We start from the raw sequence: 55,510 nt of genomic DNA, 5'->3' as shown, positions 1-55,510 counted from the left end.
GCTTGGAGCTTAAGCGCTAAATTGCCCTGTTAGCGACATATCTCAATGCGTGCTACTTTTCATTAACAAGTGAATTGGTGGAAACTTTTTTTTGGAGTTTTCTGAGATATTTAACACTTTCACTGTTCTGACAGAGGCAGGAAGCCCACTGCTTGAACACCCTTACATTCGCTGGGCCCAGTGGGGTCTCTGTAACCGTGTTCTGTCTTTCAGACAGGCTTTGGAAGCTAATCTTGGAGCTAGGTGCAGGCCGCAGGTAGGTCTGCAACTTCAAGACTCATGTTGATTTGCTGGGCCCTATGGTTCCATGAACCTGTGTGATGTTGTCTGGTGTATTACAGCCTTGATGTACTGGGGGATGACCAGGATTCATACAAATATTGGTAGGATCTGTGTAGCTGCATGTCCACTCTGGAGTGATGGAAGAGCTTGATAAATGCAGTATTGGAGCTCCCCTGTACCATTCAGAGCTACAGCAACGTGAGTTTTGTTACTGGGCAGGTGAGCATACACCCAAGCTTAAAAGAAGCATCAGCATCACTGAGGTAAAAAAATATCCTGGAGGTCACAAAGACCACGAGGACTGCTGATAAGTCCTGCTGATTGTGCACTTCAGGGGAAACAATTTAAAGTCTCCCAAGATGAGTCATTCTGGAAGTCAGCTCAGTGAAATCTGTATGTAGTCAATACCTCAAAGGCAACAATTTCTTTACAGTAAGTGCATAACTTAAAAATATGTTTTACACCGGCTCAATTTTATGCTTCAGTAGAGTGCTGACTGTGCTTTACGTGTCAGGGGGACAGCAAAATTTTCCATTTATGCTTTTCGTATAGTATGAGACGGGTCAGCACCTTGGTACTGCTGACTAATGTCTCCAAAGTCAAAAGTGGAAATTATCTACATCCCAAAGCAGGCATATACACAGAAGACTTGCAATTACAGTAAGCTGGTAGGTAAAAATATGTTTTAGCACGGAGCCACATTACTATTCAGTTTTAATCATTATTAGCTGGCTTTTCTTGTCACATTTAGCCTAGTGCAGATTCTGTCCTTTGGTTTCCAGAATACTTGACAGATAAAACAAGGTGTATGCCCTCTTACAGTGCTCTTCCTGTGAATAAATAATACCACATAATATATAGAAGTACTTGCTTAAACCACTGGCAGTTGAACAACAGCAAAACAGTGATTAATTGGTAGGTTCTTGGGTAATGTTCATTGTGGCTCTCCGACACCTATTTGACCCTAACAGACATTATATCTGAAAAATCTTAAGTGTCCTGGAGGAGTGAAGCTCAAAAGCAAGCAAATTAAATTCCAATGAAAACTAACAATTTAGTAGATTTAATAACACCCAATTCTATGGTTTTATTTTTTCTTTTCCAACAATTTTCAGCTTCCTTATATACCAAACTGGGGCATTGTTCAGAACATTTCATGTTCTGCTACATACATGAATGTGAATCTCAATTATCAGTGATCTATGATTATCAGTGAAGAATCTGGAATGGAATAAATCAGCCTGAAGAGAATTATAAAAGAATTTATTTATTCATCATCAAAATTGCATGGCTGGGAAACCACCTCATTTATGTTGCTCTCCACGATTCTGATAATTCTTCCTGTGAGCTCTGAGTGGTGGGGGAAGAGTAATAGTAGTTCTTGTAGAGGACTGAATGCAGGCTGTCTGAGACCTGTTAGCTAATTGTGGATGATTTTCTCTAGAGTCCAACTGCTGTAAAATCCTGCTTCTGGATTCCAGCTGTTACACTGTGAGTCCCCTTGCCCACCCCTTTCTCTCCTGTTTTGTTGGATTGCTTTAGCAGAGCCAGGTTAGGAAGCAGCTACATGCACACACAAGCCAGCAGACGAGGCTCAGGGACAGGGAGTTCTGAGCCATCCAAGCAATAAAATCTTTTCCTGGATTAGAATAATGCAATGAAACACACCCATGTCTACGTGGTCTTACTCTGTGCAAACCACCAAGTGTTAGGGAGGCCTGAAAGGAAGGGAGGTGCCTGTATGCGTTTGTGTACGACTCCTGTTCACTGGTTCACAAGTAGGCTTTTGGGAAAAGTTAAACCCATTCAATCTTCTACTGTCAACATCTAAAACTGCAACCTGTTATCTCTGGAATCATGTCCTCTTTTTTTTTTTTTTTCTTTTTTTTTTTTGTTTGGATACCGTATGTCATGATAAATGTCTTCTCTTTCATACTGTTAAACTGAGCTTTGTCACCAAATGATCCATGCCACCAAGCTCATCCATTACCAAATGCACAGTCATAGCTCATAGCTGGAGAGGTTTGGGGTTATACTCAAATTTCAGTAGGCTGTACTAGAATTCAAGTTTTGTACTGTCATGGGCAAGAAAATGCATACTTTTTGAAAGCCCCAGTAGACCCCACACCTTCCAAGCCAAGAAAAGCTGGTTTAGCCTGTCAGCAGGTTGTGAACTGGTGCGAGTAGGTGCTGGGTGTGTAATTCAGCGCAACAGGCTCTGTGACTGGAGAAGTGCTACTTCCAGCCCTGTGGATAAAAGCTACTCACTACCTGACCACAGTAAAACAGGTCCAAGATGCTTCCCCTGCGTGCCTTTGGCCAGCTGCTGCACTTGCTTGCATCCACCCTGGTACCACTGAATGACAAGTTTAACAAGATTTGCCCTCCCTATCTTGGCTAAAGCTATTGCCTTTAATCCGGCTACTTGGGAAGATTATGGTTTACGTACTGGTGGGAGCTACACTTCTATGGGGCTTGCCCAGGACTTGACCATGTTTCTACCTTAGAAAAATTAAAGAAATTATTCTCCATGAGAAGAGAAGAGAGAAAGAAAGAGAAATAAATGAAAAGCATGTGAAACTACCTGCTGCTACCTTCTGATTTGTTCTATATCCCAGGCAGCTTGAGTGACAACTCCTGGTCCAGCTTTCCAAGTCCACAAAATTACTTAAGTTTGTGGATTATCCAGCCGTTTCTTTTATTTCCCACAATTTTCCAAGATGATTTATTCTAGATATATTAAGTAACCTGTACAGAACCTTTCTTAAATGTATTTTCCACATTTTATGGTGAAAAAAACCTTAAATGCTGATCATCGAGCCAAAAAACGTTCTTTATTTTGCTACAGCATCACTCAGGAATATGAAAGACACCAATAACTGGGTTTTGTCTCTAAGCAAATCTTTCTCTATCAAGAGGCTTTAAAAAAAAAAGGAGATGAGATGTGTGTGTTTTTTTTTTTTCCTTTAAGATGCTGGAGTTCTTTAGCATTTTACAGATTGATACACAGAATGATGCTTTGACTATTAAGATGAAAGCTGCCCATTCATGACCTATAAAGAACATTTTATTTTCTCTCCAAAAACAGAGACAGAATTAAAAATTGAATGCATAGTGAAAATTCACTGTAAGAACGACATGAATCAATCATGATGAACACCATTTATTAACATGACCAGGAAAATGTATAACATGCCACCTGCCACCAAATTATTTAGACCAGTTCAGATATTTAACACAGCTTTAGTAAATCAATAGCAGAATGTTTACAGTTACTCTCTCAACCACCATAGAAACTTCCGAGCATTTATACAGATTTATTGGAGCAGTAAAAAAACTAATCTTTTAACTTGCTCTCAATAATGTGAGATACATGAAATCGTATGTCCACAGACATACTTCTTCCCACCCCAAAACCAGAGCTTACAAAGCAGCTGTATTTTCGATAGTCAAGGTCTCAGTGAGATTGCAGAGTAGGCTTTTCTCCCCGTGTACACTAGCAGAACATCTGCTTTTGCAGATCTTGCTGCTCTAGTAAGAGTCCAAAGGTTTAGCACGTTGCAAGGAAAGCCTGCCTCAAACACAGTCAATGGAGTCTTCCGAGTCTTCCCATAGTTTTCAAGCATGTCAGGATCAAGGGTGCCTGGGTTTTAGGATGCTGATCAAAAGTAATACTATAAAATCTCTTCTGAAAAGGCCTATTTTTTTCATTTTGGAGAACGTAATGAGAGATGAATGGTTACTATACTACTCTGGTTACTTCTGTAACTTTTGGCTGGAACAGTACTACTTCCAAAAATAAAATCCTGTTACAATATTCAAGAATATACTTTTCCCTATTTAAATATACCTACTACTAACTGATTAAAATCTCCAAAGTAAAAATTCAACTGAAGTCTTCAAATTCTTCAGGACAGACAGGTTAAAAAGTAATAAAGCATGGAGTAGTATCATCAAAAAACACTGGAGATGAGTTTGTCTTGATGCATCAAGCTGCCCTTGTAAATGGGTCACTGCCCATATGGATTGCATTTGGAGACTGGGCATCAGTTCAGGACTTCTGCTTGAACAGTATTTTTAACTCTGTAGCTCAAAATCCCATTAATTTCTATACCTTCCAGTTTCTGCTGTTCCCAAAACAGTTTATTCCTGAATGTTCAGGTTGAAAAAGAAGAATACATAACTGAGTTTTTGCTCTTATAATAAAAACTCAGTATAGAAATAGAAAATTTCTATACTTTCTTTCTATACATTATAGAAAATGACCAGGGGTATCCTGTATCAGCTGTATACATTGTACTGGTTAAGTGTTGCATGCAAGCGCTGCAGGCCCAGCTGGATTTGTGCCCACGTAAAACACCTTTACAACATTATTCTGAATTGGGCCTTTTATTCAGATTTTCTTTATCCTAAAATATAGATGGTTAATACCTAACTTAACTGGGATGCTTGCAAGAAAAAGACAAGCATCTGTTGTTTTCAAACTTGCAGCAAATGCAGAAAGATGAGTTGATACGTTGCCAAAAAATAGCTCTTGTATAATTGAATAAAATAATTGGTTCTATGTAACCAGAAAGTACTGCAGTGGTAGGAGAATATATAAACATCTAAATACAAAATACCTTGTCCACATAGTAAAAAACTCCATAGAAAATGTGGTATCAGTAAAACTTCTCTTAAATAACCAATAAAAATATGCTGCTTAAATTAAGTATCTTAAAAGAATTATTTCCAAGAGAAAATAAGCAGGAATGTACTAAATATGTTTAGAGATAAAAATGAAGCTTAAGAGAGAGAGCTGCCTCAACTTTTGTTTTGTTGTTTAAGCTTAATTATATCTGTTTACTCATTTGGTTTTTATGTTGTGTGCTGATGTGTCTTCTAATCAGTCTTTTTAGTTTTCCTGTAGCGCAGAATTGTGACTGTGACCCAAATATTGAGAATGAGCATGGTTATGAAACGGATGAGAACTAAAAGGGAAAAAAAAAGAAAATCTTGTAAGCATAATTCCAAAAAAAATCAATTGCTGTCATTTTCAGAAGACACGTTGTTTTGTAAACTTCTCCCGGTGTACAAATTGGCTGGTTCCCATTCTGCAACTCATTTCAGCCAATTGGTTTAAATTACCACGTTCCGGAATCCAGAACTTCTCAAAGTAAACACAGCAGAAAAGAGCATTTCACATTTGCAAGCAATATCTGAAAATAATACATCTTTAACTGTTTTGTGGCAAAACCAGCAGAATAGCACAACTCTGAGTAGCCTCATAAAAATTTATATTTACACCTAGCCTTAAACCTGGAGCCGCAGCTTCTGTGTCCTTTATGGTTGCGTGTTGTTTATAATAGAGATTCTCTGCTGCCATCTGTTAAGCTTACACTTTGGGGATACAGGAAATACTTGTATCTGTCAGACTTTAACGAGAGGGAAAAAAAAGCTACAAAACAAAACTGTTTTCCAGTATCTCGATTAACTTTCAGATTGTTTTTAAATCAAAGGAAGCAGAGTATTACTACCTGTGAGAGCACAGTTTGAAGTACAGGTACATCTAATACCCATGTGGGAGATGGAACATTGACAGAAATGTACGTGAAACCTTGCTTCACAAATAAGTCATCTTTGACAGTTTCATATGCCTGCATGAAACCGAGATAAACACACCGAACTGTTAAGTGCTAGAAGTTAACGTGAAACATTTTCCATTAGAGCTGCATAGTGTCAATGTTTGCTGCCATCTCTTTCATGTTCCAAAGTGTGCTGTGTTATATTTTCAAAAGTCACTGTAACCAGAGCCAGCTTTACTTTCAAGTGATTTGGTTTTACTAGCACTGTCAAGACAGCGTTTTCTCCCTTCCTTCCTCTCCTCAACATACCTCTCACTTGTAATCTGCAGAGGGGTGTAGCTGTGGCTGAACTGGGCTCAGATCATACTTCTGCCATAAGCATTATGCCAGTTCTTTGGCGATCCAGTTAACTGCATGGCCCCACACACCCTTAGCCAGGCATACAGCAGGCAGCACGCACAAGGGTGAAAATAAGGAATTGAAAAGGGGACTTGCTTTTTCAGTGAAAGAGCCATTTTAACTGCTTGTAAAACTAGAGCCTTACTGTGCTGCAGAGGACTGCTCAAAAAAAATACACTCAGATGATGTTTCTGCTGGAATTTCTAGCTTTGAACAAGAAAAAGGATCCACCAGATAAAGTATAATGTGATTCTGTTACTGTTCTTGCATCTACCGACTCTTGATTTTGAACCATATATTGATAAACCTGCTGCATTCTTTAGTTCTTTCAGTTTTGTTGGGATCACACTTTTTCACAGGATGGTAAGAAGATGTTAAATAAATTTTCTTTATAATTAAATCAGCTGCAAAATATTTATTTTAAGCCACTTTAACTGCTTTTACAAAGCAGTTAAAAACTACATGTACTATGGCAACTATTAGTTTGAAAGGTAAACCATTCTCATACTCACCTGAGAGATCATTTGTAGTCACTACAGTTGTAAATATTCTTGCTGTAAATTGGAGGAATTGTGGTTAGTGGATTAGATACAACATGCTTATACTTTCATAAACTGATGAAATCTCTGTTTCACAATAGCAGATAATATGGCATGAAAATATACATTGTATAAACATTGCCACTTTTAGTGGATTGACTGGTTTAGTTCCAGAGATCAAGCTCTCACAGCTGAATGGCACTGTACTAAGGGCCTTTTTTAATTAGAAAATAATTGATAGAGATATAAAAAATATCTGTCCCTAAATAGGATGTGGTCAGTGTCTACTGCTTCTCTTTCAGTTCTCCCCCCTCCTTCTGTAGTTGATACTGGGTTACACCCACAATTGAGTTAGTGTGACAACCTTTGTAAATGTTCACCTGCATGCTTTTAGGCTTCTGCAAGTATGAGGAATTCAGTTTCCCTTCCCACAACAAATCTAAATGTTAATTATTTCACATCTGGAACAGGGAACCATTTACAAGGATTCCTACCATTGTTCAGCTGACATACCACAACTTCTAATTATTGACTTAAAAACACTGGTTTCACAGGGAAATAGATTCAGCAGCGCTATGTTTTACAGTAAGGATATTTTAAACAAAGTTTATGAATATGACAAAGGTATTTCTGATAAACAGCTGTAGAAATGTTTATGCTGGCCACTAGGTAATTAACATATGAACTGCACAACTCCCTGTTCTTGATATATTCTTAAATTCTCCTTTGTTGATAAAAAGTATTTACATGTAGACATAGTTAAAGGTATTTAGCATTAAGTATAATTTGTAGATGGCTTTTAGAATTAGTGTTGTTTGTTGACATAGCTACAAAATTTAGCACCGTTTCATGATGGATCAGTGGTAATTTTATTGAATTCTAGGACACTGAAATCTTTTCTTCATAAAGGCACTCTCAATTATTTCATCTGCACCGAGATTCTTTGACCATTTTTTCATGTTTTCTAAATCCAAGTGGCACTGTGACTCAGCTAGTGTCAATAATACTTGATTGACTGTGGTATCTGAGTCTCAGCAGTCAGCACTATGTAAAACTGCATTAGGCAAGATACACGTTTGAGTAAAGACCTATTGACAGCATTAGGAGCAAAGATGGCTTCAAAAAATGTGATCTCTGTGCTTTGCACCAAGCTGCCCATCCAAAGCTTACTTGCACAGGTGTATGCAGCCATGCTCCAGGTCAAGGCGCTCACTTGTCCAGAATCTTTTGTCTGCCAGAGACACCGCAGCTGAGCCAGCTTACTTGCCGCGCTGATGAGCGTGCACAAATTCTGAAAAGCACGTAAAGAGAAAGAATGAACCCCTGCCATTAAGTGTTAAGCTTAATGCTGTCAGTATACACCTTACTAGAAAACAAGACTATTTTTTTTTTCATTTAGAATAGAAAAAAATATATGCTTTCTTAGTATTTTGCAACTTAAGCTTTACAGTTTTGTACTAAGGAACTGTGAAGCACAAAATTAAAGTTGCCAGAAGCATGGGACTGATTTCTGAGGTACTGCTCAAGAAGAAGCTCAGAGAGCACAACAACGGCTATTACTGTTGGAAAATAGTTGATTGAGGCAAATATAATACAAGGAGAAAAAAAAAAAAAAGCCTCTCAACCTGCTCCATAAAACTGATTATGAAAGTTAGCTAAAATGAGACTGATGTAGTCTAAACAGCAAGGTTGATTCATACCATCTGTTACCATTACGTCTGGCAAACAAAACCCGAAAAGAATGAGAAAACTGACAAGAATGTGTGGAAAATGAGTCCAATTGGTGGGGAAAAAAATGTAATGAAGGGAAAAGACTATTCAACCTGTCATCTTTTTAAGGGGGATTTTGCAAAGTCGCTCCGTGTGCGTCTTTGGTCAATGCCTGGATTTCCCTTGTAAGTAAGGATTGGTACTAGACTCAGAAGCTTTTATCCTTATTTGCATTACTTTTTACATTAGCAGTTCCAGTTCATCTGGAATTAACTCTAACTTCCTCTCTTCTGATAGAAAGGGCAAAGACATCTTTAACCTACGAGGGGAATTATCAAATAATAAGTTTTCTTTGGAAATTTTAGGGCTAAATGGAAAAAAGATCTTGTGAAATATTTAACACCCCAATTTCAAATGCTTCGACTGATGCTCTGTTCTTTTACCTTTCGTATTAGAGGTCTACCAATGGGGATTATGCCAGTAGGACGTATGAGGACATCTTAAACCTTTGCTACTTTTAGCATTTTTGTGACAAGGTCACACCAGCATATCTAACACTCTCAACCCAACCCAACCCAATTTACATAACTATACCTCAGAACATTCCCCCCCCCCCAGTCTGTAATGTAAGTGCTGTGTTTTCAAGCCACACACAGAAGTGAAAGAAACAGCTGTATTTGGAAACCGGTTGTTTGTTCTGAAAGCTGAACTAAATGATGAATTCTTCCAAGTGTAAGGAGAGATTTCAATGATAAAGACTTCCACAAAAAATGATTTCATATGCGGACATGATTTCAAATAATCATGCAGCACTTACCATGGCCAGGTCTATTATCCACCTCCGCAGCGTTAGCACGTACCAGCCTCCCCAAAACCTTACAGCATGTTAAGTTTCATAGCACTGCCAGGATACCAAAGCTCTCCAAACTGTCTGGGAAATTTGTATTTTTTTTAACATCTGGAAATAATATTATTGTATAGTCTATAATAGAGTTTAAATCTGGATAAAACATATTAAGCACCGGTAGAAGCACTAAGTGCTCCTATTTTTCACAGTCCTTGGTTGAACAGTGCCTGGGGTTTCTCAAGACCTGCTCCAATGCACACAGCTTGAGATTTAAGCCCAAATCCTACGTGTGTTTTAAAAACGAACACTACTGTCTTTGTCATAGCAAGTACAACTTGAATGGACAGGAAGCAGAGACAGAAGATTCATGATTTGTACCCTGCATCTCTAGCAAAGATGTAAATTAGGAACAGGTCAGACTCCTTAGCAGTCGTGGGCCTTCTAGCCATAGCCACATGCCAAGCTTACCTCACGCAGAGATCTACAGTGATCCAAGAAATAACTTGGGGATGTGGAATGCACGGTGAGAGGCAGGTGGCTGGATATGATTTCTGACAGTAGTACCAAGCAAATGATATTGCTATGTGAAGAACGACCAAACATGCTACATAAACTAATTGCCAGATTTTAAAGGATACATGGCTGCATAGAGCAAAGCTCGTTTCATGTTTCCATTGAAACGCAGAACAAACAAAAGGAGAACAGCATCTGAAACAGATAAAAGATTGCTTGTCAGAGAAGGGAGAGAGTGGGCCCAAACGCTCCTAGACAACAAGAACTAGCTCCACTGGGCACCATGTCTATGGGACACTGGTTTCTTAAAGGTTTGTCTCTCAAATTCAACGGAAGTCGGAAACACTGCAAGCTCCAAAATGAAGCTTTTAGCGAGTCTGGGGTGTTTATACGGCTTCTCCCCCACAGGGTGCCACTGGATAAAGGGTGAGCTTATACTACAGCTCCACTGAGTGGATTAATTAGATCTTTCTGCTCTACCTTACCATCAATTTTCATAACACATACAAGAGCTCAATTATACTTGAGATGTTCATTGCCTCTTCCCCCCAACCCCATCTGGAATCAGTTGATGGATTCACATCATTACAGTGGAATACTCTACCTGCATGCAGAGCCTCTGCATGTAGAAGGAGCCCTGCCTCATTTCCCAAACCACGCTTACAAAGGATTACCTTGTGCAATGAGGATGGGATATTCCAGGTATGTCTGCAGAGGGTAACCATAATAAATCTGGTACCTCAGGAACACAAGGAAGCTGAACAAAAAGACAAAAAACAGCATGACTATACAAAGGAACAGGACAGCTCCTTCACAACTTCTTTTTTATTGTCTTTTAAACTATCTTTTGGTTGTGCCAAAAGGATCCAGATAGGTGTAGCCCCTGCTGTCAAACTGATCAAACAAATATGAACACAAAGCACAGGCCTGATGATTCTATGGTCTATTCTTGTTATCTTCAAATAGAACAAGATGTAGAGAGCTGCCCACACTTCTTGTCAAGGTCTCTGTGTCAGAGTATGAAAGGCATAATTTCATTAATTACAACTGGTGAGAAAGAAACAAAGGTTTCCAGACCTTAAAGACTGCCTTCTCTTTGCATCTGCCTTGGCACATCTGTTATAGTTCTGATTTTTTTTTAAATCTATGTTCATAGTTTCACCTATAAATTAAACAAGCCTTACTGGAGTAAGACATATTTTCCAAACCATCCAGACTACACTGTTACAAGATTACCTCATGTAGCTGTACTGGTCAGATTGAGAGTCTGCTCTTAACTGCACAAAACAATGGCAATTATTCTCCTTCCTGCTACTTCACAATACAGTATCTAAAAGGAACTGAGCTGTTATCATGCTTTCTTTACTTTCTTCAACTTTCATGCAAGTCCATGAAGTTAGACAGGAACTTCAAAGCTGCAGAGTCTAGAAGAAGAAAACAGAAAGGTCTCTGAGGATATACATGAGGAACTGCCTGCCTTTTAGGTAACCGGCTTTTACAATATTCACAATTTGCATATCTGAATTCTGTCCAGAACTGCCTACAAGTCTTATTCCTTGTAGTGTCAAATTATAGCCCTTGGCATCGCACCATTCATCTGTGTCACTCCTTTGGCAGGCCACTGCACTGTGTCTCTGCAGAACCATCCCAGTGCGTGCCTGTAGGCCACAACTCTCTGCAGCTGGACCCCAAGTCTTTAAAGGATAAGTAGGCCTACTAAACAAGCAAATAGTCCCAGTAAATGTTTTAAAAAAGCCTCGCTGAAACTCTTCCTGACTAGTTAGTTCTGTCCTCCACACATGGCAGGCACAGAACTGATGGCAGTGTGGCTACTTACAAAGCCTTTTTAGTATTCACCAACACACATGAAATGGTTTTAAAATGTTACTACGGCTGTTTGCCCAGGACTTTAGGTAAGTACCCTCTGCTGGAACTAGACTTTGGTTCTGAAGTATATGAAGTATAAACCATGCTCTCAGGGTGATATTTCCAAGAGAAAAAGCCCTTCGCTAGTGCGGCTCAGTGCTGGCAGCCTCTGCCCAGACGTTGTCTCCTCCACCACTTTGTTTGGCACACACGAGATGTCTCAGGGCGCTCTTTTGCACAGACTCATACCCAAATCTGTGCGTGCACGTCCGTGGCTTATTTATTTTCCACTCCGTACAATCCTCTTCCAGCAAGATTTAATAAGCCTAACCAACATATGATTACTGCAGGCTGAAAAAAAACCTTCCGAGTCTGACAAGGCTTGTAATCTTCTTAAAGAATGATTATATTTTACTTCCTTGGGTGAAAGAATCCTGCCTAACTGGTACCATCACCTGCACGACAGGGCACATGGACCAGCTAACAACTCGATTATATGTCTTAAATCCCACAGCAGGTATCTAACTACACGGGTAGCCTGCGCTGGTCTCACAAGAGTGTCTGAACAGCGCAGACACGCTTTAAAATGGGAAGTTTGGGTTAAAAAAAGGTCTGTGCGTCACACGGAGCAGGATGCCGGCTCTGTGGAGGCTGCGGAACCGGAGCTCTCTCTATAAAAAACGCCTCTTTTATAAAACCGAAAGGAAAAGGGCCGGCTTGAGGCAGCCCCCCACCGCGCTGCCAGCCGTCAGGGCGAACCGCTGCTGGCTGCGGGGGCGCCTCGGCTGCCCCCTCCGGAGCCCACAGCCCCTCGGCTCGGCGCTGCCACCCCCCCGGCTCCCCTCCCGGCCTCTCCTCCCCTCCCCGTGCCCGGCCTTACCCGGCCAGCTCCAGCAGCAGGCTGCCGAGGCTGACCCCCCTCGCCGAGCCGGCCGCCAGCACGGCCGCCAGCTGCGGCAGCTTGAGCACGGCGCACACCGCCCAGGTGCTCCAGTGAGCCAGCTCCAGCAGCGTCAGGGCCATGCCGGCGATGGGGAACCCGGCTCGGCCCGGCACGGCTCGGCTCGCCACGGCTCGGAGGGGCGGGGAGCAGCGCCCGGCCCGGCCCCGCCGCCATGGGGCGGCCCTCACGGAGCAGCTGATGGCGCCCGGGCACCGCCATCTCCGCCCCGAGCTCCCCCGGGCGGCCGCAGCAAGGGCGAGGCCCGGCCCCGCTGGGCTCCCATAAAACCATATACTCCCCTAAAACCATATACTCCCCTAAAACTGCCCCACAAGGAGCCCCATGCTCGGGGCTGGGAGCTCCGAGCCTGAAATTAGTCCTTGCTGTCCCCCAAAATGACAGTCCCACAGCCATGGTCGCAGGGTGTTTGTGTGAAGGGTCCGCCACAGGTTACGTTCACCAAGGAGTAGTGGATCTCAGCAGTGCTTTGGGAGATGCTGAGAAGCACAGAGATCAAAGGTGAATTTCGGTTTGCTACCCCAAACTGAAGTCTCCTTCAGCCCCCCAGGTTTTTAGGCCACCCTGTCTCAATCATCACGGTGCCGGCTCCATCAGTAGGCACGGTGTGGTTTTGGCAGTGTCAGTTCTGGTTGTACAGAAATAAAAATAAATAAATAAATAAATAAATAAATAAATAAATAAATAAATAAATAAATAGCTTTAAGTTTCTGAACACTGTTCTTGTCAAATAATGAGAGCTGGAGTAGCTTTCCTGGAACATAACACCTACCTACCATGCACAGTTGCGCACAAAAATAGGAAAGTGCTGTTTTTAAAGCTTTTGTACCTACCAGATCGTCAGAACTAAGTGAAAGCCATTCTCTGAGGAATGTGTGTTTGTACTGATCACACAGGATCTTGGCTCTTTCATACCTGCATTTGGCTGGGATTACTCAAAGTGTCAAATCCATAGCATTAATTCAGGTTTTTAACTACAGCATAATTGCAATAACATTCAGGGTTATTTTCAGGCATAAAACTTCTAGCATTCTTATGAAAGATGTATTTATATTAGATTGATGGTCCTTATACAATTCAGTTTCTGCTCTTCTGCAATTCTACTCTTTTTTTTTTTTTTTTCCATCGTTTCAATAACATGGTTTGACAAACAGATTTATTGCATTCATTCCACATTCATTTAGTGGAACTTCAAAACAATAATATTACTAATGCCTAATTTGTAAATCATGTCAGCCTCTGTGTAAATCAGTCATAAAACATAGAAGTATACAGGCATACATAAAATCTCAAAAAATGGACTCCCCAAATGTAGAATTCTAATTTAAAAACTATGATCTGTCAATATAATTCAAATGAATCAACCTTTTAAAAGACAAACTCTAAAAGAAAGCAAAACTTGAAAATAGCTTAAAATAATTACTGTTCCAAGATTTTCTTGATGAACTTGAGCTTTCAGCCTTGTGGGAGTATTATGTACTTGGAAAAGAGTTGAGTAACCCATCACAAGAAGCTATCTCATGCTCATTTAAAATTAGGCCTGTGATATAGATGTGTTTGGCATTTCAGATAATCTGGGAATAATAGAGAAATAGTTAAGGTAGAATTTGTATATCTGCATTGCTGTGTGGGTGCAGCTTCAACAAAGTGCTCCAAAAATACTGGTAATACTCACTGCCTTCTATCTTGCTAGAAATAATCAAGGAGCTGAACTGAGCTCAAACAATTAAGCAGCTCCATGAGCATACTTTTATCCAACTGTTTTCATATTTTCACAAAGACATGCAATGTTTACATTTAGTCAGCATTGCAGCTTTCAAAATTTTGCTTTGTAGTGCAAGCAATCAGTTAGACAAAGACCTACTCTCCTTCCCCTGTCGTGTCTGTTCACGGTGCTGCACAGCCCAGGATTAGTGTATGGCATTACATAATGAACCAATGAAAAATGCTTTTATTTGTCTGTTAATAAGAAATTCTTAGTACTCTGTTTCAATTTCTTAGTTGAAATTGGTGAAGGATGTAAAGGAGAAAAAAAGCTTCCAATAAGCACTTTTGCAAGAAGAGAAAGATGAAGGAAAATGTGAGCACATTGCTCACATCTCCTTCATGTGGTAGGAGACCTACTTAAGAAGGGCAGGGAAAACGCCAACATGGCCATTGCCTTCTTTTGTCTGTTTTTACAAGCAAGGTCTACTCACAGGCCCCTCAGGTTCCATGAGCCTAGGGGCACAGTTGGAGGGAGTGAGATACTGTCTGTGGTAGGGAAAGAATTAGGACTGCTGAAGAGATCTGAACAAAGCCTGCTGTGCTGGACCAGATGGGTTGAATCTGAGCTTGCAGAAGGAGCTGGTTGACGTTATTGCAAGACCACTGACATTTATCATCTTTGGAGGGTTGATGGTTAGCAGAGGTCATTTCCCAATGACTGGAAAAAGGCAAACGTCATTCCCTGTCTTTTGGCAAGAAAAAGGATCCAGGGAGCTACAGGCTGGTCAACCTAACCACAGTTCCCAGGAATATTATGGAGCACATGCTCCATATTGGCCTCCTCTGGCCATTTCCAGGTTCTGATAGACAAGAGTGTAGCTGGGAGCAGCTGTTTCGGATTTAGCAAGAGCAAATTGTGCCTGAATTGGCCTGATTGCCTTCTGTGAGGTAGTTGGCTTGGAGGATGAGGGAAGAGCAGTGGATATCATTTACCTTCACTTCAACTGGGCCTTTGGCCTGGTCTCATTTCATGTGAATCTGGAGAGATAGGGGACGGATGGGAAGACCACAAGGCTGGTGGAAAACTAAGGAACAAGGCTTAGTGGTTAGCAGACTGATGTCCTGTGCGTGGCCAAATTGTGGGTGTTTGTTTCTCAGGGGATGACATTGGGTTCAATACTGTCTTGTTTTTTTCTATGAACAGTCTGACGAAGGGGTGGAGGCCATTCTCAGCAGCTGTGTGGATGATTGCACATTGCAGGCAGCCTTCAACACACTGGGTGGTCAAACTGCAGCAGAGGCTCCTCAGTGGCAGGGTTGACTGAAGAGTCATTTGGAGAACCTCCTCTTGCTAAGGAAGTTCAGTGGATTCCTCTGTACTTCATGTTTGAGGTGGCGGTGTACAAGTGTGCAGGGCAGGAGTAGAAAAGAAACATTGGAGGTTACATGTAGATCATAGGTTTAAAATGCAGTATGTTTTATATATGTGGCAAGCTGAAAACGTGGCAGTGTTTATGTAGGATTTACTTGAGGTTAGGCTGGACAGACACATCACAAATTGAATGAAAATACCATAAGCAAAAAAACAGAAAACACCACCCTGTTGATTCAGTCTGTGCTCTGTGAAATGCCTTATTCAGTTAACCAAAGGCTGTTCTGGGTAATGGCATGTTATCTTAAGTTATATGGTTAACCAAAAAGGAGTACTGAAAGAATGTAGAATACCAAAACTGCCCCTTACCACACACACTTAGAAACCTAACCCAAAACCTAGCCCAAAACCTAGCAAAGCCAAAGAACCGGGAGAAAGAAAATAAAACACATTAACTGGTTTATATGGAGACTTGTGAGATTGATTTCCATGATAAATTTGGAGTTGTCCCTTCTACACAGAAAACCTACTTCAAGCTTGTACCTGAGTAAGCAGGTTGATCTGTAGCTTTCAGATCTGGAGCCGGCCTTGTTCTAGATCCACATTTGCATCTGAGCCACTCAAACAGCAGAGGCCCCAGTGAGAGCTGAGAAAGTGAGCATATTTCAGTAGACCTTGTTAATTCACAGGTTATATATAGTATATCCAGCGATGGTAGTTGACCATTAGGAAATGGGGAAACTTGACATGGAGTTTGAAGTGATCTGGTCAATGTCATAGAATGAAACCAGATCTCAGCATTTTACAGCTATTATGCTTATATATTTGCAGATCATTTTTAATGCAGTTTGTCAATCAATGTATGCCAAACAGGAGTTTCCTGTTGGCATTGCCTGGGAAGCCATTTAAAAGCCATTTGGAGCAATTTTGCTCCACCAACCTGGCATAGAGGTGGAGTGCTGAGGTGAGGCTTTAATCCCAGATACTTGGAAATCCCATTTCTAAGTAATGGTGGTTTTGTGGGTACATACAACTCCTGTGAGAGGCTTTGAGGAGGTTACAAGCAGACGTCAGCCTTTGGCATCTATCCCTTCTGGGACAGGAGAGGGCTGTGGTTAGGGCTGTGATTTACAGAACCATGCAAGTGCCCCTTGCATAGCTCACATGGATTCAGAGGAGCAAGTCATTTTTAAGATAGACACCCCACTTTAGGGAGTTTTACTAAAGCAGCTTGAGGCACTAACAAATTATTGTTCATTTCTAAAACCAGAAGACAAAAACAAACAAACAAACAAACAAAAACACTTTTTGTGAACAAGAAAATTATTTGCTTTAAGTAGGACTTTAATTCAGAAATATTATTTTATAGAGTGTTCTTTATAAAAGGCAAACAATGCATGTGCACAGTCCATACCAACATGCAATGCCTGGACCTGGCCTCTGTTGTCCATCCAACTGTTTGTATGTATCTGTTCTCTCCCTTCTCTGTTGTAGGAACCTTACTGTTCGTGCAGTAATTTTCACAGCATGATGAGATGTTATTTGTAGGAAAACCCATTTAGCTACTACTTTAGGATAATTTAAAGGTCAAGAAACAGCTTTTAATTTCATGTTTCTAAGGAACATGATCAGAATCATCAATCCAATCTTTTAAAACAGAACCTTATAGTTAAGATGCCACCTGGCAGCTATATACGAAGACTATTCTAAAAGTATAAGAAATACAGATTTATATGAACTTACATATGTTTTGTTATAAAGTATGATATATTTCACACATTTTTATTATGACCAAAGCTTGAAATGAGAACATGCAAAAGTTGGAGGCACTGGAAACATCTCTACACCCACTTAGAATTAATATTAACAGTCCTTAAAAGAGAAAGCAGTGTGTCTAACCCAAGAATTAAATTCATATTCCTACCCACTTGTGTTCTTTAACAGAAAGAAATACAGAAAACGGATTGCCTAAACATGTATAATCTCTTGTTTGAGATCTGGCAGCAAAAGGAAAGCAAGCTTACAAAGCTGTGAAGCACAGTGATACATCATAAGAACTCTTTACAAGAAGCTTACAACACGTTTTAATATCTATACAATCTCTTTAATAAATTGAATTTCCACTGGTTGTTTACAGGTTTCAGTGCTGCTGTCATCTCATCCATTCTTCCTAAGACATTGTGCTTATGTAAATAAGGATTAGTTGGCAAGGTTAATTATAGTAAGAGAAAAATTGCTGTTGAACTTGGGAAGAAACTGACGTCTAGAGAATGCCTGTTTGCTGCCTTCTGCTCACAGTTCTATGGCAGTTTTAATTAGACCTCGGATATTCCCGAACTGTGTTTTCTGAAGGTGTTGTACATGATAGAGGGATGCAAACTGCTGGGTACCAGAGGAGGGATCACTGAGACAGCAAAAAATAGTTTTAATTTCAAAGGAAAGCGTAATAGTTGAACAAAATAAGGTGTCCACTCTACAAAATGTTGCTATACCACGTGGATTATCATGTCTGTCTTTATGGGAAACTTTTATTCTATTGATGATTAAGCCAGAAATCCTTGCCTATTTTGGCTCCACTTCAAGTATAGCTACACATCTTCCTGTCGTAGATCTCTATCAGACTGGAGAAAAAGACTGCAAAGGAGCACATGTGATAGGAGTGCACGAGCGGGTGGTGGGTTGGGGTTTTCCTGTGCTGCACATCTGTAATCACCCCAAGTACCCACTGCGGGCACTCTACCTGAGTAAGGAGAGCACAATCAGGGCTACACACCATTGGTAAAGGTGTCCTGAAATTGTTGAAAGCAAATTAGTTGTCATTCCTGCACAAAGGCATGAACGTGCTCTTTCAGAGGTATTCTTATGTGGCAGTCAAGGGAGCACTAGTGAAGCTTTTAGGATAAAGGTTGGATTTTGGTGGGACTGTGTGATTAAAAGAGGCACATCTGCGCTGCGTGAAAAACATTCTCTGTAGGAGTAGGCAGAAAAATAGAAATGTGCCTTCATCAAAAACTCAGGTGGTCAATCTGTGTTTTAGAGATGCAATCTATTCCAGTCTGGACTAACTGAAATATTATTTTTTAATTTCTTTTTGAATGTGTTTTGAAAAACAAACAACCACACACCATGTTTTCAAAGCATGTTCTGATCCCACCAACTGTTGTTACAGATCAGACAATTGGTGAAACACCCCTCAGACAGTCGCAGTTTATACACTAACAGGCAAACCCTGTCAAACACATCCTCCTTGGTGGGTGGCTGTGTTTAACCTTCAAAGGTGGAGATTCCTCAGGGAATCTGTTCCAGTGCTGTATTAACCCTACCAAGTACTGTATTAACCTTACTACTAGCTTCCGTAATAGTAACATGATTTTCCTTGCTATAATTGAAAACGATTATTTTTAATATTGTCTGCCATGTACATGAAATAAACTACTACTTTTTCTCTCTCCCAAGCTATGTATGTATCTAAGGACTGCCGTCCTTTTCCCAGTCTCCCTTTTCTTCAGGTTAAACTATGTTAGACCGCTTGATCCTTCCTCCTCAGCCACATTTTCCAGTACTCCAGCTACTGTCTTTGCTTCTCAAGACTCCAGTTGGTGGCCCATGTCTTCAGGATAAGACCTTCCGTGTTGTGCCCCAAAACTGGGAGAAATGTCAGCTGAAACAAGGCCGGTACTGAGCTGAAGGATTAAGTTGTGCAGTGCTTAGTCCATCCTCCTTCCCGTACCGTCCATCCTGAGGGGCCTCCCTGGGAGAGGGATGCTCAGGACTCACACAAAGCAGGGTTGGGAATCTGGAAATATTTTAATGCCCTTTGAAATTAGACAGGGATTGTGCAACGCTGCTGCTGTAAGCCATCAGTGGCTTACTTGGGGAGTGAGTGCCATCTGGAGGTCAGGGAGCACGGAGCTCTGTGTGCCTTCACGACGAAAACCAGAATCCCTTTGCTTTTTTTTGAATGAGTTGTTCTTACACGAACAGGAGCTTGAGCCTGAGAGAGACGGGGCATCTGCCACCCTTTGTGGACTTGGTGACCCACAGCAAGAGTTGGAGCTGCTCAGTGTATCTCAGAGTAAGGCATGCAAGTGTAGTAATTTTCAATATTACACAACCACCAATAAATATTTAGCCTTTGAGTAGCCTGTACAGTTTTTGGAAGAAGCTCTGGACAACACAAGGACAAGGAAAGGCTTGCTCTGCTCTCCACTCTCCCACTTTCAGACATTTTTGAAATTTCCTGCTGCAGTCATCTGCTCTCAAGACTGAAGAAAGCATCTTAGCTGAACATGGTGGTGTTTTTTGTTTTGGTTTGGTTTTAAGTGTATGTTTCCATTTTCTGTGTGTGAACATGGTTGTTTACTACAGTTGGATATTCATGTCTGCAGAGTGGAATCAGCCCTTGCATGGGCTGCTTTCATGCCATCATCTTCCTTATCCTGCAGGTAGCTAAGCTGTCATCCTGAAAGCCTTTGTCCTCCAGTTCTCAGACACTGAAGATGCCAGGATATGACTTGCTGTGGGCTACAACCCATCTCTCCTTTCTACAGTGGCTTTTGTTTTATTCCAGAGACCACCTGAACATTGCCAATGATCACACTGATCCCTACCACTTCTTGTGCCTGTCAACTGCCTTCTGCTGCTAAAGTCTAACCTCAAAAATAAACAGTCTTGGCTGCAAGGTGTAAGTAAACACAGCTCCACCTCAGCTAAGTGTGAGATTGCAGCCTGTAGTATCAGGGCAATGCTAGTGGCTTCTGCGTTGGTCTCCACCTACGCAGGGCTGAGCATGGTCCTACAGAAGCTACATGCACCCTGTGAAGGCAGGCACTCTATGTGTGTTCCCCATGCTCTGCTGATTGTGTTTTTTTCCCTGAAAAAACGTTGCATCTATGTCATGAAGATGCTCTAGTGAGCAGGCTTTAGGTATTTTGTCGATTTAGATGGTGGTTTCCCTGGGCAACCACAGATTTTAGGAACTACAAACCTGCTAAATTCAAGGCTGATGATCAAAAGCGCGTAAGGCAGGTTGCTGAGCAGCATGCCTTCAGAGCAAAATGTAAAAGCCTGCTTCCTGGTCACTGAGTTTCCATCAGCTAAACAAGGAAAAAAAAAAAAAAAAGTAGCAAAAGGGAATGTGAGAGCATAGGGGAGAAACAGCAAATACAAAGGAAAAAAAAAATGAAAACAAGTCTGAAAAAAAAAAAATTGATCCCCCTTCCTCAGCAGGGAGTGTTGAAAAAGCACAGAACGTCTTACATGCCTTAAATTTTGCTCTTTAGAGCAAGCTTAAACATGCAAGTGGCAGGCTGACGAATCCTTGGGTAAATACATGAAATGTAACAACCTGCTGTGTTTTATTGCCCGGACTTTCAGAATTTGAAGTATGTTGTTTATGCTGTGACTCATCTGAGCTGGTCTCTGTTGATTGTTTCTTTTCAGGAGGTAAAAATTCAGGAAGAGTTTCAGAAGAGCCCTTTGGCTCTAATCTTTCTGATGTTAGTAGCAAAGTTATTGTGGGCTTGCATGGTAAGAAGGATGAGATCTGTGGTCCTGACTCACTCTGTATGGCTGTTAGACACTAGAACGGGCTGCCCAGGGAAGTGGTGGAGTCACCATCCCTGGAAGTCTTTAAAAGACGTTTAGATGTAGAGCTTAGGGATATGGTTTAGTGGGGACTGTTAGCGTTAGGTCAGAGGTTAGACTCGATGATCTTGAGGTCTCTTCCAACCTAGAAATTCTGTGATTCTGTGATTCTGAGTAACCCCAAGTCTGAAGAGGACAGTCTCCATAGGCATTGCTGAATGACATCCATCTTAGTTCTTGAAAAAGTTCCATGCTAGACAGTACTTCTGGTCTCTCTGAGAGAGAAAAAAAAAAAAAAAAAAAAAAAAAAAAAAAAAAAAAAGGATTTTGTTACCTGCTAATTTCAGTGTTGTGGAGTCTGAAAGAGGCCTGCTAGGTAGATCTCTTTGACTTGCTTTGTTACTAGTATTTTTACTTGAGGTATTAGGAAGGCTGGAGGTCATCCTCAAGTTTCCTCTTTCGTGCTCCACTGCTGAAGAAGTAATCCATGTTTACCAGCATCTTGCCAAGTTCAGTATTCATTCTACTGCCAATGTTCTGGTTGGTGGAGTTGGGAACTTTGTTTGAAAACACAGATATATAATCTGGCAGAGGCTTGTGTTCCTTTTTATTACCCTGAATGAAACAAAGACCATTAATGCTAAAGTTTTCGGAGTTACATCCTTTGCTTGTTATAAAAATCCAAGTTACTGAGATTATTAGTAATATCAGCTCTTTTGCTTTTGAAAACAGAGTTTAGATGTACTTAAAATATAATGCTTACTGAATGTACATGAAAGTGTTGCAAAAATGCAGTAAAATGATTATTTTTCTCTATCCTCTTTCATGGGAGTAAGATAACACAGGGAAATGAATCATTTTTAAATATGTTGCATGAAATGTCAGGAGAGAAAGAATTTAGCCTGCTCTGGAATGGTTATGATGTGGGAGGTTTTTTGTTTCATTTTTAGTAAGTGGCTTGGGTTTTGGCATGATGTCATCATCTCACAAACTTTTCCTAGGAAGTTGGTTCTTCTGGCACTTTCTGTGTATGGAGAAATATTTTTGAAATATTTCAACAATTATTCAATATTATAATGTTGAAACAGACTGAACACAAACACAAACTGTCTTCCTTTTTAGCAGATGAATGGTATCTCAGCTGTCTTTTATTTTCCTAAAGATTTTAGTATTAAAGCATTTGCCACTTATGCCCAAGTATTCCCTGATTTAAAGCATTAGCCTACTTCAAATTGATGCAAGCTAGAAGGATCCTGGTTACAGGTAGGTGTTTGTTTGAAACTTACCATTTGGTCGTAGTCCTTTAGGAAACTCCAGTTCTGGTACCTTGGAATAGAAGTAAAAAATGCAGTTTTAATTTTTCTGTCTCTGTTGGTCATATCTGAATGCCTATTTATCTGTTCAATTAAATACTTAAAGCCAATTCTTACACATGCAAACTCTTTGTATCCAAACCTGTGTTTTCTGTAGTGAAGCCCAGGGTTTTCTTTATTCACATAGTGTACCTGCACTATGTTAGGAGTAGTTTTATTGCTAGAGGAAGACAAGGCTAGCATGTCCACGATGTATTCCTTGTGTAAATGCAGATAAATCTGCAAAGTCTTGGGTCACTCTAGCAAATTTATGTCTCATGCCTTAAATAAGACAGAGCTTCGTATTTTTTAATTGACCAATATTCTGCTGGCAGAAGTCCCTGGTAGGAATTTCCAGAGCTATATTTGCAGCAGGCAAGTACCTGCTGGAGTATTTTTGTGCAGATAGGTATCTGTGCTAGGAGCAAAGTGAGGAGCCAGAAGACCTGAGTTTTGCTCCTCAGACTTGTTCTACACCTGGTGTGTGACTACAGGGCAAGCCCTCTGATTTTCTTGTCCTTTGCTCTCTCTGGCCAGAAATGAAGAAAACTGTTCTTCACCTGCTATTGTAAAAGTGCTGTGAGGTCAATAGAGGAAGCAGTTAATCTACTGCTGTATTTGGGACTATAAAGGGCTCAAGGGACACCTCAGCTGACTGAGCTGCTTACTGGTGTCTATGCAGTGCTTCATCTGAGCTCATGGTGCTGAAGCTGCACAGCCTTCTGAGTTGAGCTCTCGTATACAGCACAGCCTTGTACCTCATGGACACAGTGGCCTTGGGTTTCTGTGCTATGCTCCCCTGTCCTGTACAGATATACCCAAAGAGCAAATAAAAGCTAATTTACGATTGTTATGCTTATTATTATAACTTTTTGTATACCAGCACAGCACAGGGGGCCCAGATTTATTTATTTTGCTATGTCAGGCACTCTGTAAAAGTGCCAGACTTGGATGTTACTCTTGGGACTGCTGTTCCCAGCTTGGGACTACACTGTGGTGATAAGTACTGAGAAATGTTTGGGTCTGTGCCATTTACCTATACCCACTTCGGGTCAGACCACCAACATGTAGCAAGCCTTGGTTTGGGGATGGGGATGTGGAGCTGAAAGACTTTTCCCTGCAGGCTGTAGTGTGTGGAGTCTGATGAAGCCAGCTGAGGTGGCTTTAGGCACCTGTCCACATACCCTACCCCTCTACAGGAGCCCTGTTGCTAAGAATGGAGAGCAGGGCATGCTTCAGGTTTATGATGTGTTAAGTACACATGAAAGTAGGTTTGCACTAACATCCATGCCTGTGAACCCCAGCAGAGGTGCAGGCAGAGCATCCCTCCTGCTGCCTGTGCTCTGGAAGGGACATGGAGCATACTGGGCCCACTGGGAGAGGGCCTGGTGCACAACTGGGAGAGAGTGGCATTGCCTCCACAGCCCTGCGTGTGCATGAACCAGCCTTTCCTTCAGGTAAAAGGAGATGGACAAGAGTGTAAAAACACCTCTGGAGAGACCAACCCTACTATCTGCATTTCCTCCAGAAGGGTGAGGGGGGCAGGGCTGTTCAGATGGTTTCGTTTCCCTTCCTAAAAACATCCTGGAAGCAATGTGCTTCACCCTTTTGTTTTATCTGCTTGGCTACTGCATAGACACAGCCAGAGCTGGCTGTGCTTTCACCAAGGATATTCTTCTAATAAGCGTGTCCATGTTGTGTACAGAACCACGAACATAACAGACAAGTTATGTGGCAGAGGCACAGAGGCAGGGAGGATGTTAATTTCTGGTTCCTCCAGGTAGCTGCTGTATACACGAATGCATGCCGTTCAGCCTGCTGAAACACTACAATAATGGGATTTGCCTGTCTGCACATGGCTCGTGGGGCATGCTCAGGGATTTCCAGGCTGGGAATACAGAGTCGTGTTTTGGCAGAACACTCTGTTCAACTTCCATTTCAGCCACTTCCAAGAATATGAGAAGTGGCGATAATATCAGCATGTCTGCAATAAATTATAAAGGTTGGCACATTTATATAATCATCATGAAGATCTCTATTAAGCTAAAAGATATTAAACATGCAGCTCTTTGCATCTCTTTTTTGGCTTAAGCCTGGTGTGTCAGGAGGTATTAGCATAGATTCTGTCCAGCGAAGAATAACAGAGATGATGTAGCCTTAGAAAGAAAGGTGCTAGGGTCTGATCCAAAGTCCCTGCAGAAGAAAAATTCCTTTGATAGCTTAGGCTTTGAATCAAGCCCTAGGACTGTCAGGGAGCACCAGTACCACTGTCAGAATGAGTAGGAGAGGAGTGAACTGGAAAAAGTGACTTACCAGATTTTTCTTCCTCTCTGTTCAGCCTCCACAGCCTCCCTCCAGATCTTGTCCTGTTGGACCTGGTCCTGCTGCAGTGCTGCCTGCTCATCCGCCCTGCTCCGAGCAGCTGTTTGTGCAAGTACAGGTCTTCCAGGCTGGGTGCTGCCACGAGACAGGGATGGAGCTGAGGCTGCTTGCCCCAGAGGTGTGGTTGCTGCTTGCCAGGACCTAGTCAAGGTGTTCCTCCTGAATCCAGAACCCTTTCCCAACACATCCATTTTGAGACTCACTCTATCCCCAGTATTATTAGGTATGTTGGGACTGTCAGGAAGTTTAAACCTGCTATTATTTGTGCTTTCAGAGCTCCTCCTCTCCCAGCATTTTCTTTTAGCTGCTGATCTGGGGTGCTTTAAGAAAATGAACATTGATGCCAGCACTGACAGGCAGTGCTTGGCATTGTTTCGCTTCCCTGTTACTTAATGATCATTTCCTACTGCTTTACATTGCTTCATTGCCTGAAGGATGAAGAAGTTTTCATGGTAACAACAATTTGATAAGAAATAATTGCTCCTGAAAGCCATCAGTAAGCAGCAAACTCTCAGCCTAGGAGGCAGTGAATGCTGCTGGCAGCTGAGACCACCCTATGCTCAAACTCTGCAGAGCAATAAAGCCTGGTTTAGTGCAAAGCATGCTGTGGAGCTGAGTTTGTCAGGAGCACTTTTGTTGTAGTTCTGTAGCAGAAGCAAAATCTCCCGAAAGCTGCTGGTTTCCCTGTTGTGTTTACTGTCTCCACTGGAAACAGCCTGCCCTGTGAATATTCACAAGAAAGGGAGCCCAGCCCCAGTGTGGACAGCTGCTGGGGCCTTGCAGTCTGTTTGAGGCGGAGTTTGTTTGTTTAAAATAAGATGCTTCGATGAATCTGTGCTTTAAATCTTGTTATTTTATATATATATAAAAAATGAGCAGCCACAGATCATGAAAAGCCCTTTTAAAGTACTTAGAGATTTCTGCAGAAGACATTAAGCAACTGTGGGAAGTGCTTTTCAAGTAACTTTAAAGGGTCATTAGTACACAAAGTGAGAATTTTCAAAACTGTGTCCAAAATGTCAGTTTGCCTTTACAGTCAGCCTGCTGGTCTTCCATGGTATGCAGTCACTTCTTCAAGTATTTGTGACCTAGCAGGAAAGCGGGGTATTTTAAGTATAAATTTCCTCTCAAATTCTTGACTGACTTGTTTTTGAGTAATGTGGGTTAGCTCCAGATGAATTCTAGCGTCTTGCTTCATCTTGCTGGTAAATGCTAATGAACTTAAATCGGTTATTTATTTTTTTTTTTTTTTCAGTTATGTTTACTTGGGGTATTGGAAAATACATGCCAAATTTGGCAAATAATTTATTTTAAAATAATAATAACTATAAAACAATCCAAACGTTTCATGTGGACATTTCTGAGCAAGACTTATTTCTGTATTTGGAAACCTTGCCCTTGAAAATCGCAGTAACATAACTTAAGAAGAGAGAAAGAAGTTTGCCTCAAAACAAAATGTTTGTCCCAGGGTCCTCTCCAAGTTGGAGCACGGGCAGCCAGTTAAAGAATTAGACTTTAGCAGCATCTATCTGCTTTAAAAGGAAGCTGAGGGGCGCTTGGATGACCCAATTCATTAATCAATGCACATGGGATTTTAGCCCCTGATCAGGTCCGGAAAGGATCTGAATGGGAAGGCTAAATGCTTTTTCATTCTTGTTTACAAAGTTCTTGTGTTATTTTTTTTTCTAACCTTTCAAGTAATTTTCTGCAAATTAAACATAAAAATAAGCTAAAAATTACTATCAGGCCGAGTACATAGTTTACAAACATCCTGTTCCAGTTGTTTCTCTGGATAGGATAGATGGGAATTGGATCATAGCTATTTATTTTATTAATATTATAATACTATGCCTTTAAAATGCAGCTGCTGTTCCAAAAACAGACTGCTAAGAGCAAATATTTTAAAAACTATCCCGTCTTCTACTGGGACCAAAAGTCATTAAGGGAATGGTGCATAAAGGGAAAGTACATCGAGGGGAGGGTAAGGGGGACATTTCTGGGGATAGCTTACTGGATATATCTTTAGCCCATTTAGGCCATGGATTAACAGCTCAGCAGCTCTGCAGATATTGAACTGTTTCGCCTAACATTGTCATCTGCTGGTTTAGCATTTTATTGTTTATAAAGAAGAATTTGGGGCTTTTAAAGAGAGAACTCATTTGAGTTGATAAAACTGATCTACTGTGTACTTCTTTTCATCCTGTGGTAGAAAAGGTTAATGTTTGTTGTGGCTTCATGTCATATGAATCTATGTAAATTGATTACAGCATCTTTATTTTTTTCTGCTTGGGGGCACGAAACTGAAAAAAGTCCCTAATGAGTGTCAGTGTAGGAAATGGCGCCTTTGATTAGGAGTTTATTTTGGGATCAGTTTGTCTGATGAGCAGTGTCAGCATTCATTATACTGAGGGAGAACCTAACTGAGGTTATTCCTTTGTGGCTACCAGACAGGTGATGATACACGCTGCAAATTTGTCTGTGAAAAATATGTTAGTTCCCCCCAAAAAAGAAAAAAATGTTTGATAAGCTTTTTATGAAAAAAAAAAAAAAAAGGTTCAGGTGTTTTGATAAACCATTTTCATATGACCACAAGAGGGTATTGCAGTATAAGTTATGCAAGACTTGAGCTAATGTTTGACTTTAATATGCACTACCTTATTTTTAAAATATAAATTTTTCAAAATCAATCATTTAAATTAACCAATAGTTATAAAAACAGACTATTTATGCCAGTATTTGATACTCAGATCCAGAGGCAAATTCTGAGCTGTGTTTTCTAAAAATTGCCTTTTTTTTTTTTTTAAAAGTGAACTTTTCTGCAAAAATTTTGTCTTCTAAACTTTACGGACAGCATTACCAAATGTACACACCATGTTTTGTACAGGTCAGACCATGGAAGAGGGAGCTGGAAGGATGTCTGGATTCTCCTGTCCACAGATCTATTGATAGTTTAGGAGAAATGATGTGGCATGCCTGCCTGTCTCTCAGCAAACTTACCTAGAAAAGAAGAAACATCACAGCCATATCACATTATTTGTGAAGAGCAAATTTCTGAGAGGTGTGATTAGCTTGTGATGTGATGGACAGCAAAGTTTGTTGGTGGTGGTGGTTTTATTTTGTGTAAGACATTTTGTGTTTGATGGGAAATGCTTGCAGAGATCTAGGAAACACAAGTGGCGTAAACAAGAGGCAGGAGCAGGATCATCAGCTGGAGGAGAGGGTGGCTCTCTGGACGCCAGCTTCGAAGACTGCTTCACCATTTGGAAAGATTGCCGCTTCACCCTCAGGATGGAAACCCGGTGTCAGTCTTTGGGTACGAACAGTGCTTCCTGTCTCTGAATAGTAATGTTTGCAAAAATCCTACAAACAGCTTCAGAGTAAAGCCCCTTTTAAATGAAGTCTATGTAGCCACCTGGTTAAAGGCCTCATACGCTGTTAAATTGTACCGTAGCTTGTACAAAAGTATAAACTTCTTCGCTGTAATGAAGGTCTGCTGAGAGAGCCTGACAAGTTTAGAGTCTGTTGCGTCGGCAGCTTACAAATACCACAGAGGGAACGTCTGCTTCCTGTGACACAGAGTCTGACACTTCAAAATAAAATCAAAGCTGTAATGCAGACTGCAAGAAATCTGTATCTGGAACCTGGATTTTTTTCCCTCTTTCTTTTAGTATAAATTCAAATGTTACGAAATATGGTAGTTACTGATAGGCAATTATTTGAAACAAACAAAAAGAAATACTTGTTTTTAAAAATGTTATTTACTAGAAAAAATAATAGTGGCTATTCCATACAATATGCAGGCCTGTTAGTTTCTGTATGGGTTATGTCAAATACAAACGATAGTTGAAATTGAAGATGGAAGCAGTATAACTTTACAATATGGAAAATCCATATTCTGGTACATTTTCCCCAGTATTCTGCCGCCAAGACTGATAGTCATATAAAGTTGGAAGGCACCATTAAAATCTTCTCCTTAAATCTGCCAGGTGAATGCAGCGGTGGGATTTCAGGTAGGGAGTGCTGAAGGGTTGCTCTGTGAGTAGAAACATTTAGAATTATATGTTCCAGGAGAAAGAAGCAAAAAAGGGAGGAATGTTCCTCTCTGGCTGAGTCTTATCAGTGTTTTCTTATCAGTGTTTTCAGGTGGTATTTCACGTGATTTCAGCCTTGGAGGGTAGATCTTGTGAAGAAGTACAAAATTGCCCTGGATGGCCAAAATTATCTTCAGAATTCAGTTTGAATTGTTAAAGTCACATTCTCACCACAGCAGGGAGCTCTTGTAATTGTGCAGTAGAACTTGGCTTTATTCTGTTTATTCTTTTTTTTTTTTTTTTTTTTCACAGTTCATTAACAGTTCTAATGTATATATATAGAATACACATTTTTATATGTATATATATATATAAATGTATTTTATACTTAAAAAGTGATTAAGTACTCCTGAAAAGCCAGCACTTCATAATTCTTTAGTACCTGAGGCAACAATCTTGACCTCAGGAGTTTGGCAGAGCTCTACTTTTCTCTGACCCTGTGCTCTGTGGAATGCATCTAGGAACAGTTAATCCCAGTTTCCAGGTCAGTTTATAACAGTGAGGAAAAGCTGCGTTGCAAATACTACAGAGACTGAGTCTTCTCTCTCTGTTACCTGGTGCACTGTAGGACTTACAGAAGTATTTTATAGTGAATTATAATGTTCCAGATGTGTATGACATTAAAATAATGTTCAAGATGCTTTTCAGTTCTTATTTTGATTCTTCTCTGGACCCTGGCTGTATCCTCCAGTAGCTAAGAGTATATTTACTAGTCTACACTTTAATACACTGTTTCATTTATATCTGCTCACCATATTCATTCAAAGGGACATTGACTTTCTGTTTTGATATAAGATACCAAAAATTCTCTTCTACAAGATACACAAATTCTCTGCAAGTTAGGCAGTTTTCAAATCTGGATGCCTGAAATTTGTTTTGCATTTTGACTCCAGATATTAAAAGAAAGGCTCCTGGTTTTTCCTAATATTTATAAGTTCCGTTGGCTGAAAATTGCACTACTTCCCTTTTGTTTATTCAAGGTAAGTGTCAGAGCCTGAAACTGGGAAGCCTTGTCTGAACATGTCAATCACACACTTTATCTGTTTTTCAGCAGAGCTTTTGCCATCTTCACAGCAGGTTTCTATTAATGTAGATTTCCTTCTTGCAAGTACCAGCCAATGTTAAACCACACATTAGGCTCATGTGTGGCCAACTCTTTCCATTAGGGATTCAAAGGAGGTTCTTCCTAGAGGCAGGATATTTGCATAACTGGGTATAGTGGTTTTTGTTTGTTTGTTTTTTTTGTTGATTTTTTTTTTTTTCTTTGATTCCCTAGGACCTGGCGACAAGTTTCCTGAGATCACAGGAGGATTCAGGTGACCTCAGGAGGTCTGTATCAGGACTACGAGATGAGACCAGCTCAGGGCTTTATGCAGTTGGTCTTGAAAGCCTCCAAGGATGGAGACTGCACAACCACGGTGCGTAAATGTGCTTCACTGCTTGACTGTCCTCATGGTGAAGTTTTACCTTACATGTAGTCAGAAGCATTCTTGTTTCAGCTTGTACCTGTTGTTTTTCGTTCTCCCACCATGTCTTGCTGTAAGTAGCCTGGCTCTATCCTTTCAGTAGCCTCCCTTTTCTGTCCCTGCCTGACTTGACCACATCTTGCTGCTCATGCCCAGTAAGAGAAACAATCTGGGGGACTTAGAAAGGCAAGTGACAGTGTACAGGGAAAACACAGTCAGTTTTGCCGTGTTTTTCTTGGATCACCTGTGCTGGTTTGTTGTTCAGTTCAGCCTCATTCATTCTAGGCCTGAAGAGAGTTTCTTTGTTTTGCTGTGATGGTGGAAACTTTTGTTCGCTAAAGTTTTGGCAGCCAAAACAGTGTGAAATCTTCCAGGATGTGTTTGGAGCTTCATATTTTTAGTTCGATTGGGTAATAGTTTGTGTGACCATACTTAAACAGTAAGGCAAAACCGAAAGGAAAACAGCTGTGTCCCAGGACCTTATGGCCAGAGCAACCAAATGGAGTTGGAACAGCTTTCAGGTGGGACTTCTGTTGGAACAGGTGCCTCATTAAAGATCTTTTTATGGTTTTATGGAGAAGAATGGGAGCCTGGCTGTTAAGGATGGGTTGTGTTCTGGTTTTCAGGATAGGTCCCTGTGTTTAGGAATCCTTTTCCTAAGATTACTGAAACAAGGTATGAATGAACTGGCCTCCTGAATGCTTAAAATGAGCTTCCAAAGCAGGAGCAGACAGCTAGGCAATCAACAACACAGTTGCAGAATTAGGATAAAACCCTACTTTCTTACAACTCGACTAGTTAATGGGAAAATATCAAGACCTTCTCCTACTACTTTTTTTGTGTGAATTATCCCCATAACCTGCACATGTGCAGTAAGAGGACTGTATGCCTCTCTGAAAATCCAGCTTTGATCACAGCACTGACCTAAGTGCATCTCAGCCTTTTCCAGGTAGACATCCTGGAAACCTTTCAGCAAAACAGTGATTTCTCAAAGACTGTTGACCTGTTCAACCTGAAATATTTCATCTGAAATATAATGAGCTCAGTGAATCTTGGATGAACGAGAAGCAGGGTTTCCAAAATGCTTCCAGGATCTGGAGCACCAGGACAGAGACAGAGTAAAACCAGCTCAAATAATTTTATCGTAATGCACATTATTTTCTGTTATTGATTTGTCATTTAAAAGAGGACTTACTCATAAGTAAAGGGAGAAGTTGGGTGGCAGTTTGTAAAAGAAATCATTTAAATTTCCAATCCTATGCTGGAGGAAAGTATGTGCTTTTTATCCTCTAATTGTTACAGTTTATATTCTTAATCCCAGCCATTTTTCTTTTGTAAGAGTTTTGTTCATATACTTGAATCCATCAGTTGGAGGATTAAGGTTGTTTCTCAACTGCCTTTTCTTAAATCAGATTATAAAAAAAAAACAAACAAAAAAAACACCTATGCCATTAGTGTCAAATGAAAAGCAGCCATGCTCTTGCACTTGCAGTAAGAGAGCAGTTTATGTGAGCTGAACATTTTTCCTAATTAATGAGAATATAATTTCTGGAAGTATCCTGCTCTTAGCTCTGTAGTTACAGTGGTACCATACTGTTGCAAAAGGCCAATATGGGGATTTCTCAACAAGCGTCTCTGCTAGCTGTTCTGTTCTGGGGCCTTTCTGGGCCGAAGCACTCTGGGGCTGTGACGCACGTCCAGGCTTAGTAGAGCTGAGCTGCAATCCCAAGCTTAATGCAACTGGCATCAGGTACTCAGAGCCATGTTAAAGGGTTGAGACTGCTGCAGATTGTTAAAACTGTGCTGTATCTCTTTGGTCTCTGCTTTTTTCCATTCCTCCAGAGTCTGATCAGCTTGGCAGAACGTGGATGTCCACCTGGGCTGCACAGCTCAACCCACACAGACCTACAACTTTGCAAGAGTATGAGAAACAACAACAGCAAAGCAGACTTTGCAAGGTCTTTCTTCCTTCTAAAGCTTTTCTCACAGAAGACAGATTAAAATACCATTTCTAACCTAAAAAAAAATAAGAGTTTAACTTGCTTTTCTACCTACCTTTGTTTATGGTGAGTGTTCAAGTTCACTTTAGAATAAGGACTTCTCAGCGCCATGGTGTGTACTTTATACTTTGTTTTATGGACTCTGCTATTGGTGCTGTTGTTAGCCTGGAGAAGTAAATAGACTTCGAGCATAAGATCACACCATAGCAACCCTCAGCTTCTGTTTACAGTTCAAATAAACGTCTGTGCCATAGAAATTTATGTTCGGAGGAATTTTCTAAGCTGGTATGCTAATTGGTTTATTAACAAAATGATTAATGCAGATAAGTTGAAGACAAATGTGCCCTCAATATTTAAATGGTGAATCATTTCATTATTTGAAAGCTGTCAGTAAATAACACATCACAGCCACGCAGTATTTTTTGACTTATTTATCATAGTAGAAAGTGCACGACAGTTCTGAGGGAGATTCATGAAAGCACTCAGCAGAATATGGGTTGTCCCATTAAAATCTGTATTAAAACTTTGTTTCTTTAATGGGAGCACCTCTTTGCATGTTTTGAAAACTTGAGCTTGTCAGTTTATAATTTTCACACCTTTTGGTTAAAAAGAAATAGCTCTTATGTAAGCAAAACTTATATTGACTGTTGAACATTTTTTTCTGGAGAAAAGCTAGTGGAATAAGTGATGCGCTGCTCTGAAAATCCCAGCTGCAGGAGGTTTCGGCCTTTAAAGGTTATGCCAGGAAATGACTTTTTTTTTTTTTTTATTCCTTTCTGCAACTGATACTAAGACATCATTGCTAGCAGTTTTACTTTCTAATGTTCTAAAAAGCTTGTTTTAATGTTTTAAAAAGTAAAACTTTTAATGTTTTAATGTGCAAATGGCTAAACTTTTTATTCCTAAATGTAATCATTCCTGATAGATTTCCCCCATGCATGTCAGTCCTTCAGCTGACTTTTCATTATACTTGGCCAGTGGTGCAGAAAGGCCCCTTCCAACCCAAACTGTCCTGAGATTCAGTGATGGGTCAGCCTGGGATGGAGCCACCGATTTGGAAGTTGTTGTGTATGGTGAGACTCTCACTGTTTTTGGCATGGAGAGGGTGGTAAGAAGCCAATCAGTGTATTCTTACACAACGTGCTATATGCAGCAACGTGGCATTACATGGTGGGAAGTTTAAAATACCATTGAAGTAGCAAACCTGACATATATGGTCCTGAAATGAATCAGATGAAATGTCTCTCGTAGAACATTATTTTAGCTCTTCTGTGAAGGGTGAAGATTTGTAGGTCAGCAGCCACCCTTGAACTCATTCTGGACAGTATATGAAGGTCTATGTATATAGGAACTGGGGATCACCACATAGGATAAAGCTGCTCAGTAGAGGGGGATCACTTGGGTAGGGTTTCTGGGCCCCATCCATCTCTGTGCTGGTGAGGTGGGAAGCCCATGGGGCAGGATATGGGGCAGGCTGTGGGAGGCCTGGGGGAGGCAGGTAGGGAGGTGTTGGGGTAGCGTAGCAGCATGGGTGGTACGGGTTAGGATTTGGGGGATGCGTGTGGCCGTAAGAGGGTACCTCCTCCCCCTATAAAAATAATAACATATATATTTAAAAAATTGCCACAGACTATCACTGGAAATTGAATCGTGAAATCCAGAGGGAACTGATCCTCTCAGATCCTCCAGCGCGGTGCTTGCTTAGAGTCCGCCTGAAGCATGCACGGATCCAGATTTGTGCCTCTTCTCTCCCCACTTCCTTACACCATGTCAACATTACCTAGGTGAGGGAAAAGTCAGGTTTTTATATAGCACTTGCTGCTATAGAAACCACTGGCTCTGTAACGGCGTGTCCCGCGATGGAGGCGCTGCCAGCAGCAGCTCCAGGCTAGGAGCTGCCATAGCCGTGGCTGTCAGCCTGCAGCGTTTTAGATCACAAAAGGCTCACGAAACCTCGGGCTCAGCGAGGGGTTGTTTACGCTGGAAAAGAAATCCATAGCTTTGTAGTATACAGATTTATCTGCTATTTTGTGTCTGTCACAACTTGCAGACCACGTTAAGCCTCCGCTGGGCTGAATTACGGGTGTAGCTTCCCCCCGAAGGTCACTATCAGCCATCTCTGTTTCTCTTCAGTGGGAAAGAAAAGCCAGCGTTAAAGGAGATATATGAAAAGCATTATGCCTACTAAGCCATTCATGATAGCGTTAGGATAAGAAGCCTCTAAAATGACTGTAACTCTGATGAATATTTCTGAAGCCATAGGGAAATGGAGCTGTCAGCTATGAGCAGAGAAAAGCAATCTGGTATTGATCCTCAGGATCAATGGAGCAATCCTGCTAATGCTTATAATTCTCATTTCTGTCACTAGAAAACATACAGAACAAGAAGGGAAAAAAACAAATGTAGAACATCCCAAAGACATCGTGAAGTGCTGTCTGCTGAAAGTGAAACGGAGATTGGATTCATGAAGTGGATTAAACCAATAAATATGATTGCTTCTTTGGAGGCTACAAGATCTCTGGATGAAGAAGGAAGCTGCATTATTAAAATCCAAATTCTGGATATTGCATCTGAGACAATTATCTCACAGGGTTTTATCTGAGGAACCGATTTACAATTAAAAACTCTGAGGAGAACAAAAACCTGTGTGAAAGACACGGTACAAAATAAAGCTCTCTTTTCAATTATGAGGGTTAGTTCATCACTGAGTGTTAAGTAATGACTGAGTGTTAAGTAATTGTTATTACTTAACACTCTCAAGGTTAAGTAATTAGTTGGGCACCCTTTGACACTGGGGGTAGAGGGGTTGGGGGAGTCCCTAAATGTTTCTACAAGTGCTACAAGTGTTTTGTGGTGCTCCAAGCTGTTAGTTGCTCCAGTTGGCACCATCTTCCATCCCAATGAGACACTTTTAGATGCAGAGTACCTTTCCCTTCTATAATATTTCACTCACAGCAAGTTGGTCTTCATTTTGCTCCTCCCTTCTTCTGATGTCCTAAAATCATACCTAGAGGTATGTACCAAGTTCAGCTCTTGATGCCCTGCCTTTAGAAACAACAGTGTGCAGTTGATTTCTACAGCCCTGAAATGGCAGTTTCATTAGTTTGATGTGATTTATGTGCAAAAAGTCTGAGAAAATAGGATGCTTATTTAGACAGACACCTGTTTGTAGGAGCTGGCCTTATTTTGGCTTCCAAAGCAGCTGTCCCCAAGGATCCCCCTCATCCCATGGGTCAGGAGCAGAGACGAGGCAGGGCATGGGGCAGCTGTGCTCAGAAGCAGCAGGAAGGAGGAAAGAGACTGGGACCCCACCTCTGCAGCTTCCCACTTCCTCCCCCCAGCATCTCTCCTTTCGAGTGCTACCTGGGGAGAGAGCATGAGATACAAAATTCACTCCCGGGGCGGGACTGGCTTGGTTATTTCATCCTTCAATAAGCATCCTTCACCTGGTGGGATGAGGATTCAGGTGAACTACAAGGTTTATGCACCCGCTTTTTCTTAGTTTTGAATAATCTCGTATTATTGCTGGTAGATGAACTACATTCGTCCTGTCATATATTCCCAAACCCAGGCAGTAGCAAGACCAACTCAAGGGGTTTTGTTTTCTTTAATTTTTCAGGGCTTTGCAAGCTGGAGAAATGATGAAACACCTAAAACAGTGTGAGAGAAAAGATTGTATAGGATTATACTAAGTAAGCTTTCTGGTGGGAAGCATGCAATTATATATTATGTACTGTCAGCACACGGAGCGTGATGGGACTATAATTTTACCTATGTTATTTGCTCTGGTTGCCAGAGAAACCATATGAAAAAAGTCAAAGTGCTCCTGTCCTTATTGATCTTCTTAACAAACTCTTGCAAACAGCATCAGGTGTTATAATGATTTTCTTCTCACTGAACTGATGTCTGAAGTCATACACACAACTGTCAGGACCAGCCGAGTACTGGTGCAGAAAGACAGGCATAAAACTAAACTAAACTAAACTAAAATACAATAAAAAAAAATCTGAGCTGAAGGAGACAGCAAGCACATTAAATTGAAGTGGTCATGCATATGAATGCTTTACTTCGTATTTACTCTAAAAGCCTTATTTATGCAGAGAGAAATTAGAAAAAAAATGAGCTGCAAAGTCCAGGAAAATTGCTCTGTCAACGTGAAGGTGAGTGAGAGGGTGATGGACGTCTCGGTGATGGACAGCAGTGTGCATGCTGGAGGGAAATGTGAAGAAGACTGTGTTTAGAAGGCTGAGAGGGGATCTTATCAATGTTTATAAATACCTGAGGTGTGGGAGACAGAGGGATTTGGCCAACCTCTTCTCAGTGGTTTGTGGGGACAGGACAAGGGGCAATGGCCACAAAATGGAGCCCAGGCAGTTCCGCACCAACATGCGGAAGAACTTCTTCAGGGTGAGGGTGACGGAGCACTGGGACAGGCTGCCCAGGGAGGCTGTGGGGTCTCCTTCTCTGGAGATATTCAAGGCCCGTCTGGACGCCTGCCTGGGCAGCCTGCTCTAGGAAACCAGCTGTGGCAGAGGGGTTGGACCTGATGGTCTCTGGAGGTCCCTTCCAACCCTACAATCCTGTCATTCTATGAGTGCAAAGCAAGCCCTCTGGAGACAGCTGTGAGGTGCAAGAAGAAACATTAAAACTGGGGTCGTGTGCATGTGTTTGTCTGCCCTTTCTTAATGCTAGTGAAAAATGCAAGATTTTTTCTCTCATTTTTGGAAGAATTTTCTCCAGTAGGTTTAGCAGGATGTGAGGAAGAAAAGATAACACCTCCCTGCCTGACTGGAAGCCCACAGCTAACTTGTAATGAGTTTTTCCTAATATCATTTCAATTATTCTCCTTCCCACTGAGGGTGAGTGCAAGATATAACTTAAGTAAAATTATTGCAGCCCTATTTTTAAGCGTACGTGTGCAGAGCAACATTTGGGGCATCGAGTGACTCGGGTCTTTGGAAATTCAACCAGACAGCCCCTGGGAAGTGTAGAGGGGAGCTGTACTCTTGTAGCTGCATGGATAGAGGGCTTGGGGTTATTTCTCTCTGTTTTAGCTCCCCCCTAAAGGCAGCCCTTTTTGGAGAGCTGGCAAGGGAACAGCATGGCATGCTTACTGCAAATGGACTTACCATAATGTAACACAGTGAGCGAATCACCGCCCCGAGACCGCGGTCAGTGGCTGGTGAAATTGGATCCTAAATTACTGTGGGATCTGTCATTACGGAAACCATTGCAGTATAGAAAATATTCTCCACGTGTATTCTCCATTTTCCCATTATTTTCTGATTGGTATGCAAAGTGCCTCTGTTGAAATGTAGCATCAGGCTGATCAGTGGCGCTGCTCGTTACGGCCGTGCCGTGTGTTTTGCCTGTAATTGGAAACACTTCTGTAATTTCATGACTGACACTGACTGCAGAATGGCTAGCTGCTTATCGCTGCATTTCTCTGTGCTTTCGTGGCCCTGCTTGGTTTCAAGCTTAGTTATGAATTTATATAAACATGATCATTTAAATGAAAACTTTGCCTAAACATCTTCCCCCCAGCATTTTGTAATATTTTTCTTTTCTTTCTTTTTTCCTGCACATAGTGCTGGCTCATTTTGTGTAACATGATATTAAATTTCTTTCCAATTTTCATATACTAAATCTCCCTTGAGAGAGAAAGGCAACATCTGAGAGCAACTTGCATGAGAGGTGAAATTATATATTAATCTCAGGCCCGTTATTGCCTGAGAGCTCTGCATATATATAGATAGCAGCATATGTGTATTGCTACTGACAAAACCCTAAGGAATTTTTAATGGCACGTTTATTCAATATGTGCAATTGAACACATACATGTCCTCTGGACCCATCTAGATGCATGGGTTATGCCTGAATGCTCCCACGCTACACAAAAAATGTTGAAACAAGCCATTTTTTGACCAAAAGCTAAGGAGGCTCCAGGACCATGTGTATGTCTCTGGTAGACACTTACACCCTGTGTTTTAAGAGTCTATTATTCTGGGCATACGTAATTTAATACAAATAAGAGCAATAATTTAAATAATGGTAAGCGGCTTTCCTTTTGGCATTGAGCCAGGTAAATGAGACTTCTTCAATTTCGTGGTATCAGAATTGACTCAAACCAGACCTCTTGTGCTTAGAAAAAAAATGCCCTGCCGACCCAGTGAGTTTTAAGCCCTTTCCTTATTAAAAAGCCTTTAAGTCAGTAGCAAAATTCCCATTATTAGAGCAAAGCAATCTCCTCACCAGCTAATGTAAAGGAAAAGCACGCTTGATTTGTAGTTGTTGCATAAGGATGCAACTAGGGTTTGGAGGGGCTGCCCTGTTCTCAGTGCCCACCAGTTATTCTCCCACCAGTTCCTTTGCTCTGCTCTGGTGGATAGGACAGGGTTTGCTACCTCCTTTTGGCAGGGTTTTGACAGAGTGGTGGATGAGCAACCTGACAGAAGGGCTAAAAAACCAGGCAGGCTCTGTGTAGGCTTGCTGCCAAACTCCTAGTCCCCTGCTGCCCATGGGCAGGCAGCTGTTTTTTGGTCCTGAGGTTTATAACATAGATGTATTCTTTTCAGTCAGTGCTGTAAAGCAGTCCCAAAACACAGCCTGCCAAATTTCAAGTTGCTGACGGAAATAAATAAATATCAACGAGCATATGATATGAAGGAGAAAAAAAATATCCTCTGTTTCCTAAATTAATTTTCAGGAATTGCTGAGCTGTTTCAGTAGAAAGCTAAAAAGCCTGGAGAAGAGATCTGATGGGGCAATTCCAGGCATAATGATTAACTTTTTAACAACTTTCAATTGCAGGAAACCTGGTATTTTTAATGAGGAGGTCAAGGTATCCTGAACACAGGCAGCATAGCCTCACCAGAGGTCTGTTAATGTGCCTCAGACCCCTTTCCACATTTTTATAAGAGCAGTCTGTCCCTGTTGCATTTCAGTGCAAAGTTGTTGGCCTTTGGTAGCCCTGGCTGGAGCCCCACAGTGTCCTGGTACCAGCCAGGAGAAGGAAACCTAAGTTTTTAGTTTCCTACCATGTTGTGGAGATGCTGGAAGTGGGCTTTCTAATGAATTAAGAAATGTAAAAGTTATTTGTTGAGGACATAAATGCACATGAATGCTCCCAAATACTGAGCAGTGCACATTCATGCCCCAAACACTTAATGCTAGAGAAGACGTGACATGAAAGCCAAGGGCATAGCCCTGCTCTCTTTTTCATATTTTTGAGACCTCCTGAGTAATGAAGAAAATAAACGAGGTATCGAAACAAATCAGCTGAAGACCAAATAGTCCTAAAGTACAGGGAAAAATATCTGCAGCAACAAATGTGCTCACTTTGCTGAGGGCCAGTGATGAGCACAGAAACACAGAAAACACACAGTTTCTCTGTGGATACTGGAAGCCCAGGACTTCTGACGTTGAAATGTCAGAATGGTGTAAACAGGAAAACTTGGGGCCAGCTGCAGTGTCACTGTGTGCGAGTTAACAAGAAGTCTGTCTCAGAGCCTTAAAACGAGTCCTTAATAAAACAGCAGGTTAACGAACCAACACTGCAGACAAGATCTTGAGAGCAAGCTGCACGTCTGATACTCACATCCCTGCTAATTTTATTCTGCTGGAATATTCCAAGTGTCTCTTTTTATCATCAGCCACAAAGGACCAGGCACAAATGGACTGGAAAACATCATTTAGTGGGCTGTTTCTGTCCCTTGCTTCTGTGATGGCTCTCACTGTTCCTTCCGCTGGGTGACACCGTGTCTGGATTGTTTCAACAGCAGATTTAGCCGGCACAGGGCCTGCAGTCACCCGCTAGATCTGAGGGGGAGCAGAAGGTCCCTGCTCTGCCCACAACCTCCTCTCCTTACCCAGCGTAGTATGTAAAAAAAAAAAAAAGCTCCAGTAGTATGGGTGGGATTGATGGAGAGGTCTCCATCTGATGAGAACTTTGACTTGCAACACCAAAGGATGAATGGCAGGTGCACTTTTTGTGGTGGCACATTCTCAAAATAACTTGTTGAGGTCAAAGAGGTGATGTGGGAGAAGGGGCTGGTACACAAAAGCTGGTGAGCACGGTGTTTGATGGTGCTGGAGGTGGAGAGTGGAAGGCTGGAAGGAGACAGATGGCCAAGCAAGAGGCAGAAGGATGAGCAGTGACTGCCGAGCAAGAGAAAGACAAGCTCAAAGCAGTGCAGGTTTTTGGTGCTGCTGCAACACCAGAGGGCGATGATTTTTCACAGCATGTCTATTCCTCAGCTCAACTTCTATTAAGTGAAGGTGGATTGACTTTTAGGAGTCACAAGATCATTCAGGTTGGAGAAGGACTTTTGAGGTCATCCAGTCTTTGTTAATCTTCTTCTCTTCATTCTCTCAGCCTCGTCTGATTAAGGTTTTTCTATTTTCTATACATGCTGTTAGCACAACATTTTGATGTAGATATGATTACATCTTTTACATTACATACAATTAAAAAATAATAATTGCACAGAGAGCTTAGTCTTGTATACACACCAGGTCTTAGCATCTATGCAAGGCAAAATGAAAAATGAAAACAAAGATGAAGGGCAACATTTCTTCTGACCTTAACGTGGTCACATCCATGTCTGCATTGCCTAAATTCCTGCTGTACCAGCAAGCTTCTGTGTTACCTACTTGAAGTATATTGATTCTCATTCTCTACAAAGTTCATTACAGGTGTAATGGAAATGAGAGAAGTACTAAGCATGTATCTTCTGGCATGCAAGAGCATTGCGTGCACAGCCTCTGCTCAGACCCAGGTAAATGCAATTCCTGGAGCCCAATGCTCGCTTTATGAGAACAAGCAACCAACTTCACTGAATTACCTAGCAGACTCAGGAAGGCTGTGTTCTGTTTGTGTTATATTTCTCACTGTTATCATTATTTTTTTAGGACTGGAATATGCTTTCTGGGATTTGATACGGTGCTCCCACTAAACACTACATTTATAGCTCAAAAAAAAAAAAAAAAAAATTGTCCTGGAGTATCCATGGGCTTTGAAGGAAACAGGTCTGTCTAGAAAGCATGTATAGAAACTGTTTCTCTGGAGGATGTAGGAAATGATATCAAAAGGAGTGGGTATGATTCTTCTTAAAATACTGTAGTCATCGATGTGAATAGAAAGATGAAGCAGTGACTCTCCAGCCAGAGGGAGCAGGGTGACCACTGCCATCCACATCACAGCTTCCTCTTGGTCCTCCTGCAGAAGCCAGGTGTGAGAAAAGAGGCCAGAGATTTGGGTCTGAATGGGCTGCTCAAGAGTGCCACATTTTCGGGTGCAACTAAGTGAATACTGAATTTCAGCTGCCAAATATCTGCTTTCACTCCCCACACCTTTTCCTTGCTCCTGGGTGGAGTTTTGCCCAGGATTTGCAGCTGAACACACACAAACATATATAGAAATTTTACCTGCTCGTACCCATCATCCTTCTGGGAAGGAATCTGAGCTCCTCTCTCCATCCACTGCAGATGGCTTGTAAAGGGCAAATGCCATTGCCTTAAGGCTGGTTAAAAAGCCTTTTTCTGAGGGTTCAATAAGCCTTGCAAGCGCCTTTGGTGGGCCACAATTAAATGAAGTACAAAAGCATAATCATCTGGATGGGTAGAGAAAATGAAATTATAGGCTGTTAGGAGCCAAAGTGCTGTGGTTTCCCCAGTGCCTCCCTCTACTTGATCCAAAAAATAAACAAAAAACAGAATAAGAAATTGTACTTGAATGTTTAGCTGCTGCAAGTGTTTAAACCAAAGTCAGCATTAGGTCAAATTTTGACATTTGAACTTTCATCTCTAAAGATTATTAAAATTATACAAGATGGTTTGATCCACCCTGAGCATTTTTGGCTCAAAAAAAAAAAAAAAAAAAAAAAAAAAGCCAGGAAATACTGGGAAAAATGGGGAAAACAAATCTTCAGGCCTTCTGCAGGATCTTGGAGACCTGACTGGGCATGAGCTGCTGGATGTACTTCTAAGCCTTCTTTGCGCTGCTCTTCACTGCTCAGAGATATTTCTGTGAGATGCTTCATCACTTGCAGGGCAGGCAGGTGGCTGAGCAAGGACTGAGAGACTGCCACTGTGGAACATGAAAAGAGCAAACTGGGATTTCTGTAAAACAAAAACCTTTCAACAGCAGAAGGAAATTGTTCTCATGAGCTCTGCCCAACAGGCCTGAGTGCTCACAGACCTAGAGATAGGGCCAGGCTCAGCCTGAGATACAGAGCATGCCATTGCACAGCTGTAACCTCACTTATATTTCGTCATCCTGGTCACAATCATGCAAATGACCGAGGATTTTTTTTGTTCTGGCAGGTGGATAGCCACACAAACATCCCCCAGTGTTCCCTGAGTTTCCACCTCCACCCTTTGAATTTTACAGATGTGTTTATTACAGGCAGCAGAAATGGAGGCAGGCTTTTGCTGGGGAGGAATACCTCAGCTGGATACCTTCTGCCTTTACCTTGAGTCTCCTGTGCACTACCCCATTGATTTGCAAAGACGTACTGAGATTTCTCACAAATTTTCCACTTTAGCTAATCTGGATCTGCACTGATACCCCTGTAAAACTGCATCTCTGGAGCCAAGTCCTTCATGAACCAGGCTTCTTCCTCATGCCCTCATGCTCTGCATGTCTTTACATGTGGCTTTTTTTTTTTTTTTTTTTTTTTTGTAGCTGTAATGAACTCTCTGAGGAATATTTGGCCACCAGCCTTCTAACAATAATCTTGGATATTATTCTAGCATCTGGACTGACTCATTACTGCAGGAATATTTGAAATTATCCCCATTCCATCACTCTGGACCAGCTATATGGGAAAGAGTTGCTTTCCCCTGAATACCGATATCAGGTTAAAAGACAACTGTTTATTGATTCAATGTCTTCCCTTCATGCCGGGAGTTCAAATATTTACAGACCTCTACCTTATAAGACTCTTTCATTATGGAAAGTAAGTCATGCAATTTAAAGTAAGTGCAAATTAATGAGATGAAGGGCTCAGAGTGTTTCTCCGAATTAAAGAAGCACTAAAATTTTATTGGGCATGTAGGTGCAGTTAAAGTTAACAATCCAATAGGATTTTGATTCAGCTTGGTATATCCTTATAATGTAACCCCAGACTGCCGAGCACTCCGTTCTGCAATGGGTCCCATTTCATTTAAATCACATTTTCTTTTGCTTATATTTTGGGGAATCAGCCCTCCTAAAGCTACTGAGAATTACACAAATTTAATTTTGCTGTATTGAAAACCTAGAGGTCTCAGCACATGGCTATGTTTTGGAGCTAAGAATTTATCGATAGTAATTTTACTTCCATCATATAAGAGTCACATTTTTCATTGTGGAGATGGTGTGTTTCATGAACCCACCAAGTCTTTGTCTGACCTCTGCTCTACTCAACCCTTTGCTCTTTGTCCCGCGTAAGTTTCTATCTGTGACAGTCTCTCTGAATGGACTTGTAAGCAATTTGCTGACAAAAAGTGAATTAAGCTGTTTTTTAACAAAAATCATAGAAAAACTCTATACATCAAACCAGAAAATGTCTTTATTGATACGTTCTACTCATTAGGAAGAGGGCAGATGGACTCATTTTGCAATGACTGGATGCTCCCAGCCTCATGCTACTGGCCACCATCCTGTGCAGAAATCTGCTGAAACAGTTTTTTATCTTCATTGTGAATTCTGCTATATATGAAAGCTTTGAAACCTGCAGAAATAATGGAAAACTTTGCTAAAAATGCTTGTCTCCTAACCACACAACTCCCAAATTCTCCCAGTGACAACAGCAGCATTTAGATGAAAGTCCCAGGTGATGTTTGTCCTGGTTCAGCCTCAGGTAATTTGAGATCTTGCCAAAACACCTCAACCACTTGAGTTCCAAAGGAGCGTTAAATAAAAATTCAGCCTCCAAATCTCTAGTTAATTGCCAATCCAGGCACAGGCAGAGAAAACAAGCCCTCCCAGAAATCTCAAGCACAAATCACCTACCCCCACAGCTGGTTGAACAGGGATCTTCCTTCCTGAAGTTCAGCACATGGAGAGGCACAATCCGAATTTTATTGCTTATCTTGTTTATTCTGCAGTATTGAGAGTAATTTGGAAGGATGGTGGGAGAGCAGGAAGGTTCCCTTCAGAATTTTAATTTGTTTTCAGCTGGCATATTTTTTCCATTTTCTTGTGTTTTCTGATTTTATTTTTTTCATGTATGATTCAGTTTCAGTGCAGTTCAGAGCAGCACTTCTGAGCAACACTCATGGTGTCCTGATGGGTGATGCTGTATGAATAGATCGGTCTACTCAGGTGTGCTCAGCTTTTAGTGCCTGCAACTTTTTGCCCAGGGAAGTCCTTAAATACCATAATCAAGCCAGCAATCTACACAGAGGATGGGGCTGATTGCAAGTGCTCCTCCTGTTGTTTTTATACATTTTCCCTCAAATTGTATTGCCCAGAAGAGGGAATTGGGATGTAGACAGTTCACGGATGACCAGAAGCATCCTGAAACAGGCTTGGCCACTCAGAGACAACCACAAAATGGTCCTGGCTCCCATTATTTTCTGTGCTTTGTGACCTAAAGAAGAACAAGTCTAAATGTGAAATGTTAAAATAATGCATAAACCTTTAAGAATTTTCTGTGTGCCCTTAACATGGATTTTTTTTTAAAGAATGATTCTGTAAAGTATTCAGACCATTCTGGATGGTCTCTAACACATTTCCCTAGTGCTACAGTGATTCATATTAATATCAAAGTCCTTGGTGTCAGAACAATCTAATCTCACAAACAATCTAATCTTTCTCATTTCTTAAATATCAAAACATCTTTCTGACCTTCCAGATTCATTCCAACACAACAAATTAACACTTCTCAGTACTTTTTCTTTTGCTGAGTTAACAAGCACAGAGGTTTGTTTTTGTGGCAAAGGCAAATTGTTCCTCCTTCCACTGTGATAATTAGTAGAGTCCTCCACCAGCACAGGCTCACAGGAGTCCTGTCACTTTACAGCTAGTACAATTATGAGCAACATTAAAGAATACATTCATGTCTAATTTCCCTAATAATGAGAACCAGTTCTCCTCCTGCTGCTGCCGAGGCTGAGTGGATGTTTTATGAAACCAGAATCCATGTGTACAGTGTTATTCACCAACACCTTTTAAAGGCTTATAAAAGCTTTTAAAAGCTTCACAGAATTACAGTGTGGCTGAGGTGTGCAGGGACCTGAGGAGGCCCCGGCCCAGCCCCTGCTCCAGCAGGGCCACCCAGAGCAGGGTGCCCAGCACCACGGCCAGGCAGTGCTGAAGGTCCCCAAGGAGGAGACCCCACCGCCTCGCTGGGCAGCCTGGGCCAGTGCTCAGTAAATCACATGAATTGAAGCTTTTCTGTGTAAGCTCGTGTATCTATAGACAGAGCAAGGTATCTGAGCTCCAAGTTCCCAATCAACTCCCCATTGAAGTTGTTGCCCAGAGGCTGCAGTAAATTTTCTGAGCTGCCCGTGAGGGCTGGGGGAGCATCTCACATGTCTCTTTACCTTTGGCATCTCCACTGGGTCCCAGAGAGGTGTGGGGTGGGAGACAGGCCCTTCCCCAAACACAGCCATTTCCAGAGAGCAAGAGGTGCATCTGAGAGGGTGGCAAGTACAGAAGGGAAAGGCTCCAGAGAGACTTTAGAGAATAACTGGGTTTGTGAGCCAGGCAAAGGATTTATGAAGGTTTATCATTTCTGTACAGAAGAGTATTAGGTAAAAAAAAGCCTATTTTTTTGAAGCTGTGATTAAAGGGAGAATCCTTAGTATCATATGGACAGTCTCTGGGGTCTGGCATGGCTGCCATGGTTTGGAAGAGCAAAAGAAAGATTACAAAGAGGGGGTCCCAGAGGAAACCTTGACAATTTGTCCAGAATGTGGTCCCTGACCACCAAAAAAGACCAAGGACATGGAGCAAGCACTGGCTGAGAAAAAGTCTGAAGCAGGAAAACAAAAGGAGAAAAAGCCTCTGGAGAGTGGTGCAGTCAGAGCTGTTGTAGAAATAGATTCATCTTCTCCCAGGGCTGTACATCACTCAGTCTGCAAGCTCAGGCAGTACAAAGCTCTTCCCATACATTTCCCCACGGCACTGGGCTGCCTGAATAGTTACCACACTACAACATCAAATCTGTAGCTAACTGGAGGCTTGAAAGCAGCCTTTGAAGCCTGGACCCCTTCTATTTTTATTAGAGGAAATGGTTTCAGAGAGGAGAGGCTGCAAGGATCCCACATTTTTGACGGGGTCTGCTCTTGCCCTGAGTGGTGCTTAGTACATGCAAGCAGTGTGTGTGGAGAGACTGAGAAGAAAAGATCAGACTTCTAGGTAGAGAGAGAGATTTTTGAGAAGCTCTGTCTTGACAGCCATCCCAAAGAAGTACAAAGAAATTGTACAGAAATTGTGTGGATGGGCTAATCCTGAGAAGACCCCTTTGAGATGCGTATAATTCTACAGGTGGTGGTGGTGATGAGATATATTACTGTTGTGCCCACATCATTACTTCCAGATGAGTTCTTTCCAGCCTTTCTGCCAGAAAAAAAATATAACTTGAAGTGCCACAACTGGCTACTTTCAGCTCCTAAAAGGCAACATGTCATGGTCCATGAAGGTTACATATGTGAGACCTGGACTCTGTTTACATCTGCTACTAGCTCACCAGGTCTGTGGTTGAATCCCTTCATCCTGCAGTGCCCCTGACTCTACTCATGTATTTGCGATTTTTTTGGTTTAGCCATCAGCTACTTAGGGCTCACAGCTTTGGGCTTGCAAGCCTTGAGTCCATACAGCTCAAGACCTATTGCAAGTTAGATTTACAAGTCTGGGAGCAAAACTGATACTGGGTGGCTTAGGTGCATACTCACTGAATTCACGATTCAGTTCTTACCACAAGCACCTGCTTATTCATCCATGAGGTGAAATATAATAACTTAAAAATGCTAAAACAATTGCAGAAAGCAAACAGCAAAAATTATGGCTAGATGATTCACAAATGGAAATAAATAAATATGCAACATAAATTATGCCTTGCAGTCATTTGTTCAGCTACAGTAATAATGTTCATGTGGACAGGGATAGTTACTCTTATAACCACTAAAAAAAAAATCATATTCTAACAAAAGCATTTTTAAGGAAATTAATATTTATTCAGATGTATAACATTACTAATCCTTTTATGTAGTCCTGGAAAACATTTTTTTTTTAATGTATTCAATAACATTTCTATGAGGAATTAATGATGTAATTTTATTTTATGCAGAAGGCTTGTGGGATCTTATAAACAACCCCATTATTGTGCTCCCCCAGCCCCCAAATGGAGTCTCTTTCCTGAGGACAAAATGCTGAAACACTTCATTTCATTTACAATTGTGACTCCAGCTCCAGGTCTCTGAAAGCACCAGCAGCTTTGCTTCATCTCCTGCCCAGTTGTCTCCCCAAATGCTGTGCCAGGAGGAGACGGTCTTAGCACTAGCAAGCCTAGGCAGAAGAAGGACAGCTTTCAACCAGGAAACATGTGGCATCATCCTGGAAAAAAAAAAAAAAAAAAAAAAAAAAAAAGAGAGACCATGAAAATGAACTGTCCTTGCAAATGGGACTTGACAAAGCCTTGCTGTGTAAAAATGGTGAGTGCATCACAAACCACCTGTGGCTACCAACCCTCAGCCTGCTGAGGTGGCTTCCAGGAGGATCACCCCAATTCTGTACCCCCTCTCACTTGCACCATGCGGGGCAAGTCATCTTCCAAAATCAAGACTAAACCTCATGCAGCCCCACCACAGGGCTGTGGATGCAAAGCTCTCCTGCATCCCTTGTTATATCACTAAAGCACAATCCTTTGCTGTTGTAGCAGGAAGAACAGAGATATTAACACTTTTTTTTTTTTTCTTCCTGTAGCAATATGTTTTAAGCTGTCCAGGGAAAATGGGGATAAAACCAACTTTTTATTAATGAAAACACATTAGAGGAAATTTCAGAAAATGTTCTTGAGCATTTTTTTTCTTGTTTTTCTTGTTGTTTCAAAAGAAAAATTAAAGGATGTCAAAGAAAATATTTGACGATAATGGGAAAATATTTACTTCTGTCACCATCCTTTCTGTAGGTAAAACCCAGTACTTTTTCTTGTGTGCTGTCTGTAACGTGCATTTTGATGGAGCTAGGAGAAAGAATGGCTCTCCAGTGAGCGTAGGACTGCTTTTGGAGAGGCGGGCCGTAGACATTGCCATTGGCACAGCTACAGCAGTGGAGGACATAGAGCTACAGGGCCATGGGATCCATCACGGCACGGTGTGGCTGCTGTTGTAGAGGTGTGATGGTGTCTTCATTGGCATCATCCATCTCAGATCCTGATTATATATTCAGGGTGTTCCTCCGTCGTACCCACTGTGCTGTTAAGGAAAGCATCGTCCTTCCATCCCAGTGAGTAGCAAGGAGTTACGTGCAGTCTCTGTTCCATATCTGCCATTATGCTGAGGTCACATTGGCTACATGTTTCTGAGCTCATATCTGAGAAGCTAAATGCTGCCAGGATCAACTCCTCGTACAAAGCTGGCGTGGTTAGTCCTGTGCTGGGGGAGAGGGAGATCCTGGAGTAGCAGAGTGTGGCAGCACAGCCTGGCCAAGCTGTGTCAGTAATGCTGTGCTCTCCTAGGCTTCAAAACAGGGAGGCTGTGCTGAAATCACCTGCTGGAGATCACCCCCAGCCCTTACTAGGAGATCCTTCAGGTGGTGGTAGGTGGCCCAGCAAAAACTGCACCCGGGGCCTGCTGTCAAAGTGGCCTTTGAACCTGATGCTACTCAAAATACTAACAAGGACGCGCTTGGTTTTGGCAGAGGAAAAAGAGAATAAATGGCAAAGGAGACAAGCAGTAGGGCTAAAAAGTGTTTAAAAAGAAGGGAGTGGAGCCATGGCAGAGTCTGGAGAAGCAGGAGATGAACGCAGTGACAGGTTTAGCAGGGGGCTGTAGAGATGGTGCAGGCTGCTGTTGATAAATGTGAAAGACAACAAGGAAAACAGCATGTCTGTCACGCAGGTGTCCTTGGGACCCAGAGGCAGGGTTTTTTTGGAGTAAGCATCAGCCAACAGCCCTTCTCCATCAATCCCTATGGCACATCCTGGCACAGTCCTGGGCATGGCACCTGGGTTTCAGGTGCTCAAGGCTGGGGCCAGCCAAGCTGTGCCATGAACTACATGTTCTGGGTGTGGAATGGGTGACTTGCTAATATGCATGTGGTATACTGGGGCCAAAAGACATTTGGCTGGTATTTCTGTACATCAGGAGAGCAGTGGGAAGGCTATCTCCATTTACAGAAGGGGTCTTTGCTGCCTATCATAAGCTATGCTATGAAATACTAATTTAACTGCAACATAAAAATGAGACTAGTTCTTTTTGGTCATTTTCTATAGTTTTCACCCTGTTGAAAATCTTACCTTTTTTTTTTTTTATTATTTTTTTTTTCCTTCATCCTTCATTTCCTTCATTTCCTTCATTTCTTGTCATTAGTAAAAATCCCCTAATGAAATGTCATCCAATAGAGATGGCTTCTCAGTCAAATCCCTTCCTCAGAAGAAAAAAATAATAATAATTCTTTGAAAACTATTGTATACCATAACCAGTAGCACATAAGCATTACTTTGTACACTTTATTATTCCTCAAGAGTTTATATGATTTTCTACATGAGCTTAGCTTTTTAAAAGAAGCTGGAACTATTCACTCAATCTTTCTTGTGACCTAAAAAGTACGGTCAAGTGTTTTTTATTTTTCCCAGCAGCAAAGTGTTCCCAATTGTCACAATGTTCATGGTACAGTTAAGTTACTTTTTTTTTTTTTCTTTTCTTTTTTTTCCCACCATTTTTATTACAAAAGCTACATCTTCATACATAAACTTGCAAGAACTTTATCTGCTTGTGATGCTCCATTGCCAGCTGAACACATTATAAGTTTTTGTATTATATGATTTCCCATTGAAAATGCAGTGCAATTCATTGTACTTTATGGAACATTGATATAAAATGAAAACTGATTATTATAATCAGATTTATTATCCATTTCACCAGGAGAAATTTCATGACTATCAATTAATTATAAGCAGGAAATGAGAACATGAAAATAAACATCAAGTAAACAGAGATATGATTGGGACACAACATACCTTCACCTAGGCATAGTCATGCAATTTGTATCCCAGCCCTAATCTCTTGTAATTCAAGCCACATGTAGGTAAAAATTAGATAAGAAAACAAAACTTGAAAGAAAGGTTTATTTTTTTCCAACTGGAAATTAAAATTATGCTTCTGTACACATGTGGTTATTACTATTTTTGTATACGATCTGATGGGCTCATCAATACAGTGATGTATTTTTGACACACTCGTTTGTGAAATGTATATACTAGCACTGGCCTGCTGCTCACTGGTATCTGGTCATATTTATGAGGTCTCACAGAGGAATTGTATTCACTTAAAAATGCCAAAACAATTGCAAACAGCAAAAATTATGCAGAACTGCTGTCAGCATAAAGGTGGTCTTGGTGGCACCCCCCGAGTGCCACTGTATATGCCAACCCAAAGAGCCACTGAATGATTTCTCCCCTCTGCCCTCTTCTCCCAACATATGAAGCTAAATTTTAAATTTAAGCACAGAAAACACAAAAAGTGTGAACTATTTCATATATATTTCATAAAAGCTCTTTTTTTTCACATTTTTAAACCATCAGAAAGCTACAGGTTTGTGATTGATCCAGCTAAATCAAGCTTCTGTTATGTTTCTGTTACACTAATAGGGGTTTAGGGGAGTGTCAGTGATTGCAGGATCAAATGGAATCGTTATTCTAGCTGCTAATCAAAGATAGGTAGATCAGATATCAAATTTAGTAAACTTAAAAAATCAGTAAGAGAGTGAGAAGAAAGGGAGAGCAGATCCTGAGGTGATATGACAGAAACATGGAGTGTCTGAGGTGTGCAGGGACCTGAGGAGGCCCCAGCCCAGCCCCTGCTCCAGCAGGGCCACCCAGAGCAGGGTGCCCAGCACCACGGCCAGGTGGTGCTGAAGGTCCCCAAGGAGGAGACCCCACCGCCTCGCTGGGCAGCCTGGGCCAGGGCCAGTTCTCACACAACACAGGAGGGTTCCTGGTGTTACCTGATGTTCAGATGAAATATGTGTGTTTCTTTCAAGAAGTACTTCCTCTCAGCTCTCGCGTTTTGTCTGCTGGTTGATGCACTGTGTGGCTGCTCCTCTCCTCATTCCCAATTCCCCATAAACTGTCTCTCTAGTTCACTCCCCCTCTTGAGGAGGTCTTTATTTTCAAACAACATCCAGATACACAGACATCTGGCTGTATATTTGGATGCTTGACTACCCCCTTACTCATCATTATCAGCCTTGGAGATCGATGGGCAAAGAAAAGCCAGTAGGGGCTGAGTGCAGTGAGGCACAGCCTGAGTCCCATGGGGAAGGCCCAGGGGGGCAGCCCAGGGTGCTCTGAAAGCATAAGGAACTGGTACAGACCCTCCTGAACCTGGATGTGTGTTTCCTTGCCACTGTGCCAGAGCCCACCCCAGTACCAGCAGCCTGCGCTCTTGGGCCTGCTGGAGCATCTGGGCAGCCTCAGCTGCCTTAGGAGGTGAAGAAGGAAGCCTTGACAACTTGCAGATGGTCAGACAGTCACTATCCTTTTCTGTTGCCATGGATACAACAAAGAAAGCGATCACTTTTTTTTTTTTTTTTTCAGGATTATCCGTTTTTACTGTAATTACACGACAGGAAATAATTAGACCATTGCTCCCTCCTTCTCACCCATACTTTATTTGTGTGATGCTTCAGTTGCCTGTACTGATACTGCAAGTATTCAAGCACCTTCCTTGGCTTTTGCTGGTGATTTGGTGCTGCTGAGTGGATGGGGGTGTGCAGCGGTGTCAGTTTGGCACCTGGGGTCTCTGTGCAGCAAAGCAGAACCAGCACCATAGGGGACTCACTGTGGTCCTGCTCTGCGAGCAAGAATTTGTCAATTAATACACTTTCTGCTGTGGAATTGACAGAGATTGCAGTCAGGCTTATAGAATTTAACAGAAAATAAAATGTCTATAGATTCCTATAGATTTTAATAACTCTCCAGGATTCAGCTATGGAACAGCAAGGGAATTTATTAAAAGATAGTATGTTTTTCTTTGCTTCTGTCAGGCTTTGCTTGGCCACTGCATTCATAAAAGCCTTACTTTGTTCCTCTAGGTGTTATGAAGATGTTGGAAGCATCAGCTCATGTCTCTCTTGCAGTCACTAATATTTCTGCATGAAGGCACGTCTGTGAGAGTGGAGTGGAGGGGAAAAGCTGTCAGAAAGTTAATTTTAGCAAGTGTGACTTTGCCCGCAATGATGGGCCAGTAAGTGAACCCACTGCATAATAACTCAGTGCTGGAGGGTGAGGAGGAGCAGGCGGGTAGGTGGAGGGATAGAGATTTATCCAGCCAAATTGTGGAAAAGGACATAAGGACATCCATATCATACACTGCACCAAATGTATGAGGAAAAAGTGTTACCATGTAAAACATGAGCAAATATCCTCTCACTGGGTAAGTCTCCTGTGTCCCAGTCAGGTCTGCATCTACCTTAAAATCATAAAAAGACAAAAACACCTTAGAAAGAACTTTAAACAAAACCTTACTAGGAAAAGAGCCTGGAAGCCCCTTATGAGGGTAGATTCATCGTTTCACCCATTGCCACTGTGATTTAGGAGTGCTTTTCATTTTTGCAAGTGTGGTGCATCCCACACAGCCATGAGGTCTGTGTGTCCTGTGCTGCATGTGTTTTGTCATCCAGGTAGAAGTTGCTGCACTTGGTGCAATGGTACGCCTCAAAGCACAGCCCCAGGCAGGCATCCTCCACCAGCTCCGTGTAGATCTCGTGTGCAATAGCCTCTAGCTTACTGTTATCCAGGCCAGACACAGACGTATCCTCCATTTTCATTTGCAGCTGCAATGCTGAAAATAAAAAAAATATATACTTTTTTTTTTTTTTTTTGACCATTAGTTGCTCTGATCTAATAGAGAAGATGTTGAGCCTGGATTTAAGAGACATTAATTAAATGCCTGAGTTTGCCCTGGCCTCAGTGGGGCTGCATCTGACTCAATTTCTTGTCCCCGTGCCCATCCACATCCTTGTGCCAGCCACACCTGGAGAGCTGGAGCCCTTTACTCACTACCCTTCCAGCCACCAAAATTTCTTCCCTTTGACCTCAGTTTTGTGTTTGATGGTGATTCAGGGAGAAGCCCTTTCTCTCTGTACCCAGGAAGTCCATTGGCTACTTTCACTAGTTAATAACGTTTGCTCCAAGGAGAGTGGCATTTGAACAAATTAAAATTTTGGAGAGCTGAGCTGTTTATTTCATTCTTTTTACTAATGAAATTTCTGGTCTCCATGTCTTTTTGCTTTTGTATTTGTTTTTGACATTTTCAATTTATAAAAAGTGATTGAGCTTAATTTACCAAAATTTTAAAACATCTTAAAGTCTGTCAAGAGTGTGTTTTTCATACCTGATGAGAAAATGTTAAATAATAAATACAGAAAGAAAATGAGATGAAATATTCAATGCAGAGCATTAGAAGCAATTGTACTTTTTGAAAAATAGGTATTTAGAAATAAAATAAATAGGAATCAAAGAAAAAAGCAGGTAATTTTCCTGTATGTAAGTAATAATCCTGTATGAGAGTCTTTCTCTAGCACTGTTTGCTAACTAATAAGGAGAATGTCAAAGACCTTGTAAGCACTCTGGTTTTATAAAGAAAAGACACAAAAGATGTGAAGTGTTGTATTCAAAAATATTTTTTCGATTTGTACATGGAAATTCTCAGTTGTATGTGAAGAAACAATGAAAGATGTGGGAGGGTAATTTAAAAAACAGTAAAGAGGCAACAGTTAAATTACCATTTCCACCCATTGAGCTGCATGAACTATGCTAGGTTGTAGGAAATGTAGAATATGGTTTATTGTCTCTGCTCTGACTTCTTTGTTGCCACCAAATAGCTTTTTCCCAAATCTTAAATTTCATCATTTAATATTAGGAGCTGGCTCTGTATGTGGCTGCATGAGTAAGCATGACCTGCTCTTCCGACATGCTGAGGACCAGTTCATTGCGCAGAAATGAGACAGAGTCTCAGCTACATGTAGCTGGTTAAATTTAAGCATCCTATGTTTGGCATTTAGCCTTTATTCAATCAGAGTTAATTTTACAGGATGTGCTGTCTTTCTTTACTCAGGCACATGCCAGCGTTCATTTTCCTTCCATTAATATATCAGTCTTAATCAAAGACAGTGTTCAGACTGCTCAGCATCCTGTTACCTTGCCAATCATTAATGCTCTTCAGAGGAGGGTATTTTTACTCTACTTTCTATGCCAAGTAATATAGCCTGGGTCCTTCGAGACCCAAATGGGACACCTCCCTCTTTCCCATCTGCTCATTCCTATGTTTGAGGACTGCAGTCCATTTGCGAGACAAAGCACTGGTGAGAATCCTATCTGTAAGGAAAAAAAAAAAAAAGCAAAAAAAAAAAAGCAGACTTTTCATGGCATTCACAGTAGGGCTCAGAAATTAAGCATTTAGTTATGAAAGGCCAAGGTTGACAGTGCCCTTAATCCAATTAAAACTCTGCTTAAAATACCGTTGTTATTTTGGACAAAGTGATTAAGCAGTGCTTGGCGTCTCGCTTTAGGACAATAAATAAATAAATAATGACAAACATGTTACAGAAAGATCTTGGGTTTATGATCAGTTAAGGCACATAATCGATTAAAACCTATAAACCTGATTATCTCCGAGACCAGAATTCCTCTTTTTCAAAAGACCTATGTTGCAGTTTAAG

The 55,510-nt window shown here is 41.4% G+C and overlaps 3 protein-coding genes across 6 annotated transcripts; 1 reads left to right on the top strand and 2 right to left on the bottom strand.

Annotated features, from left to right (window-relative positions):
* Positions 1 to 3,429: 3,429 nt before the first annotated feature.
* SLC66A3 (solute carrier family 66 member 3) lies at positions 3,430 to 12,847 on the bottom strand. The gene is made up of 7 exons (XM_027455237.3): positions 12,601 to 12,847; positions 10,529 to 10,611; positions 9,980 to 10,049; positions 9,312 to 9,369; positions 7,955 to 8,075; positions 6,758 to 6,799; positions 3,430 to 5,252 (listed from the first exon to the last, which is right to left on the bottom strand). Exons 1-7 carry the CDS (start codon positions 12,741 to 12,743, stop codon positions 5,164 to 5,166), a joined length of 606 nt encoding a protein of 201 aa, XP_027311038.1. The 5' UTR covers positions 12,744 to 12,847; the 3' UTR covers positions 3,430 to 5,163.
* Positions 12,848 to 12,994: 147 nt separating this feature from the next.
* On the bottom strand, positions 12,995 to 27,044 carry CIMIP5 (ciliary microtubule inner protein 5). 2 transcript variants are annotated; one of them, XM_038177778.2, is made up of 4 exons: positions 25,012 to 27,044; positions 22,633 to 22,672; positions 21,762 to 21,961; positions 12,995 to 21,621 (listed from the first exon to the last, which is right to left on the bottom strand). In XM_038177778.2, exons 1-3 carry the CDS (start codon positions 25,416 to 25,418, stop codon positions 21,770 to 21,772), a joined length of 639 nt encoding a protein of 212 aa, XP_038033706.1. In that variant the 5' UTR covers positions 25,419 to 27,044; the 3' UTR covers positions 12,995 to 21,621; positions 21,762 to 21,769. The 2 variants fall into 2 exon arrangements, with proteins under 2 accessions (XP_038033706.1, XP_071892534.1); XM_072036433.1 differs by lacking the exon at positions 12,995 to 21,621 and having other exon boundaries at positions 21,631 to 21,961.
* Positions 22,017 to 35,380, top strand: LOC101792103 (uncharacterized). 3 transcript variants are annotated; one of them, XR_011808570.1, is made up of 8 exons: positions 22,017 to 22,609; positions 25,037 to 25,303; positions 28,237 to 28,393; positions 30,448 to 30,589; positions 32,480 to 32,595; positions 33,616 to 33,710; positions 34,267 to 34,421; positions 35,006 to 35,380. XR_011808570.1 is itself a non-coding variant. In XM_038177776.2 (8 exons), exons 2-7 carry the CDS (start codon positions 28,050 to 28,052, stop codon positions 34,419 to 34,421), a joined length of 807 nt encoding a protein of 268 aa, XP_038033704.1. In that variant the 5' UTR covers positions 25,165 to 25,303; positions 27,965 to 28,049; the 3' UTR covers positions 35,006 to 35,380. The 3 variants fall into 3 exon arrangements, 2 of the variants coding, with proteins under 2 accessions (XP_038033704.1, XP_038033705.1); XM_038177776.2 differs by lacking the exon at positions 22,017 to 22,609 and adding an exon at positions 27,965 to 28,138 and having other exon boundaries at positions 25,165 to 25,303; positions 33,563 to 33,710; XM_038177777.2 differs by lacking the exons at positions 22,017 to 22,609; positions 33,616 to 33,710; positions 34,267 to 34,421 and adding an exon at positions 27,965 to 28,138 and having other exon boundaries at positions 25,165 to 25,303.
* The last annotated feature ends 20,130 nt before the right edge of the window (positions 35,381 to 55,510 follow it).

This window comes from Anas platyrhynchos, chromosome 3 (assembly GCF_047663525.1).
Source record: "Anas platyrhynchos isolate ZD024472 breed Pekin duck chromosome 3, IASCAAS_PekinDuck_T2T, whole genome shotgun sequence".
NCBI lineage: Eukaryota > Metazoa > Chordata > Aves > Anseriformes > Anatidae > Anas > Anas platyrhynchos.
Note: the sequence above shows the minus strand (reverse complement) of the source record. Positions and strands in the feature narration are given on the sequence as shown.

Bases quoted from the DNA above. Each gene is read 5' to 3' on its own strand.
- SLC66A3 (XM_027455237.3), bottom strand. From the start codon at position 12,743: ATGGCCCTGACGCTGCTGGAGCTGGCTCACTGGAGCACCTGGGCGGTG. The intron at 10,612-12,600 runs GTAAGGCCGGGC...CTTTTTGTTCAG, and splicing joins CTGCTGCTGGAGCTGGCCGG to CTTCCTTGTGTTCCTGAGGT. The intron at 10,050-10,528 runs GTAATCCTTTGT...TATCTGTTTCAG, and splicing joins TCCCATCCTCATTGCACAAG to ATGCTGTTCTCCTTTTGTTT.
- CIMIP5 (XM_038177778.2), bottom strand. From the start codon at position 25,418: ATGTTCATTTTCTTAAAGCACCCCAGATCAGCAGCTAAAAGAAAATGC. The intron at 22,673-25,011 runs GTAAGTCACTTT...TTCTATTCCAAG, and splicing joins CAGAGAGGAAGAAAAATCTG to GTACCAGAACTGGAGTTTCC. The intron at 21,962-22,632 runs GTAAGTTTCAAA...TGTTTCATTCAG, and splicing joins TAAAGGACTACGACCAAATG to GGTAATAAAAAGGAACACAA.
- LOC101792103 (XM_038177776.2), top strand. From the start codon at position 28,050: ATGCCTGCCTGTCTCTCAGCAAACTTACCTAGAAAAGAAGAAACATCA. The intron at 28,394-30,447 runs GTACGAACAGTG...TTGATTCCCTAG, and splicing joins AACCCGGTGTCAGTCTTTGG to GACCTGGCGACAAGTTTCCT. The intron at 33,711-34,266 runs GTGAGACTCTCA...AAATTGCCACAG, and splicing joins TTTGGAAGTTGTTGTGTATG to ACTATCACTGGAAATTGAAT.